Genomic DNA, 70,325 nt, shown 5'->3' with positions numbered 1-70,325 from the left:
TTAACGGGTTGCGGGTTCGGATTCGGATCCGACCCGCGAACCCGTTATCAGGGTTTTTCTCCCCCCTTCCAGAGGCTTCCGCCTCTTCATCTCCCGCTCACCTCTCTCTCCTCTCTTTTCTCCTTCGTCTCCACCGAAGCTCATGCCTCCCGGCCCTCTCCTCCGGCTAGATCTGCGGCCTTCCCCCCCTCTCGGTCACTCCCTCTCTTTTCCTCTCTCTCTCTCTCTCTTTCTTTCTTCCCTTCTCCCGATCTCTCTTTTCCTTCCCCCTTTCTTCTCCTGCGAAGGGAGGAAGGTGCTCTCCGGAGGGGCCGAGCCACGGCCGGCGGTACCTGCGGCCGATGCCCGAGGCCGAGCCCACGGCGTCCCCGGCTGAGCCCGTGGTCGGAGCCGACGGCTCCCTCGTTCCCACTATGGTGGGGAAAGAAACCCACCACCGCAACCATGGCTGCGGTCGAACTCGCCGCGACCAAGGAAGGTGGCGGTCGAGCTCACCGTGCCCGAGGGAGGGGAGGAAGGGCCTCCGGCCGTCGATGCTGCGACCACGACTGCGGCCAAGGTCACCGCGCCGGATCCACGGTCGAAACACCGGTAGGCTCCCCTCTTCTTTTTCTTCTTTTCTTTCTTTTTTTTCTTTTTCTTTTCTTTGGTCCTTCCCTCCGGCACCACCACCTCTTGCCGGAGAGGAGGCGGTGGTCCGTCCGGGGCTGGCGGCCTTGTGGCCACGCCGGTTGCCGGCTCGGCCTGACCGGCGGCCCGGGGCTGCCCCCCGAGCCCTAGGGTAGCCGCAGCCGAGGCTGCGGTGCCCTGCAGGCGGCTCGGCCCGAGTGGTCATCGGGCCTGGTCTTGGGCCGCGACCATTCTCAGGCCGGTCCGAGGTCTATGGGTCCGGCCCGTGACCCTTTTCCCTTCTGCCGGTCTCCTCCTCTCTGTTTCATGGTTGAAACAGAGGGGAGAATCCTCCACAGAGGGTTTCTCCATGCTTTAACATTTTATTAACAGGGGGTCCATACCTGGTTTTAGCCGGGTGTAGTCGGGCAGTGCTTCCTCCCTGGTAGTCCCCCCTTTCTCAGAGCTTCAGGGCTCCTTGGCCTTAGGCTCCAGGGCTTCGGCTCTCTCTCTTGTTCAAAGTTTAGGGAGTCTGTGATTTGGGGTTGCCGGCAGAGGCTTAAATATTTGTTTAGAGGATGAAACCCCCCTCTGAGAGGTCCCATCCTCTCCTTTCCTCCATACTTCGGGACTGGCTGCCGCCCCCCCTTGTCTCCGGCGCGCCGGCATCGGCTGCCAGCAGGGGGTGCGGTAACCCCTCCCTGTCGGTCTTATCCCTTCGTTTTTTTTTTATTCCTGATAATAATTATGCTGGCTACAGTGAAATTTGGGCCCAACCCTTAACTGGGCCTATTTCTTATTGGGCCTAGTAGGTTGTGGGCCCGGACATTACATCCTTCCCCCCTTAAATAAATTTCGTCCTCGAAATTAAACATACCTCGGTTCTCGAAGAGCTGAGGGTAGCGTTGTCGCATCTCTTCCTCCAATTCCCAGGTAGCTTCCCTTTCAGTGTGGTTGGTCCACTGGACTTTAACGTAGGAAATGGTGCGCCTTCGGAGAATTTGCTCTTTTCTGTCTATGATGCGCAGGGGAGCCTCCTCATAGGTTAAATCTTTATTTAATTGCAGAGGCTCATGTGGTACCACATGGCTGGGATCCGGAACGTACCTTCGTAACAAAGAGACGTGAAAGACGTTGTATACGCCTGATTGCTCTGAAGGTAGGGCCAATTTGTAGGCAACTTTGCCTATTCTAGCAAGAACCTCAAATGGGCCAATGTAGCGAGGACTTAATTTGCCGTGTCTTCCGAATCGGGTAATACCCTTTGATGGTGAAATTTTTAGGAAGACAAAGTTCCCCTCCAAAAATTCCAAGGCCCTTCTTCCTCTGTCAGCCCATCTTTTCTGTCTATCCTGGGCAGCCTGAAGCCTTTGCTTAATTAGTAGTACCTTGTCTCTGGTGTGCTGGGCCAGTTCGGGGCCTAGCATTTTCCGCTCCCCGACATCATCCCAGTGTAAGGGGGATCGGCATCTTCTCCCATAGAGAGCTTCGTATGGGGCCATCTGGATACTGGAATGGTAGCTATTGTTATAAGCAAATTCCACCAGTGGTATGTGACTATCCCAGTTTCCACCTAGGTCCACAGTGCAAGCCCTCAGCATGTCTTCCAGAGTTTGGATTGTCCGCTCTGACTGGCCGTCAGTCTGGGGGTGGTATGCTGTACTGAGCCTCAGTCCGGTACCCATGGCCTTCTGAAAGCTTTCCCAGAATCTGGACACGAATCGGGGGTCACGATCAGAAATGATACTCACTGGTACTCCGTGTAGGCGTACAATCTCATCGATGTATAATTGGGCCAGCTTGTCTAAAGGAGTACCAATTCTGAATGGCAGAAAATGAGCTGATTTTGTAAGGCGATCAACAATCACCCACACTGCATCATTCTTTCTCACCGTTTTGGGGAGTCCTGTAACAAAATCCATCGTGATGTGCTCCCACTTTTATTCAGGAATTTCTATTGGTTCCAGCAACCCTGTTGGCCTCTGGTGCTCTGCTTTTACTAGCTGACAGGTCAAGCATCGGGCCACAAACTCAGCTATTTCTCTCTTCATCCCCTTCCACCAGTAATGTTTCCGAAGGTCCCGGTACATTTTAGTACTGCCTGGATGAATAGAGAAACAGGATTGGTGGGCTTCTTCCATGATTTCCCTTTTTAGGTCAACATTTGCCGGTACACACAGTCGGTGGCCAAACCTTAGAGTGCCATCTGGGTGCATTTGGAGTTCGGGTCGCAACCCTTTCTCCACTTCATCCTTGAGCTGGCAAATGTGCTCATCAGACTGCTGGGCAACCTTTATTCTATCGATCAAGGTTGGTTGTATACTCAAAGCGGCCAGCAAAATTTTTGTAGTTTGGGTAACCACCTCAACCTGCATTTTATCGAGATCCTTCTGAATCTGTGGTTGAGTGGTGAGTAAAGCGGCGGAGCTTATAACTGACTTTCTGCTTAGGGCATCCGCCACCACGTTGGCCTTTCCTGGGTGGTATTTAATACTCAGGTCATAATCCTTCAAGAGTTCCAACCACCTTCTTTGCCTCATATTCAATTCCTTCTGGGTGAATATATACTTCAGGCTCTTGTGGTCGGTGTACACATCACAGTGTTCGCCATACAAATAATGTCTCCAAAGTTTCAAGGCGAACACTACTGCGGCCAACTCTAGGTCATGTGTCGGGTAGTTCTGTTCATAGGGTTTCAGCTGTCTCGAGGCATAGGCTACCACCTTGCCATCTTGCATCAGCACACAGCCTAGCCCATTCTTGGAAGCATCACTGTAGATGGTAAATTCTCCAGTTAAGGACGGTAATGTCAAAATTGGGGCAGAAACTAACCTTTGTTTAAGCTCCTGGAAGCTCCTCTCACACTTGCCGTCCCAGATAAACTTGGCCCGTTTCTTAGTCAACTGGGTCAAGGGGGTAGCTATTTTGGAGAACCCTTCCGCAAATCGCCGGTAATACCCGGCTAATCCCAAAAAGCTTCTTATTTCCTTGGCGTTGGTGGGACGAGGCCAATCCACCACCGCTTCTATCTTCTTGGGGTCCACTGACACTCCTTCCTTGGAGATTATATGGCCGAGGAACGCCACACTGTCCAGCCAGAACTCACATTTGTTCAGCTTGGCGTACAGCCTCTTCTCTCGAAGGATTTGTAGCACCACCCTCAAATGGTCTTCATGTTCCTTCCGGCTCTTTGAGTATATCAAAATGTCATCGATACAAACTATCACGAACTGATCCAAATATTGTTTAAAGACTCTGTTCATCAAGTCCATAAATGCAGCCGGGGCATTGGTCAGTCCAAAAGGCATAACCAGAAATTCATAATGCCCATACCTGGTTCGAAATGCAGTTTTTGGCACATCCTCAGATTTGATCTTCAGCTGATGGTAGCCTGACCTCAAATCTATCTTGGAGAAGACTTGGGCGCCTTGCAGCCGATCAAACAGGTCATCGATCCGAGGTAGGGGATATTTGTTCTTTATGGTTATCTTGTTCAATTCCCGATAATCGATGCATAGCCGCATACTCCCGTCTTTCTTTTTCACAAATAGGACAGGAGCTCCCCATGGCGACGCACTGGGCTGGATGAACTTTTTATCCAGGAGTTCTTGTAGTTGTACCTTCAATTCTCTTAACTCAGCAGGGGCCATCCGGTAAGGAGCCTTGGAGACTGGCCCCTCTCCTGGTGCGAGGTCGATTGTGAATTCGATCTCTCGGTCTGGGGGTAATCCTGGTAATTCCTCCAGGAAGACATCCGGATATTCTCTGACTACTGGAATATCTTCCAGTTTGGTCTCTTTCTGGGTATCCATTACACAGGCCAGATAGGCCATACACCCTTTTCTCACAGCCTTTCCAGCTTTCAAGGCAGAAATAAAGTGTAGTGTAGGAGCATCTTGAAGGGGTATATCGCCCTGAAAGAAAAATTCTTGCTCCCCAGGTATCCGAAATACCACCCTCTTGTGGTAACAATCAATGTGGGCGTGATACTGTGACATCCAGTCCATGCCCAAGATAATATCAAAGTCTTGCATGTCAAGCTGTAAAAGATTTGTCTCTAATTCTTTTTCCCCTATCTGAATTATGCAATCTTTATATTTAGTGTCAACAATTGCGGTTTTCTGAAGGGGTGTAGCAACATGCCATGGTTTCACTAATTTCTCAGATGTGCTATGTAATTGTCTGGAAAAGCTAATCGACACGAAAGAATGCGTAGAACCAGAATCAAATAGAATGAGGGCAGGAACCAAGTTGACCAGAAGTGTACCTGTCACCACTTGATCGCTAGCACTGGCATCCTGTCGAGTCAGTGCGAAAACCCGAGGGTTACCCCTCGATCTCTGGTCCTCTGGTGCAGTATGTCTGGGTTCGTCCTTCTTTCGGCTAGGGCAGTTGCGGGCGATGTGTCCTGTCTGCCCGCAAGAATAACAAGCTCCGGTCTTCTTCATGCAGGTACCCCTGTGGTTTCCGCCACAGGTGGGGCAGCCTCTGCTCTGTCTCTTCTTGGGCACAGACCCCTTGCTGCCTCCAGCCCCACTACTCGGTGCTCCTGATGACCGGGTCCTCTTCAGGTCCTCCCTCTCTCTCCCGGACCGTATCATGTCAGCCTCAACCTTCAAGGCTCGGTCCAGTACATCTTTGTAGCTTGAGAATAAATGGGAGGATATTCGGGACCGAATCCCGTACCTCAATCCCTGCTCAAACCGGTTCACCTTACTTCTCTCATCCTCCATGAACTGGGGGCAAAATCGTCCCAGTTCGTTAAATTTATTGGCGTACTCCAGAACGGACATCTGGTCAGTCTGGGTTAGTGTCAAAAACTCATTCTGCTTCGCTAGGTGCACTGAGTCCGGAAAGTATTGATTGTAAAACATCCTCTTAAAGTCCCTCCAGGTGAGTCTGTCAATGGCATAAGCCGTCTCCATGGCCGTCCACTAGTATTCGGCGTTTTCTGTCAGCACAGAGGTCGCCAGCCGGACTGTCACCTCATCAGGAAAGTGGAGGGCTCGGAACATCTTTTCTATCTCCCGGATCCATGTTTCAGCCGCCATAGGGTCAGACCCACCCTCAAAGGTCGGGGGGTTCAGTCGGCGGAACCTCTCATAGCAGGAGTCTGCTGATGGCATAGCGGCCAACTGCATCATCTGCTGCTGTTGCAGCACTTGCGCCATAAGCCGATACACTCCGGCTAGGCCTGCCTGACCTGTTGCAGACCGTGGAGTATCCGGGGAAACTGACCGCTCGCTGGGCTCCGGGGAGGGTGGTCTCCGGTCGTCATCCATATCTTCCTAATGATCACCTAGCAGTCAAAAATTTTTAAAGTGAGGTTATGATAAACTAGCATATTATAACATTTTCTATGACGGTGACATTCTTAACTACCCTTTTCCTTAGGCATTTTATGGTTATTCTATTGTTTAACCTAAGGCTCTGATACCACTAGATGTCACGCCCCGGATCCGGATCCGTGACACGGCCGTGCTATTGCCGACTATCGCCCACAGTAGCACGCAGCCTCATACAGGGGTAACAGGTAGCCAAAAAGGATTCATCCTTATATATATATTAAAAGTTTGCAGTACAACCTTCAAGTTTGAAACCAAAAATACAGAACTTCTATGCTATTCAAATGTACAGAAGTATATAAGCTTCTCCAAAAATACGAAGCTCTGTAACAAAATAAAAACATATCTGATGGCGATCACTGGTGAGGATCTGAAAGAAAACGAAACATAAACAGATGTGAGCTACACGGCTCAGTAAGTAATCCTGCATAATCCTACCGGATCAACCAGTAGACTAAACATGTAAATCAGGGTTTTGAGAAGCTGACATGCATGTTTATCTAATAATCATCCTGGCATAATAAGTATGCAATTTAAACAAAGCAGTAGTGCAAATCACAAAATTTTCATATTATATGCATATGAAACCGTGCCCCTCGGCATGCCGTGGTCCTTTTACTCTCGGATGCTACTGCGAAGTCAGACTCGGCCACTGGCGGGGCCAGCTCAGTTACTATTCAGCCACTGGCGGGGCAAGCTCAGTTACTATTCAGCCACTGGCGGGGCAGGCCCAATTCCAATTCAGCCACTGGCGGGGCAGGCTCAGTTACTATTCAGCCACTGGCATATCATGTATGAAACATATGTACTTAAAATAAATGCTTAGGAAACATTAATAACATAACATGATCCATAACAGGATTAGGACAGGTTACTTACAGTGATTCGTTTTCTTCCAAGTTTCTTACGTCCTGGTGACGGATCCTGAGTCACCTAAAATCACATTATAATGAGCATATTATTTCCTTTTACTTGTTTGGATTCTACCCGAAATTTAGCCCAAGTCTAATGTATTCATATTGGAGCCTTGATTGGGTCCATATGGTTTAATTGGCCTTCTAATTGGTCATTAGGCTTAATCCCAAGTTTAATTTGGGTTTAATTTTGGTTAAATTTATAGTCTGGCTTGTCCAGACTTAGCCCAATTTGATTGGGCTCGGGTTTAGTCAAATTTGGCTAAACCCTTTCCCCTTTTTTTTTCTCTTTTTCTTTTTCTTTTTCTTTTTCTTTTTCTTTTTCTTTGGGCTTAACGGGTTGCGGGTTCGGATTCGGATCCGACCCGCGAACCCGTTATCAGGGTTTTTCTCCCCCCTTCCAGAGGCTTCCGCCTCTTCATCTCCCGCTCTCCTCTCTCTCCTCTCTTTTCTCCTTCGTCTCCACCGAAGCCCATGCCTCCCGGCCCTCTCCTCCGGCTAGATCTGTGGCCTTCCCCCCCTCTCGGTCACTCCCTCTCTTTTCCTCTCTCTCTCTCTCTCTTTCTTTCTTCCCTTCTCCCGATCTCTCTTTTCCTTCCCCCTTTCTTCTCCTGCGAAGGGAGGAAGGTGCTCTCCGGAGGGGCCGAGCCACGGCCGGCGGTACCTGCGGCCGATGCCCGAGGCCGAGCCCACGGCGTCCCCGGCTGAGCCCGTGGTCGGAGCCGACGGCTCCCTCGTTCCCACTATGGTGGGGAAAGAAACCCACCACCGCAACCATGGCTGCGGTCGAACTCGCCGCGACCAAGGAAGGTGGCGGTCGAGCTCACCGTGCCCGAGGGAGGGGAGGAAGGGCCTCCGACCGTCGATGCTGCGACCACGACTGCGGCCAAGGTCACCGCGCCGGATCCACGGTCGAAACACCGGTAGGCTCCCCTCTTCTTTTTCTTCTTTTCTTTCTTTTTTTTCTTTTTCTTTTCTTTGGTCCTTCCCTCCGGCACCACCACCTCTTGCCGGAGAGGAGGCGGTGGTCCGTCCGGGGCTGGCGGCCTTGTGGCCACGCCGGTTGCCGGCTCGGCCTGACCGGCGGCCCGGGGCTGCCCCTCGAGCCCTAGGGTAGCCGCAGCCGAGGCTGCGGTGCCCTGCAGGCGGCTCGGCCCGAGTGGTCATCGGGCCTGGTCTTGGGCCGCGGCCATTCTTAGGCCGGTCCGAGGTCTATGGGTCCGGCCCGTGACCCTTTTCCCTTCTGCCGGTCTCCTCCTCTCTGTTTCATGGTTGAAACAGAGGGGAGAATCCTCCACAGAGGGTTTCTCCATGCTTTAACATTTTATTAACAGGGGGTCCATACCTGGTTTTAGCCGGGTGTAGTCGGGCAGTGCTTCCTCCCTGGTAGTCCCCCCTTTCTCAGAGCTTCAGGGCTCCTTGGCCTTAGGCTCCAGGGCTTCGGCTCTCTCTCTCGTTCAAAGTTTAGGGAGTCTGTGATTTGGGGTTGCCGGCAGAGGCTTAAATATTTGTTTAGAGGATGAAACCCCCCTCTGAGAGGTCCCATCCTCTCCTTTCCTCCATACTTCGGGACTGGCCGCCGCCCCCCCTTGTATCCGGCGCGCCGGCATCGGCTGCCAGCAGGGGGTGCGGTAACCCCTCCCTGTCGGTCTTATCCCTTCGTTTTTTTTTTTTTTTATTCCTGATAATAATTATGCTGGCTACAGTGAAATTTGGGCCCAACCCTTAACTGGGCCTATTTCTTATTGGGCCTAGTAGGTTGTGGGCCCGGACATTACAGTCATGAGGAATGGGTGTGGAGCTGGGAAAGCCAATTCTCCGGATGACCATCGCCCATGGAGGGGTGCTCCTCAACTTTAACTTGGTTCTTCTCCTGAAGAAGATGGAAAAGAAAGCAAGTCGCTCTCCAATGGCGGGAAGTCCCAAGAAAGCTTCGGAGCTGATGACACCCTGTTACTATTCCCATGTACTCTCAGTTCTACAAGTATTTCTTTGTTTGATGTAGGGGGAGGGTGCAAGGAGGGGAGATGACTGGGAAAAGGATCTCTATCGATTGCTTTTCCTTTCACGAAACATCAAATATGGTATCCTGTGTGGAAGCTAAGTTTTCTTTTATTTTTATTTTCATTTTTTTTTTGGTTGAAGTCTGTACTTTGGGATCCATGTTGTGACTTGTTTTTGTTGGCTAATTTATGAAATCAATTTTAATTTTGAAAAGCTGTTTTTAAAAGAGAGTGGCTTTGTGAAGATCGTACGGGCGTGTATTTGTTCCACATCTGTTATTCGCTGGATAGATTTTGAGTATTTATACAGGATTAAGAAATTCAAATAATACCTTCCGATTAGTTATTTTGGATGAGATCCTGAATTGTTATAGGCTTAATGTGGAAAGTTATGAGGGTGGAATTGGTCGAGCATTTTTATTACAAGAATGTTGGTTGACTCCATTAGGAGGGGAGCAGTGGAGGTTGTTAAATTGCTATAATCCTTTAGGATTGCTTCTGCTTTTGCTTCGCAAAAGGCCCATTTTCACATCACAACTAGAAATGCCTTTGCCTGTAATTCCTTAAAGTGTTACTGTCTTATGCAGCTAATATACTTGATAAATAAAAACGAAGAATGATTTGATTAGCTGCTTTTAAAGAGTCAAGGTGCCTTGCTTAAGCAACAAGTTGTTATCTAATTATCCAATATCCATGTTACCTTTTCTGGTATCTTAAGCAGAATAAAGTATGAATTTTTATCCTCTTGTTTCTTACGCTTATCTTCAAGGTCTAGTGAGGTATTCTTATCTCTGCTTTGATGGTTTAGAATCTTCTGTTCCATTAAGTGTTCTTTATTTATTATCAAGGCCTTTGTGAAGAAAAATTCGTAATTCCTTCACTAAATTTCTCATGCCTGTTGTATCATGTATACAAACCTCTATTTTTTCTGCTTTTGTGTAACCCTTTTACTAGTAATTGGATGTGCTCGGACCAGCATACCGTGAGCAGCGGACGGAAAAAAAAAATAAAGGAATGGCCATCTACCATAGATTTGCCCGTCATCTGCGGATATTTACGCCTGCACTTGCATTTGAAAGTATGGGCACGTTTTTCAACCAACCACTTTCAAATTAATGAGTGTACAATTACACTGGCCTTATCCGAGGATTTTTGTTTATAAAATTTAATTTACTTATCTACACATGGGACATGGGAGTCAACTGAAGGTCATGATCCAAATGGCACTGAGGTGGTAGCTTAGTAGAGCTGAACTTTACTTTTAACCAAGTGGTTTCGAGTTCGAAATGCATAAGCATCGGTTAAATTGTGGAGACCAAATGTTTTCTGCTTGGACACGTAGTCTAAAAGAGCTTATTGACCTGCTGATAGCCTCGATAATGCTAGGTCTGACGTACTCACACGGAGGATAAACGTATGGGAGCCCAATGGGATAATGAGCCGGGCCCATGGGTGGGGAGGATATGAGTAAAACCGGCTGGCGTGCCCAACTAGAGATGGGCATCGGGCCGTGCCGGGCCTGGCCCGACCCAGGCCCACCGGACCACAGACCAAACGGGCCGTGCCTAGCACGGCCCTAGGCCCGTGGGGTTGCGAGCCGTGCCAGGCACGAGACGGGCCGTGCCGGTCTGTTTTGTGGCTTTTTACCCATTTTGCCCCTCTCAACAGCCATAAAACAGCTAATTTGAGGGGTATTTTAGAGAAAAAATTGTAACGGGCCATGCCGTGCTTGGCCCACGAATTGTGCTAGCCCAGGCCCTTATGGGTCGTGTCGGGCTCGGCCCGCGGGCCAGAAATCCTTAACCCAGCCCGACCCCTTTTTATGAGCCGTGTGCCTGGCCATGGGCGGCCCGACCCAATGCACACCTCTATGCCCAACACACGGTCATTTCTGTCCGCATCAAACATTCTTCTGGCAGGATGGGGGCCCAGTGGGGCTGCTACGCGAGGGTGGGCTTATCTCTTCCTCTCCTTCCCTTTTTCCTAAGCAAAAAAAAAAATCATGATCCAAATTCCATCGAAGGTTCAACTCCTCAGCGATGAACTCCATTGAGAAGGCTTGCATGAACATCTTTTTTAAAAAAAATATTTAAAATTATATAAAACATATGTTATACTCTTAATAAAAAAATTATCTTATGTTATATAAAAACTTATATATATATATATAGTATTTAAATTTTTGGACATCGAACTTTTTAATATTCTATATTGATTTTTCTTTCACATGGCAATCTTATACCTAAAAAAAAAAATTTGAAAACTTTAATATGAAGTTTTTTTATTTTTTTTGGTACAACAGTAGCTCATGTCAATATAGCATGAGTGCTAGAAATAAGATGACATAAAAGTAGGGAGACAACATCAATCTCAATCCATAAAATCTCTTTCGAAACAAAAGAGGCAATTTAGTCTGCAGTTCTGTCTACCTCCTGAAACATATAAGCAATCTGGAGCGGATGGTAACCCGACACCAACTTTTGAATGTCCCCGAGTATGGGGTGGCTGTCTCTCTCGTGCTCCACATAACGAATCCACTCAATTACAGAGTTTTTTCTAATTTTTGTTGCCCCATTTTCTCGGCTTTTTGTTGCCTGGATGCCAATGAAATAGAATTTCTGGAGCTTCTGAGGTATCAACAAAACATGTCCTCGTGATGAAGCAAGGCCTTTTGAGCTGGCTATTGCTTGCGTTATGGTTTCGTGACAGAAACTGAGCTGCAAAGGAATTTCCATTTTGCAACAGTTAACCATCTCTTTTATTTGTTAAATTCTCATTCTTGTTCTTCGCCATGGCTCTGACTACCATAGCACAGAAGGTACGACAACGAGGAGGTATTGAAATACTACCTGTCTCTATCTTTCTTTTACTCGTCCATTTGATCACCAAATCATGAAACCGTTTCCATTCAACCAGTTTACGAAAGCTTTTATTTGGCGATAGTTAATACGATGCAAGCATCACCGGACAATTCAAACAAGCAACGAGATAAGACCCTCCCCCAAGTCTTAATAGAAACAAAGCCATCCACTCAAAAAAGTTAAAACCACCAATAGTCTTAATTTAGAAGGGATGCTGATATATCGGATCACAGATGTATGAGCAATAACCATCAGTTGCCCTCTTTCGAGATTATGGTCTATTCCCAAATTTAGGAAAGATTACTACCAAACATAAACGGATTCGATATTTCCCCTCAAATTGAAATTGCTGTCTCAAATATTCATCTGAAAAGAGGGAAAAATGCAATCCGCTCGCGCGAGAGAAATTTCTCGGAGGAAGAGGCGGCAAAACGAAAGTAAGAATAGGAAGAGCGAGAACCATGAAATCAACACGAAAAGCCCTTTTTTTTTAAAGCATTCACAGCACCACCTACATCCATCTCTCCACCACCGCCCATCAAACCCACAATAGAGAACTTAGAAAAAGATAGTCAAGAACAAACCCTAGAAACTACCAAACGAAAACCCTAACCCTAGAACACAAATTTAAGAGCTGGTGAACTTGGTGACGGCCTTAGTGCCCTCGGAGACGGCGTGCTTGGCGAGCTCGCCGGGGAGGACGAGGCGGACGGAGGTCTGGATCTCCCGGGAGGTGATGGTCGGCTTTTTGTTGTATCGGGCGAGCTTGGAAGCCTCCTGGGCGAGCTTCTCGAAGATGTCGTTGATGAAGGAGTTCATGATGCCCATGGCCTTGCTCGAGATCCCGATGTCCGGGTGGACCTGCTTCAACACCTTAAAGATGTAGATCTTGTAGGTCTCGCTCCCCTTCTTCGCCTTCTTCTTCTTCTTCTTGTCGCCGGCTCCGCCCTCCTTCGTCGGGAGACGCTTCTCCGCCTTGGGCTTCTTCTCGGCGGGCGCCTTCTCCGCGGGCGCCTTCTTCTCCTTCTCCTCCGCCGGCTTATCGGAGGCCGGCTTCTTCTCCGCGGGCTTCTTCTCCGCCCTGGGCGCCATCGGATATCGAAAGAGGGCTGAGGGGTACGAGAGAGCGAAAGGCAAGGCACCAAAAAATGAATCGGCGACAGAGGATCAGCGCGATGAAGGGTTTATATAGAGAGAAGAGAAGGATAATCATTGGACATTTGCGTTTGGTGCGGATTGTTGAGCTGGCCCTCCTGTAAACCGTTGGATCAGTCGAACGGCCGATATCCGATGAGGTTCTATCGAGCGAATCGGTGAACAGTAGTTTATAAGAAGCCCCCGAGGTTCGCTTTAATTACAGAAATGGCTCGACAGGATTTCGCGCATTCGGCCCCTCGTAATTAAAATAATAAAATAATACGAGTCTGTATTAGAGCTTCAACCCTACGAGAAAACGTTCAAAATCGAAGTGCAAATTTAATCCCGAGTGCACCGTGACAAATAGGGTTAGAAGGGAACGAAGACCTCCTTTCACGGGTTAGAATAATGATATGTGATCACCATTTCATAAGAAATAAGTCAAAAAAAACTTTGTTTACTTCGTCTCTAATCTTTGCATCAAGTCATTAGTTACGTGCGAGACCCACTAAACATTTCCAGAATTGCATTACTACGGCTAGAAAATAGAATTATCATTGCATGCAATTTTCTTTTGATTTGGCCTTTTATTGGGATCACATTATTTTTAGACAATATTACTACTGTCATTTAAAGAAAAAGATAATAGATTTGGTATTGCAGTATCTTAGAAACACCGCATGCATAAACTTCCATTCCTTACGTTCGCAATTTTCTCCTACATCAGAAATTGTGCATGAATCCATGCACTGCTGATTAATCTAATCCTCTGGAAAAAAATTAGCAACATGTAAAGTGCCGGTTGCAGAGGGATTGAGCAAGGATAATATTCTAAATGGCAGCCCCCCCATAGAGATAAAAAGGAGAAATTAAATGTGTTTGTCCCATGAAGCAAGAAAGAGTCGTCAACTCTAAAAATAACCAAGTCTTCTGTTTGAATAGACCATTTCTCCCATTCTCATAGACAGCAAACCACAATGAAAACATTTAGCCCCCTTATCTTTTCTTTCTAGTTAAAGAGATAATTGCAGTATTACGACATAAAGAAATAATAAAAGTGAGAGCAGCATAAGAAGCAGTCTGTAAACTAATAAAACAATGTTGAAGGAGAACTAAGGCATTAGTTGAAGGAGGGCAGCAACTGCAACCACAAAAACAGTAAGGCAACGAGCTATAAGCCTAGAACCCACGCAAGAAACAAAGAAAAGCATACACCAACAACGAAAAGGAGAAAGTCCCACAACCACATAAGAAGAGCCTTTGCAACAGGTAAAACATTCCACCAATCTAAAATCGCTGAGAAGAACCAAATATGCTTGATGATCAGCAGGAGAATAAGAGAGAACCTTCCATTATCCAAAGACCAGCTCGACGTGCAGAAGAAAAATAACTTTACCATAGAGCAACTCCGCAACGCCCTCCAAAGTATCCTTCTGCATAAAAGTTTTGTGCCGCCAGCTGATATTGCTAGGGAAGGAGCAAAGATACAAGACCAAGGATCAATAGAAGAGTATAAAGACAATGACACTCTCCTTAGGGAAGTCTTCTACCAAAAGGGGAAAAAAATGAAAGGTGCGTTTTATAAGAAGACCTGACACCGTATGCACATGAGTTAAAACATCTTCGAACTTCCCTACCTGCTAAATTCATTAGGAAATATTTTGTATATTTAAGACCTCTAAACTCTTTGGCTATCCCAAGTTAAGAGATTTTTACAAATTGTTTCACAGATCACCAATAAAACCAACATATCATCATTGTCATCATCCAACAGAAGTCAGATGGTCTCAGGTTTCCAGAAAAGCTACAGAAATTTCCCGAAAATCTTGCCTAGAGATCAGAGCTTCTCCCAGTACCTTCTCCTAGTAGGTCAAGAGTTTCGGCGAATGAAAGGTCTTACCCAGATTAAAACTGAGAACAATCAGCTTGCCAGCAAGGGTGATCAATATTTACAATGAAGCATATGGAACACGAGACAAACATGTCATGACAGAACAGCTTCCAAGGTATAAAATTGATAGAAGGAGCTACTTTATGCGTCTTCCCTAAGGTTTTCTCATAACAGGGATAACAATTTGCAAACAATTAAAGGTATGGTATCGAAATATCATGCCTCTATCAACTCCCATACTAGAGCAGGATAAGTGGATGATCATATTGTGGAACAAATAAAGAATGAAAGATGAGAAGATTGAATATTAAAATCATGCAAAATAAGACAGTGGATTACAAATGTATAATCAAGATAACAAGGATGAAACAGACTCCCGGTCAAAAATATCATGATTCTAGCAATTCACTAATGACAGCAGGTGGATGATTATGGCTCGGAGGAAGAATAAATTGCTTGAAAATTTATAAACTGAAGTACTGTTCAAATTAAGCATGAAGGATATAAAAATGCGATCTAGAAAAGAAAAAAGGTGATAGGAATCATTCACCTATCTATTGCAAAGATATAATTTTACCACTCAGAAAAGAATAACACAATAACTCATAAGTTTACGTAATACAAACGCTGCAGGCAAAAGATCCACATATCATATTCCACAAAAAGAATCCAAATCAACCTACTAGAAGGCAATGACCTAAGTATCTCAAATCAAAAGTGGACTATTCTCATTCTAAACACTTCATGTACTGCCCAAGGCCCTAAAGGAGGAGGCGTTTTGAATCATAAATCTAAAGCTTAAAGAGAAGAATGTGACTGCAGGTCGTAAATTACCCAATCTTAGTTAAAATGACTTGGTAGCATATTTTGCACTATAACAAAAAGGTAAGTTTCCTTTGAAAGAAAGCACTTTGATATACGATTCCTTGTCACTTAATAAAAATCTCATAATGACCGGTCTGGAATAAGAGTATGAACACAAGCAGAATAGTACAATAATGACTTAAGCAGAATAGTAGAATAATTACTTAAACAGGGCAATTGAAATAGGAAAGATGTGATTACGCCAAGGTTCAACATAACAAAAGATAGAAAAGATCGTATCAGGCATGCTTCAAATATAGCGTTTGACATCCTTTTATGGATATTGCTAGCAAAAGCTCCTTGGTTCCCCCTTCCTTCTAATAATAAAATCAAAATTAAATAGATAAAACAGGGACACCATGCACATCTCCTATATTTTTTCATAGCTACGAAGATGCTATACCTGAGAATTAGCATTTTCATGGACAACAACTTTATTAGACTCCACAAAAAGACCGGAACACGCTAGTTAACATTATTAAAAATGGTAAGATATGTCATTTTCTTAAATATATTTACTCATCAAATATAAAAGAGTGCATGCAGAAAACAAAATAACCTTGAATTTTCAAGAAATGATAACAATTTTAAATGAAGGTCCAATATCACACAATAGAAATCAAGATAAATGATTGCAGGACAAAATGTGTGTTTCGTACATTGCCTGCTTTCTTGTAGCTCTTTCCTCATCCTTTGAGACAATGGAAAGGAGAGGCAGTGGAAGAATACTTGTGGGAAAGGATCAAGTCACAATGTAGTGGTAGTGGACATATGGCACCATGATTTTCATCTTAGCCAAGGTATCAGTCAGAATCTATATAAGATACTCATCAATTTGAAATTATATATAGCCTTTATTATCACGGCCGACATAAACAATCTGTCCAAACATATACGCTCAGATGTTTAATGTAACTAACCAAGAAATTTTCATTTACAATGTGAAGAGATGCAAAAATAAGACTCTAAATTACATGCTACATTCTAAATAACAAAACTATCCTTGCCAATCATGAAAGTAAAATAAAAACATAGAACATTTGTCTTGCTGTGATGCTCACTAATTTCTTTTTTTATATATAAATTACAAACATCCAAACATAGGCATGTGCAAGACTATGTCCCACCAAGCTACTCCTAGCACGAGATTTGTTAGAGGGCTAGAGCTTCTTCACATGATATCTTGTCCCTAAATAAGCAAATAGTTTAGTTTGCTTCATAAAAATGGCTTAGCCATAAAGTAATGTTAATTGTCTCATGATACTTCTAGAATCCAGATTCTGTACAACTATGTCGACAGCCTGTAAAGTCCTAGCACCAAGCTCATTATGGGTGGCCATCCTTTGAATTTATTATGCGAGCATTTGATCATCTTCCGCAAATTATGAAGATGGAAACCTTGTCATACTTCCTCTGACAAGGATAACATACTGATTGACTAGCATTTTGGAGAGGGTTGATTTTTGTCATATCCTAGTCCAGAATTAATCTAAATCCCAAAACACATCAAAAATACTTAGTCTCAATGCAGAAGACATCGAAAAGATAGAGCTAGTAACTTGTTTAGTTTCACGTCCTTATTCATCGATCAATCTAGGGGAAACAGAAACTAAGCAGATCAACCTAATACCTGTTGAATAATTTTTTAGTTATCTGTTGTCCTATTCTTTGGGTATTAGTTGGCTACGTGTCTTTAAGCTTCCTAGTTATCAGGATTACATGTTATATTGTTTTTTAGTGGCTAAGTGGTTTCTAAGTAGTTGCTAGGTGGTTTCTAAGTAGTTGCTAAGTGGTTGCTAATTTCTAGCTTAATTTAGTTGTTGTTTTTAGCCCATTTTGTAAGGTCGTTTTCTTTCTCTTGAAGAACATGAACAGATGAATTTCCTCTTCCAATTGGCTTGAGTTTACATTCCTTTAGTTTGTTTCACTTGTAAATCTGTTTATGCCCAGCAGGTGTTAGCTTTAATTCCTCAAAGAATATTCACCTTAAAGCTTTTGTTCAACTCTGTTTTTCTACATTTGGTATCAGAGCAGGTTCATTGAGGGGACCAAACGCAGCAGCTAATGGCGTCTGAAACCTTTGTGCAGCCAGCAATTCCTCGCTTTGATGGTCACTATAATCATTGGAGCATGCTGATGGAGAATTTCTTGAGGTCCAAAGAGTATTGGGATGTGGTTGAGTCTGGAGTAGCAGAACCAACTGCTAGGATGTCAGAAGCTCAGAAGGCAGAGTTGGAGGCTTTAAAATTGAAGGATCTCAAAGCAAAAAATTATCTTTTTCAGGCAATTGATCGGACAATCTTGGAGACTATTCTTTGCAAAGATACCTCCAAGCAAATTTGGGATTCAATGAAGAAAAAGCACCAGGGAACCACAAAAACAAAGAGGCAGCAGCTTCAAGCACTTCGTTCGGAGTTTGAAATACTTCGAATGAAAGAGGGTGAGACTGTTACTGACTATTTCTCTAGGACAATGGCAATTGTCAACAAATTGACGACCCATGGTGATAAGACACAAGATGTTACTGTTGTTGAGAAGATACTGCGTTCAATGACACCAAAATATAATTTTGTTGTCTGTGCTATTGAGGAGGCAAATGATCTTGATGAAATGTCACTTGAAGAACTTGAAAGTTCCTTGCTGGTACATGAAAGGAAGCTGAATCGACAAGAGCAGAATGAGCAAGCTTTAAAGGCCACAATCGGCACCTCTTCTTCATTTTCAAATAGATCAAACAGAGGAAGAGGCAGAGGTAGAGGAAGAAATCAGCAAACTCAGTTTTTTGAAGGAAGAGGAAGGGGGCGTGGCAGATTTCAGATTTCCTATAGACCAAAGTCAGCAGACAAGTCCAAAGTTGAGTGCTTTCGGTGCCACAAGTATGGGCATTACCAATCTGAATGTCGAGCTAATTTGTCCAAAGTTGAGTGCTTTCGGTGCCACAAGTATGGGCATTACCAATCTGAATGTCGAGCTAATTTGCCTAACAATGAAGGAGAAAAATCAAATTTTGCAGAAACTGAGGAGGAAATATCCTTGCTGATGGTATGTCATGCTGGAGAAGGGTCAAATAAGAACCTGTGGTATTTAGACACTGGTTGCAGCAATCATATGTGTGGAGACAAGGCAGCTTTCTCCACCTTGGATGATTCTTTCAGAGATAATGTGAAGTTCGGAGACAATTCTAAAGTCTCGGTCATGGAAAAAGGACAGGTGATCATTCAAATGAAGGGTAATGCCTCTCAAAAAATTTCTAATGTCCTTTATGTTCCAGAATTGAAGACCAATCTGCTAAGCATTGGTCAATTGCAAGAGAAGGGTTATGAGATTATCATCAAAGATGGAGTGTGCCGGATTCAAGATTCCAAATTGGGCTTAATTGCTCAAGTTAAAATGACAGCTAACAGAATGTTTCCTCTGCATCTAAATTGTGCTAGTCAGTCATGTTTCTCAGCAAAGACAAATGATGTGGCTTGGCTGTGGCATTCTCGCTATGGTCATCTAAACTTTGGTGGTCTCAAGCAACTTCAACAAAAGAACATGGTGACTGGTCTGCCTAATTTTGAAAGTCCCTCAATTGTTTGTGAAGAATGTGTTATTAGCAAGCAACACCGTGATCCATTTCCAAAGGGGAGTTCAACCAGAGCAAGGAGGCTATTGGAGATTGTACACTGATATTTGTGGACCAATTAATCCAGTTTCCAATGGAGGTAAACGCTATTTCATTACTTTCATTGATGATTTTAGTAGAAAAACATGGGTGTACTTCTTACAACAAAAGTCTGAAGCTTTAATGGCTTTTAAAAGCTTTAAAGTAATTGTTGAGAAGGAAGCAGGGAGTCAAATACAGGTGCTGCGTACTGATTGTGGAGGAGAATATAACTCACAAGAATTTGCAAATTTCTGTGAGACACATGGAATCAAGAGGCAATTGACAGCAGCCTATACGCCCCAACAGAATGGTGTTTGTGAGAGGAAGAATCGCACTATCTTAAATATGGTGCGGAGCCTTTTGAAGAAAAGCAACATTCCCAAGAATTTTTGGCCTGAAGCAGTCAACTGGAGCATTCATATTCTGAACAGAAGTCCAACTTTTGCTGTTCAAAATATGACACCTGAGGAAGCATGGAGCGGAAGAAAACCAGGTGTGGATTATTTTAAGATTTTTGGTTGTATTGCTTATGCTCACATTCCAGATGAGAAGAGGAAGAAGTTAGATGATAAGGGAGAAAAGTCTATCTTTCTTGGTGTTAGCAATCATTCCAAAGCATACAAGCTGTTCAATCCAAACACCAAGAAAATCATCATCAGTCGGGATGTGATTTTTTGATGAAGGAAAATTCTGGAAATGGGATGAAGGCAAAGCTGAACAGAAGATACAAGTTGTTTTTGATGGGGAAATTGAAGAGAAAAAACAGCAGCAACCTAGGGAGAATGAGCAGCAAACACCAGGGAGTCAGAGCATCATTCCAGTAGCTCCAGCAACTCCACAAGCTCCAGAAGCTGAATTAAATGAAGGACAGCAGTCTCAACGTGTCAGAAGAAGACCAGCATGGATGATTGATTATGAAGTACCTGGAATTGAACAATCTGATGAGGAAGAACTGACATATTTTGCTCTATTTTCCGACTGTGATCCTACAGTTTTTGAAGAGGCTACCAAAGAATCCAAATGGCAGAAGGCAATGGATGAAGAAATTGCAGCTATTGAAAGAAACAATACTTGGGAGTTAACTGAACTTCCAAAAGGGAAGAAGGCTATCGGAGTAAAATGGGTCTACAAGACAAAGTTGAAGGAGAATGGTGAGATTGACAAATACAAAGCTCGTCTAGTTGCCAAAGGTTACAAGCAAGAATTTGGTATCGATTATAAAGAAGTTTATGCACCGGTTGCAAGGCATGATACGATTCGCTTGGTAATTGCTTTGGCAGCACAGAATTCATGGCCACTCTATCAACTGGACGTTAAATCAGCCTTCTTGCATGGAGACTTGGATGAGGAGGTATTTATTCATCAACCCCCTGGTTATGTTAAGGCTGGAAATGAGCATAAAGTGTATAAATTAAAAAGGGCATTGTATGGACTAAAACAAGCCCCACGAGCTTGGTATAGTCGTATTGAATCTTATTTTCTGAAGGAAGGTTTTGAAAAATGTCCTTATGAACATACACTTTTCATAAAATCAGAAGGTGGGAAGATGCTTATTGTCTGTTTGTATGTAGATGATTTAATCTACACTGGAAATGATATGGTTATGTTTGATAAGTTTAAAAAGTCTATGATGGCTGAATTTGAGATGTCAGATCTTGGATTGATGCATTATTATCTTGGAATAGAGGTGAATCAATCTGCTGCAGGCATTTTTATTTCGCAGAAAAAGTATGTTCAAGACATTTTGGACAGGTTTAGAATGAAGAATTGCAATCCTGTCAGCACACCAATTGATGCAGGAATGAAGCTTGTTAGAAATCCTGAAGGGAAGAAAGTCAACAGCACTTTGTACAAGCAAATAGTGGGAAGCTTGATGTATTTAACTGCTACAAGGCCAGATATCATGCATGCTGTGAGCCTTATCAGTAGATACATGGAGAGTCCAAAGGAAATGCATCTCCTGGCAGCAAAAAGAATTCTTAGGTACTTGAAAGGTACAGCTGAGTATGGTTTATTTTATAAGAATGGAGAAAAGTCAGAGATGTTTGGCTTCACAGATAGTGATTTTGCAAGGGATCTTGATGACAGAAAGAGCACATCTGGTTATGTTTTTATGATGGAAACAGCAGCTGTTTCATGGTCATCAAGAAAGCAACCGATTGTGACTTTATCAACAACTGAAGCTGAATTTGTAGCAGCAACTTCATGTGCTTGCCAAGCAATATGGTTGCAAAGAATTCTTGAAGAATGTCATTTCAAGCAAGAGGGACCACTTATTATTTTCTGTGACAACAGCTCAACAATTAAGATGTCCAAGAACCCAGTTTTTCATGGAAGATGCAAATATATAGATGTGAGGAATTATTTCTTGAGGGACCTTGTGAAAGAAGGGGTCATTGATCTTGTCTACTGCAGAAGTGAAGACCAGATTGCTGATATTTTTACCAAACCTCTCAAGTTGTCAACATTTCAGAAACAAAGGAAGTTGCTCGGTGTTTGTATGTTGGAGAAGTTATTAAACTGAACTTTGATATAAAGTTTAGTTTAAAGGAGGGTTTGTTGAATAATTTTTTAGTTATCTGTTGTCCTATTCTTTGGGTATTAGTTGGCTACGTGTCTTTAAGCTTCCTAGTTATCAGGATTACATGTTATATTGTTTTTTAGTGGCTAAGTGGTTTCTAAGTAGTTGCTAGGTGGTTTCTAAGTAGTTGCTAAGTGGTTGCTAATTTCTAGCTTAATTTAGTTGTTGTTTTTAGCCCATTTTGTAAGGTCGTTTTCTTTCTCTTGAAGAACATGAACAGATGAATTTCCTCTTCCAATTGGCTTGAGTTTACATTCCTTTAGTTTGTTTCACTTGTAAATCTGTTTATGCCCAGCAGGTGTTAGCTTTAATTCCTCAAAGAATATTCACCTTAAAGCTTTTGTTCAACTCTGTTTTTCTACAATACCACCATTGTCACTTTGCAGCACTTAAATGTCGAGCTATCACCTCTCATGGTGAGTTCCTAGTTCTTTTTACCCGACATTGCGATTGTTGTTGCACGAGCACCTAGACAGACAGGTACAGATATCAAAAGGCAAGGTTAGTAGAATAGTTTAGGCCAAACGGCATATTTGTGTTGTGGAAATAAGCCATATATAGTCTTTTTTATTTTTAAATTCGGTACACAATCCAAGATGCCAATCCAATAGTACCAAAACTGAAGCTCAATACATCTCTACGTATAAGTATCTCATAATCATTTTGGAATCCAGTTCTGGTGATTTTAGAATTTCTCACATCAAACACTTTGCTTCAAGGACTTGTCAACAAGCTGACTACAAAGCCTTTGCTTCAAGGACTTGTCAACAAGCTGACTACAAAGCCTTTGCTTCAAAGACTTGTCAATAAGCTGACTACCACTAATTTAGAGATACAATTGGAAATTTAAGGGATTATAAATCTACAACAAATTAAAAACAAAATCTTGAAAAATTTGAAGCTTTCTTTGGCAAGCATTAAATATCCCATGGTCAAGAAAAATACAAACTAAAAACTTTCCAAAATCTATGAGACCCCACGTTGTCAAACAAAACTTACGAAACAGGGCATTAACCAGTAGCGAAATCTAGCAGCTTGTTTCTTTACTTTTCTAAGAAACTTGCAGCGTACAAACAAATATTACAACCTCAGTCTTCTGACACATCTAACTATTTCATATACGACAAATATCCATTCAAAGAATAATTTTATATTCATTAACATCTTTTCCTAGTGAGCAATATGCTCTCTAATTTGCTCATTTCATGTACAAATTTAGAAACCAGATTCTATTAGTAACATGAGAGAAAAAATATAAAACTACAACATTTTATTTTCCTTGCCCTTGGGTTTCAGAATGTAAATCACTGGAAGAAATTTTTCAAATGAAGACACGAATATTCGCATGATTTTGTGCCGGGATGTCCTATGCCTAGTTGGTTTGTAGAAGTTGTAAAGGTATGGATTTTTCAGAGACAGCCTTCAACTATAATCTAGAACTTTAAACGTATCAACCACTCCAGGGCCAAGAATCATTAAGGCAGCAAATCAAAGTTGACTCTCTTTCAAGAATGACAGAATGTCTCAGAGAACTTCATTACATATATCTTTAACAAGAGAAGGTATCAATAGCTCCATAGCATTTACAAAATCCGTTTTAAGAATGCCTCTCTTGCAAACACTGGCTAACTCAAAATTCATGAGGGGTGACCGTAGTTGGGGGAAAAACAAGATCTTACCCATAAACTGTCCATTGTTTTCCACCTTTGTCTGCTGATTAACTCGAAAAAGGCTGTATCTCCAAAATTCGAAAACATAGTTTTAAGAGATAATCAATAGAAGAATAATGTATCATCTAACAGCCAGAGTATGAAACGTCACCTTACATTGTACAATCAGAAGCAACTTAACATGTTTCATCCAGCTATAAGCCTACAAACTCATTTGATTTGACCAATAAATTTAAATGAAAGCTCACACGGACCAAGAATGCAAAATAATTAGAAATGCAAAAGAATAAGCACACAACCACAAATCATAAATATTCACCACTATGACCATGAGACCAGCCTCCAAATCCATAATATTATATCGTTATTAGAAGACAGTCCAGATATGGATCAAGTTTAGTAGGACATGGATACGGAAGAACATCCGAATATAAAAACTATGGATGACAGTATGTTCTTTCCGAATTCCATCATCTTCATAACATATATCACCCATTACCTCGTCGACGACCCGGAATTCAGAGAGTTCCTGTGGAGCACCCTCCCTGCCCCATTCCCAATGAAATCCTTCGAGTCTCCGATCAGATCTCTCAGTCCAAAGTTTGCTCCAGCCTTGACCTTCGTCCCCTCCTCGTCCTCCTCCTCATCCTCATCCTTCCTTCCTCCCTTCTTGTCAGGCAGCCGCTCGAAGTAATTCCCGTAGATGTACTCCGCCGAGTACCCGTTCTCCTCGTCGAACAGCATGATATGGCCATGCCACTCCCAGACCCGGTACTCGGACCCCCGCTCCTCGTGGGCGCCAACGCAGATGTTGTGGTCCCCGATGGCCACCGACTGGCCAGAATTAGCCTTGAGCTTCTCCTTGGCATCGCCGGAGTGGACAATTTTGATGATTTCCTTCTCCAATCGGGCCTCCTCCTTGGCGAGGAGCCGCCGGTGCCTCGCGCCATCGCCGAAGAAGGCATTGAGCTGGCCATCCTCCTCCTCCTCCTCGGCGTCTTCATCATCGTCGTCGTCTGTATGGAGCTGGTCGCGGAGAAGGAAGTCGTCGAGGCTGTGGGAGAGAAAGGAGTTGGTGTCGAGGTACGGAGGGCGGAGCTGGAGGCGACCCATGAGGCTTTGCAGGAGGAACTGATCGAAGGCGGAGGAGGAGGACGAGGAGGAGGATCCCTTGGGATTGGACGCCATCAGGGTTTGAGGTTCGAGCTCTCCCGAGTCCAGGGGTTAGGGTTTAGGAGGAGAGGCGGAGCGGAGGAAGGTCTTATGGGTGTGGGAGATGGGGGCCCGGTGACGTGTGATCTGCACGTGAGGTTATCTTGGGCTATCCTGGGTGCAGTGGTGGTATTCCTGGCTTTCAGTGTGCCCGTTTGCGGATGCGGTTGCGTAGGCGGATATGGTGTATTAAAAATGAATTTTAGGACCCGAAACAAACCCAAACCCGCACCTAGGGCCGTTAATGAGCCGAGCTGCTCGGGCTTGGCTCGTTAGTCAAACGAGCCGAGCCCGAGTCCAATATGAGGCTTGTTTACACCCGAGCCCGAGTCCGAGCCCGAGCGAGCTCTAGTCTCTCACTGAAAAATTTTATTTCAGCACCATAATTCATAAGAATCTGACTATATAGAGAAAAATAACCTGTTATCGAGCCCGAGCTCGAGCCCGAACCCGAGCTCGGAATCGCTCTGGAGCTCGTAATTGAAACGAGCTTTACGAGCTCAAGTCTGAGCCTTTGCTTTGCCAAGCAAGCCCGAGCTCGAGCCTAATACAGAGCTCCTTACCGAGCCCGAGCCCGAGCTTCTGTGAAACGAGCCGAGCCGAGCTCTCTCAAGCTCGGGCTTCTCTCGGCTCGTTAACAGCCCTACCCGCACCCCGTCGGCCCGCATCTGGGTGTCGCAGTGGACTTTGTGCGTTGTGGCTTGCCCATCGAGGGAAATAACTGGATTGTGCTCGTCACAAAACGCAATTTCCAGCCCTCTAGAGACCATATTTGTTTGTTTTCCGAAAAAGGAAACGTATGAAAAAAGAGATTCCGCAAGTCATGAGCGACGCATCATATGTGCCCAAAAAAAAAAAAAAAATTGGCATTGGATGCTACAAGTAGTAACGAATTAAGATTCCACGGACACATCTGAATAATAAGGTTAAAATGCATGATAAAAACCGAATCACATTTGTTATTTTTGCATCGCATCATTTTGCCTACTTATATTCTATCCGCTCATATCAACCAAACCATGTCTAATATGGATACATGCTGTATTAGAAAGAAAAAAAAATATTTTTCTGTGCACCCCAAAATCATTAACAACATATGTAGGGCTAGCAAAATATGATCCAACCCACCGACTCGCCTTGTGTTTGATCTGCAATAAATAAATTTGGATTTAGGTAACAAGTTTGGGTCGTATAATGAGTTGATCCGTTTAAACTGTTCAATATTTCGGTCAAGTTTAGGTTTTAACTGTTTGACCTATTTAACCAGTTTAATAATTGAATCGGGTAGGATTGACCAAATTACTTTGTTACTGATCAAGCTAATAGGTTAAGCATATTAACATTTTATATATATTAATGAGTTAAACATGTTATATATTTATTAAGCAGGTTAAATGAGTTAGATCGGATTATCTATTTATTAAGTATAGCAGGTGTGGATTTTAAATTCTGACCTATTTAATAAACAAATCAGATTTAGGTTTGGAATTTTTTGACCTGACCAGCATTCGATCATATTTGTATATGATCCAATTCAACCGACTGTGACCCATAAACATATGTACTGCATGAGCAATAATGTTGTTTAGGAAAAACTTCAATTCAAATATATACTTTATTCATAAAAATATTTCTACTTCCCCAACCAAGTAAAATTATTTTAACCCCCCACCAAGCAATAGTTGGATGAGATTAAAATTGAGTAAATATCTAACAGGTTCTTTTCCTTTGTGCTAAACTTCGAACATTACCTCTTATTAAGGAGACTTTACCTTGATGGCAAAAAAAGCTGTTTAGCTGAATATGAACAAAGCTAACAAGAGGAACTCTTCTTCTTTTTTTTGTGGCAAAACGATTGCTCACACTACTCTCGCATGAGCACAGCCAACTGCATCACTATTAAAAAGACTACATAGAGCAGAAAGAACAGATGACTGCTGGGTCCACAGAAAATTTCTAAAATGATGAGCAACAAATGAGGCGATCCGATTCGCAGCTCGGTTCGCCTCCCGAAAAAAGTGCTTGACTTGGACAACCCGACACTTCCACAGTATGCGTCGTGTATCACCTAGGAGCAGGTGCTCATTCCCCCGCCCCTTCTCCCGTAAGCGCTCTACCAACACAACTGAGTCTCCCTCCAGAATGATACAGCCGGTATCAATTACATGTCTCGCATATGAGAGCCCATCCTATATGGCCCTGAGCTCCGCCCCAAAAACTGAATCCTCGAAAGAACGACATCCCTTGCAACAAACAACCCAGAGCAGTGGTCTCTGATCACAAATGCTGCACCTGTGCTCCCGCCCCCGGCGGTAGAATCCTATCAAAATTCACCTTGAGATGCCCAAGGGGTGGGGGCTCCCAATAGACAAGAGCAAACCTAGCCGCTGTAATAGCGAAGAGGGGGTCCAGATGTCCCTAGCCAACTCAGATGAATCAGATCCAACAGCCTTAATGATCTCCACAGCCTGACGAAGAGCATGTTCTACCACAGACCTTAGGGGTGCCCTCCTATTCTCGAAAACTCTATCATTTCTGTCCAGCCAACGGCGATAAGCTAAATAAACAACAGCAATACCCCATCCGACAGTGCTCGGCGATCGAGTAGCATCCCTAACTAGCCGTAGAAAGTCTCCTAGCATAACACCGGGCCTCGAAAGGGGAAACGATGCCCTCCTCCACACTTGAACTGTCCTAGGGTACTTAAACAGGACATGGCTGATAGCCTCCACCAAATCTGGGCACTCCCCACATATCAGGGAAATCCGGACACATCCGGGCGCTCCCCATACATCGGGCAACTTCTTTCAAGTTCATCCGGGCCCGAGTGTTTCAGCACATATAATCACAAGCCTTCTGAGCCCGATCCGGCGGGCCCAGCCCACGACGACCCAGGAGTAGCCCTGGAGCAACGTGCAGGGGAACTGCTCCCTAGACCATATCAACCACTGGATTATAATCCAAGGGTCGGAAACTATTGATACGAGTTAAATCGCATCATAGTGTTGATCCACCATCCTCTCTTAAGGCCACATCGTTGCCCTCTCTTTGCCACTCTCATTTCTATTCCTCTCTGAGCTAGGGTTTTAGGCTTCCAGCCGCTTTGTCCTCGGCGGCGCCCTTCTTCAGTTCATATCAAAGGTGAGATCCAATCTATTCCCTTCTCGTCAATCTCGATGTTCGATGATCCATGGATTTGTGGGAATCCCGTAGAAATTTGATGGATCTTATGTTATATGTCGCTTGTATAGACCAATCTTCATGGTTTCTTAGATCTGGAGTGTTTAATCACCCATCACTTTGTTTTTCTCCATTGAATCTGATTCCTGCATGCCTCCTAGGTTTTCCGGAGCGCATGTGGTAATTTTTTAACTATATCTGTCAATTTGTTGCTTTATCCATGCTGAATTTCTGGAGTTTTTGTTTTGTCATGTTTGTGTATGCAATTTGTCTGGCCTATTTGTGGGCTTGATGCGTTTGTTCTGGCTTCAAGATCTATCATCAGTTATAGTATTATAAGTCATGCATAATTAATGGGTATTTGATACATCCTTCTCTTGAGGTAATTGCTTAGTGGAGTCAATATACAACTACTACCATTCTGTCGTGCATTTTCTTTCCTTTATTTTTTTTTGGGATAAAAAGGCACATCATGAAGAGTTTTTGGGGTTGCTTCTGTTATAATGTTTCCTTATCTTTTAACCTTTTAGATCTCCCACTTTGTTCTACTGTAAATTGCACCATGGGATTTCTTTTTTCCAGAAGCTAACTTTTTAGGAACTTGTGTATATCAATATATTAGAACATTGAGCAGCGAAGATATTTTGGTCTTGCAGTAAAGTTTCTGAATTGGTGTTTTTTTATTCTTTTCCAATATATGCAGAATAGGAAAGTGTTCGAAACTGGTTAAGCAATTATCTAAAATCCATGGCATGGAAGACTGTGGGGTTTGATGGAGAAATTTTTAAGAGTAATAATACAGGCAGATGGAGTGTTGATGTTCGTCTAAATTGTCTTGCGATTTTTAAGTGTTTTTAAGGCTGAAGGAAGATTTTCCCAGAATGATGATTGTGCCAACAGTGTTGTAAAAAAATAACCTATAAGGTGATCGCATTTACTATGTCAGAGGAAGGATCGGGTCCGGTTGTGGTATGATAGTCTCATTTATTGTCATGCTCACCTCATCTACTGTGAACCGAGTATCTTCTTTTCGAAATGGGGCTGTAGACTGTATTGTCAGTTCACAACACTGTTTCTTGCTTTGTTTCTAGAGCAAGATGCAAAGCGATTGAGTGTCAAGAATGTTATAAAGGTACTTGGTGCTTCATCTTGTGCAGTTAAAAAAAAGAAAGTTGAAATGGGAGGCACTGTTAAGAATTTTCTTGGGTTCTTTTACATTTTAAAAAAAACAATTTTGAATAGAAAGTATTCAAGGTGGGAAGGTAGACAAGATTGGTATAAATGATGCACCGATGTTTTGGGAGAATTTCTGTAAAGAACTTCTTATTGAATGTGTTCTATTTAGGGAAAGGCTGAGTTGTGATCATCCATCATGTGAACCACCAGCCATCTCAGCCTTCAATAGTTATGCACCTGAATAGGGCCAGTATCAAAATCGATCTAATCAATCTCAATAGGAGCTGACTAACATAGCTCACATTCTGTAGAGTGATTCATGATTACTTTTGTTATTTTTGCTTCTGAAGTTTAGGTCTGCAGATATTGCAATTTTAAGGAGCTTTGGACAAAAAATACTTTTGAATCGAGGTTGGTATGGGACATTAGTTTTTATCATAAGTATATAGTTGATGAGTATCAGCTATTTGTGATTATTTTGTTCGAATGATCTAAAGTGTTTCTTTAACTCCTCCCCCCTCCTTAAACTAGATGTGTTTCTGTGCATCCATTCTTCCATATATATCGTGGCATGGTTGTCGATCATTAAATACATGTTTTCACCATTTATTTTGGTGCATCGGAATAGCATACATAATCGAGTTGGTTATGCCTTGGAATATTAAAAACATGCGTTCATGTTAAAAAATTGTTTCTATAAATCTAAATTCTTTCCAAGTCTAGTTGATCACTGCTGGTCTGCTTCTTAGTTGCATGGTCTTAAATGGCACGGCTAATTACATATGTTTCCTATGCATCAAACAACCTTGTAAGTATTGCGACAAGCCTCTCATTTGCCATATGTTATGCTGGTTTGATTTTGATGTCAAATCTGTAGGCTTACATTGGATTGATAACTGATTGCACATTATTTGCTGAACCTCAGTGGATCACACTTATCTAGCTTTGGTTCAAGTCTCACTGGGTTGTAATATTTGTCTTGGTGGATGAACTAGCAGTGCCTAGGCTTGAAAAGCTGGCCTTAAATAACCAGTTTCATATTCATGTTTGTCCACTGTTTTTGAGACGGAATGTTCCTTATTTTAATTATATAAGAACTGCTTTTATCTCTTGTTTTTGATCAGTTCTCTCTCTCTCTCTCTCTCGCTATCAAACACACATATCTATTAATTGGTGTTTCCTGCACTGTTTTTTTTTTTACCATTTGTTATGTTAAGATGGGTGTTAGTTTGGTAGGTGGCTACAATATGGCAGAATAATTGGTTGCTTTTTCCTCCCTTTCATGCATGCAGTGTAAAGACACGTTGAACGGGCCAACCTATATTATTTCACTTGATATTTGGTGGTTATAGGAATAGTTTCACTGTTTCTGCAATTCTTTCTAAATGATAAGAAAGTGTATTACAAGACTTCTGCTTTTATCTGCAAGTAGTTGGCACCTCATTAGTGAAGCACATCATTTTGCATTTCTGTTATGTTGCCTACTTTTATATGCTTAAGTTCTTTTTTTAGTTTTGGTAGGGATGGTGAGAGTCAATGTCTTGAATGATGCTCTTAAGAGCATGTACAATGCCGAGAAGCGTGGAAAGAGGCAGGTGATGATTAGACCCTCCTCCAAGGTGATAATCAAGTTCCTTCTGGTCATGCAGAAGCATGGTTAGTCCTGTGATATACTTGTTATCAATATTGCAATCATTTGTTTACCAACAAAATGCTGCAATCATTTTATTTCTGATTATTTCTGTAATGGTTCTCTAGGATATATTGGTGAGTTCGAATATGTAGATGACCACCGAGCCGGCAAAATAGTGGTTGAGTTGAATGGGAGATTGAACAAATGTGGTGTTATTAGTCCTCGGTTTGATGTGGGTGTTAAGGAAATCGAGCCCTGGACTGCAAGACTGCTTCCATCACGACAGGTCAGTTGCTCTATTTAGTTATTACTAACTGGCCTTCCATATAACTTGGATGATTTTTTCTTTTAATGTTGAAGTTAACCTCCTAGTTTTATGTAACCAGTTAATATTTTAACCAGAATGCTCTTTCGATTTTTGTGTCTTGTTGGTGAAATGGTGATGAGAATTCTACTTTGTACTTGATGTGCAGTTTGGTTACATTGTGCTGACAACATCTGCGGGCATTATGGACCATGAAGAAGCTAGGAGGAAGAATGTTGGTGGCAAAGTGCTTGGGTTTTTTTACTAGATGTGGCTCTTGCGAGACAAACATGATGGATTAAGACCATCCTTTTTTTTTTCTATAAGGAATTTTGGAACTATGTATCTGTTGTTTATCCGTTGGTTTTCTTTGGTTTAAGTTTGATGTTGAATGCTGTAGGTGTTTGCAAGACCTTTATTTTGGAGGTACAAACTTGATTTCTGCTTCACTAGTTTATTCACAATCATTTTTTTTTCTCATCGACAAGCCTGGGTCAGGCTCTACAGTTCTTTCAGCTGGTAGGCTTTAAGCGTTTCAGTTGTGTATTTTTCATCAGAATTCGTGGCCTTTGACACCAGGGGAAGGTGCGATATTTCATTATCTTTGCTTAGCTAAATTTATTAAGAAAAGATTATATCACCAATAATCTACTACAACTAGTGTTGATATTAGAATGAGTAATTTGGGAAAGAAAGAAACCCAGTCCGTGCAAACAGGGACTTAGTTACTCTCGTATTTGCCTCCTTTGGATGAGTTAGGGATTTGAGTCTATATGGTTTTCTTAATTTTTTTTCTTTTTACAACATTTCATCAAAATTAGTTAGGTGCCTGTGATGCAATAGGTGCGGGGGGCCGGTTATATGCCTTTCTGGGTGTGGCCTTTGTGGAGTGCTTCTTGATGGCGGCAGCCGGCACGCTTTGCCTTGCTTTTGCCCTGAACCCTTGGGCTAAAAAGATTTGGTATTCCCGGTGGAACTCTTGGGAAGGTTTCTGGGCAAGCAGTGTATCAAGTCCCCATCCTTGTAATCCCCCAACCTTTTCATTTGTTTCGTACATCTACAATATATGAAAAACTTTATTGGCACAGCCTAGTCCTAACACTGTGCTTTATCAGAAGTATCCCACTAACCAGTTAGTTCAACCTGGATTTAGGCTGAGAAAACCTTTGTTTTTAATTATGGCTCTCCTTAATCTGTATATAATTTACTTGCATAAATGAGCTCGTTCTACGACCTAAACTGTAGAGAAAATATGGTTATTGAATGGGTCGATCTGAGCTGTTTCCATGCCAAGCCTTAAGAGTTAACCCCAGGAATCTACAGGAAAACGTCGCAATCTAAGTCGGAGAAATTATTAGTGCCATGGACCAGTCCAACCACAAACCAATATGCACAAAATAAAATAAAAGAAAAAGACCGATGAATTTTTATCTGTGTTGATTTATTGGTTGGATTGGTTCATCAACCTGGCGGTGGTTCGGTCCAACTAAAAAATTTCACCAAGTGCAAGGACCGACTGAATCCACCCACCCAACTGGGGGAGGCCACGTCTTGCACCACTGCTACCCCGAGCCGCCGCTGCCGTCCGGCCCACTTTCTCGGCCGCTGGCCCAAGCATGATACCACCATGTAAACAAGAGAGGGAGCAAGAGACGAGAGAAAAAAGGCAACACGTCTTCCATTCAGAGAAAGCACATGAAAAGGACTCACTCAATGCTATTCTCAAGGTCTTTTGTTTAGAAACAAACCAACACAACCATGAAAGAAAAATAAGGGACATCTCTCCATGTATACATGTTTATATAATACTATAGACGGGATTCCATAGCCACCTCGGCAAAGAGATGGAGGACTGCCAAAGATTCTAAGTTGCCCTGCATGGCTGCACCGATCGCCGCCTTATGGCCACCTTGGATGTCGCCGGCTATTGTTCTTGCTCCGGCCATTGCTGGGGGAGTCCAAGAAGGGACTCCAAATCCAATCGGAGAGGAAGAGGGCGTCCATGGGTGAAGGGGGACAGACTTTAATAAATGTTGGAATACGGGGATATGGAGACTTGGTGGCGAGGGGGTCTTTTGTAGTCTCATTTGGTGGGGGATCTTCTCGGCATATGCTTCGAGCACAATTCCCCCACCTCTTTGCTTTCCGTTTTCTTTTCATGGAAACTTTTCCTTTCTTTATTTTGTTCCATGTGGCAATTGCGGAATCTAGCTAAGCTTTCTTGTCCTTTAGTTTTTTTTTATTACTTGTCAGGAGCTTTTCATTGGACGGTTGGATTGAGTTTTGACAAATGTAGATGCGTTTTTGTTGATCATGAACAGATTCAAATGAGAGGATATGTATCCTGTCCCCCAAAATATGTTCAAAATAAATATTTTAGAAAGGAAAAAAATTCAGTATAACTAAAAAGGTTTGTCAGGTATTATAGTAACTTTCATCATGAATTAGATTAGGGGACCTATATGCAGTAAATTATGCTGAGAGGACTAAACATAGTTTAAATTAATTATATTAGTTTTCTGAACGTCAAAAGGTTGACACAAGAGATGTCCTTCATTCTATTTCATATTCATACTAGTACACTCCATGGTTTCTTAAATTATATGGCGTATGTGATCTCTTAAATTGACTTGGCCTGATTGCGAAGGCATGCGGTTCACCTTGTGCCATCACCAATGAAGCTCGCAATCCAGTTTGGAATTTTTTTTTCATACAAGTTTGGGCCATGTAATGGGCGTAGCTGTGCTCAGATAACGATGGACGCTATGATGCTTGATCCCAGGTTTCCATGTCAAGTGTCCGAGAGTCCTTGCAAGCAGGTTGGTTGGCACTCCGTTATCCATTCGAGTCACTTAATGTTATGTGCCATTCTTTTATACGCTAGCATCTTGCTAGCTTCTCCTCAAACTTCCAGCCTTTAAGCATTACACACACACACACACAAAAAATTCTAGCATAGCCTTCTTCCCCTATAAATTTGCTAGTAGCATCTATGACCCTTGCAATGCGCAACATTGATGAATCATCACTAGAATTATCTAGCATCAGGGTCCATCTCGCCCAATGGTTGAATATTAAATATTAATAGAAATATTATCAATATAAATAAAAAATAAAAATATTAAAAAAATATTTATTTTACTGACTATATTAATATTTATGTATTGTGTACAAAATACTATTGAATCAAACAAGGAAGTAATACCCCCTTAACCCGCATTGAAGAAGAGATTGATGCACCACCCTAAGGACCAATTTGAATGTTGCCATGTTGATGCCATTGGAGGCCATCAAAAACCATCATTCTGGTAAAATGCAAGGTACAAAAGGATCGAGTCTCAACGAGCTCCAGAAAATGATGCATGCTCTCATTTGATTTAACCACACTGGTATTAGAAACCCCATACAGGCTTTTCATAATGCATTCAGGCCCCAGCTTGGGCCACAGAGAGACTAGCAATCTTTTTGACATGATAATCTTTAGTGTGGTTGAAACAGCAATGGCATTCGATCATGTAGCGGCAAGAATAGGGAATAGCATGACCTGCAATGCCGGAAATTTTATTGAAACAGTCCAGGCCATGCTCTTAGATCATGCAAAAGCAAACCTGGTATCCTCAACATAACTACCTTCCACTTTCAATGGCTGCATTATCTCAGGCAACATTGTTTAGATCTGCATGAGAAGTGTCTTGCATTCTATGGACCAGTTATGAACTTATGAGTCTTTTTTCAGCTTTTTTTTATTTTTTTATAATTTTGTTAAATATATTCATACTAAAATGGTACGAAGTATACTGTGTCATCCAAAAAAAAAAAAAAAACAAATGCATCCACCTTATTTCCCACCTCGATCCGGCTACAAGCAAGGTCCTTCCTCAATCCTCTCACCATTTCCGCATCTTTTCATTTCCCAATTGAAGCAAAAAAAAAAAAAAAAAGGTGACACAAGCACATAATTTCCACGGTTTTCAGGGTCCGACTCAAGAAGAAGGTTCTCTGCTGCAACTTCGCCGAGCTTATGATTTGACTGGACCCTACAAGCCTCAGGCAGTGCACGCCGCACATAAAAACAAGGCAAATAATGGCCAGAGATGGCGGCCCCGGGGTCAAGTACACAAAAAAAGAAGATGTTGACATGACATGACTTGGGGCGAAATCCACATCAACGGATTGCAGAACACAATGGTGGCTCCCATGCAATTAATAGTAATCGTGAATACTTTAAAATGACTTGAAAATCCTGTCATTGGTTAAAATTTAATGTTACTATTAGCAATTGGATAGATAATGAAATAACAACACGCCATACTATTACTAACCCCCAAAAATGGAGGAAAACACACACACTAAGTTATACAATGTGGTAATGCCAGTATTCGATGAAATAACATCGAATCAAGCAACACGTTATTATTATTTTTATCGATTGATGGCCAAAACAACCACAGTGACACTCTTACAATGTAATCCCCAGATACATCAAAGGAAAGCCAAAAAAAGAAAAAGCCAAATCTTTATGTACATATTCTCTCAAAATCCATGTATATTGCAAAATGTTGACACGATTGGCTACCAAGTCCGCATATTTGCCTCCGGTTGGACATGCCTGATTTGCACATCTTCAAATCCCTTCATAAGGTTACAATAATCGGTCAAATTACCCAGCTGGGGAAGGTGGGAAATCTAAGAAAATCTGAGTTGAAATCTTTCCTTGGGCTACAATGGGCCGAACGCTACCGAAGATCCAACAACCGCACATCCATGTTAATTTTCAAATAGCTGGTGAGGCTCCCATCGACCCAGTTATGATCCTTTCGATGATTGTGGGCCTTGTGATGGGGTGGAAATAGCCATACCCCCAGTTTTGGTCAGAGATATATTTATGAAGCAGCAGGTTTGCAAACAAACATATGACCTATGTGGCTATGTGGGATTCTAAATCCATTGACATCACATTATTGTCTCAACCGACTGTTTCTATTTGGCCTGTTCTTTCACAAGGGTTGATATTTAATAATTTATCTCATGTTCAACAAAGTTGAGGGTCAATTTCTGGACCGTAGATATCCCAAGGCCCGCGCAGATCTGGCTTCACAAGCCAACCGACTCAACAGGACCAACTGATGATGTCGGATTGCTTAGTGGAACCACATATTAGATTCTGACCCCTGCCTGAATGGTTGCTGCAACCAACTGAAAAATTCAATCTCGACGGCTAATTTGAAGGAAGAAAAAGAGGCCATAGGATCTCTGAGCATTTCATAAAATTAATATCCTCCATAAGTTACTAGTAAATCACCCACTAAATCGAACCATTTCAGATGGTATATAAGTTGGCTCTGGCCCTAAAAATAGAGCGCGGAAATTTTAGATCCGCCTCAGGTCCATACTTAGCCCAAGTCTGACTTTAGGCCGAAAACTTGAAGCATAAGTCAGGAGCTGGGCCCGATTGACAATGGACGCTTAGGTGGCTGAGTACTTAACAGAGCCGGAATAGGGTCAGCCATGCGCTTGCCTAAGCCCAACCTGAGTTTGTTTCGGGCTTTGAGTCGAGCCAAAGTCCAAAAACTTGTCCAGATTCAAGCCCGACCAGAACCCAACCCATGCACACATTGCATTGGCACCATAGGTGTCGTCTAATATGATGCCCCGAAGTCGAGCCCATCTCATTCTTAAGCCCACAGACCTCTCGCTTTGAGATAGCTGCCTACCCACTAAGCTATCACTTGCCGGTCTGGATATTATAAAACTTTATCACGATAAAGTTTTTGATTTCATTCGCAGGAAGGAGAAATGGCAAGACCAAATACAACATTCTATGCCGTTAAGGGAGACGTAACGCCTGTCATAGATGCATGAGAGTATGGAATAGACAAAAGAAATCTAATATCAAATTTTTAGAAAAATAAGCGGTGGTGGAAAGCAGGAATTCATCAACTGCAACTTCCGTGTTTTCATTTTTCTTATCTAATTTGTCAAACGTCAAGAAGATCAAACAAAAAATGAGAAATTGGCAAATTTAAATAGAACAGTCATTGAAAAATTTAAACCACAAGGACCATAAGATGTTAGCGTCTGGTTGTGCGTAAAAAATAGCATGGGACCCGAATATAAGAGGATACGTACACTCTTCAAAGAAGCTCCTGATTTCAGCTATGTGGTGTGGTGGGAGCGGGTTTTTTTTTTTTTTGTTGGTACAATGGTTGCTCATGCTACTCTGGGTTGGATGTAACCAGTAGAATTAAAAAACAAACAATGACTCAAAACTGGGGGAACAACCTCCTGGTTTGTCCAATGGATTTCTCTTGAGTGCTGGGCAGCATAAGCGGTGACCCAATCAGCGGTCCTGTTCGCCTCCCGATGCACATGCATAGCCCGGAAGACGCTGTAGCTCTTCACCATCCATCGGAGATCGCGAAGCAGGGGGTTGCCATCCTCCCTCCTACATTTCTTCTGAATCCAATCAACCACCATCGTGGAGTCCCCCTCGAGAAGAATGCACTTCACCCCCAACACCCCTCTCGCATAGGAGATGCCTTTCTACTGCAGGGGCGGCTCAACCCTTAGGCAACTGAGGCGGTCGCCTAAGGCCCCAGCCCAAAGAAGGCCCACCGTAGAAAATGCCTCAAAGATAAAATGAAAAAAAAGGCCCCTTGTAAATTCGCCTTAGGCCGGCCCACTGTAGAAAAGGCCTCAAAGACAAAATGGCCTTAGGCCCCCAAATACATTGGGCCGCTCCTGCTTTCTAGGCCGCCCTGAGCTCTACCCCGGCCACTGATAAGCCGGCGATACTCTGCCCTACGGCAACTATCAATCTAGCGTCATAGTTTTGAATCTCAAAGCCAACGCTTGCACTGTCTCCATTACTAGGCACACTATCATTAAAGTTCACTTTAAGATGGCCTAAAGGTGGGTGCTCCCAAGAGACAAAGGCTGTCCTAGGCGCTGTAGTAGCATGAGGGAAGTCTCAGATGTCCCTGGTGGGAGCTCTTTGATAGCATTGTAATGCCGATATTCTGGATCATCAGCACACAGCAAGGAATTTATCACCTTCCTCCCCCTGTTTTCAACAATACCGGCTACATTAGAACCTGCTACCTGTTTCACCTACCAAAAGCTCATTAATTAATTACGTGAAAAGGTTGTAAATTGATTGAAATCAATTGCTACAAGAATTGCATGTCCCACATACTAGGATTTATAAATACCAAGCACTGCCACTACAACGAACTTCAAAGTATTATCGCCCCATAAGTTTATACCTGATCGATCGTAGGCTTGAGACCAACGGCCTTAGCACGCCAAAAAGACCCTCGAAGAACGGTTCCTGTTGAATAGAGATAAGCATGAAAGTCAAATAGAACATGTTATTGCTTAATGGGAGAGGGAAGAAACTTTTTAGAAGAATTAAAATGGTCACACACGACACGTGACTGTGACTGGTGTGTACTACTTTTAGAAGTTCGTTTTTTTTTGCCCAGCTGTAATAGGAGGCACACACGCATTACCTTATGTGATTCTTTTGTACATACATCGTAGAGTTAGTTAGAATACTCTCTTTTCTCAATTGCATATATATACGCAGAGATGTAAGAGCAATAGGGAATCGAATGAAGTATTTTCTAATTCCTTCCAGCTGTGTATCTCATTTCCTCTTCCTTTGCTCTTTTCTTGTTCTTTGTTCACCGCTTACATTTCTTGTGAGTTCTAGTGGTGTTGACAGAATTGGCAGCCGGACTATATTTTTGATAAAACTTGAGAAGATATTTCGTCTAGTCGGTACAAAGCATACATGGATGGATATCTCTGAGAATGAGAAGACTGATTTTGCGTATCATTCAGCCTCTAACGGTCCATTTTTCTTAAGAGAGATTTTTCTAAAGAAAAGATGGACAGATTTTTGCAACCTTGGTGCTGCTTAGTATACGATGTGTATGGGTACCGAGATCAACATCTGCAACCATGCAAGAGAAATGAAGTGTGCAACACAACATACCTGCATGAGGATCAACACATCCATTGGATCATTATCTTCACAGAGAGTACGTGCATGGGATGAAACCATAGTTGTGAGGGTAAACCCCAGATGGGTACCTAGAGTATGTGGTCCACCTGTAACATATATGAGACGTAAACTACATGGTGATGTGCACTTAATGCAGAACCAAAGCAGGTGGTACCAAGAGTTGATAGCTCACCCTTATCAACCCAGTATTATTTTCGTCAAGTTCATATTTCACCTTACTTCCCTTCCTATTTCAACCACCCGCATAGATTAGTTAAATCATCCATCCACCAAAATTTGCCAGTTCATTCAGAAATATGGAGCTTTTCAGAAATATTTTGTCCCTTCTTGATTTTTGGCTTTACGTTCGTTGTACAATGAAAAATGGTTCCCACTCCTACGTAAAATATTGTCAATTAGATTTTAGGAGGCTTAACATATGCACGCTAGGGCACAATTGATGTCTTAAGTTATAACTTTAAGGTTCATCATCATGAAAATTGCCCATTCTTGATTATTTTAGATATGAATTTTGTAGGTTACTATTGGATGGGGTTGGATACTAAGTAGGTGCAAAGAAACTTAGCCCATTCAAGGAAAAAGTCTGAAGTATAGCTTGATCTTTGATCCAATTGCAAACCGGTAAATAATATAATATCAAGTTTCACTCATTTGGATTGTGTACTGTTGGATTGGTTTGATCTCCAAATTTCTATAGGATAATTTCTGGGTTTTCATCAATAATTAAGTTATAATCATAGTTAGATAACAATTGATTATATTCATCGGGATAGTTTGAGTTACTTGTGATTTTAATATGATTTTTGATTGGTTTCGCACTTAATTGCATTGCTTGATCTTTGCTTTTTAATTCTTCACATACATGCTGATATGCATCTATGTAACCTATTTACTTAGGATATCCTCGTTGAGCGTAATGATCTTGAACAAGCACCATATGTCATAACTTAGAAGTGATAACTTCTACAAGTAGACAAAAATTATGATCTTATTGATAATGAGGATTAGCAAAATAATGCAAGAGAAGTATATATATATTCAGGCCAGTTTGGTCTAATTTTTCATGTTAACCTCTTGGTTCACATGCAAATGAATTTTGCTAAACCCAAATTCGTGTTTTGATAGAATATTCTTAATGAAGCCAATATATCAAACTCATAAATTACAACCAAGTATTCGAGTAGGTAGCCATTTTCTATTTCGATCATAGCGGTCGGCAAATGTAGCAATAACCAACAAAGTAGCAATATTGGTGACTCCAGCTAGATGCACACAATTTAAAAATCCTTCATTGCAATTTCGCACTTAAAGCTCCTCAAATTCTGTAGAAATTCTTTTGAAAGTTGCTATCATTTAATCTTGAAGCCTACATCTAGAAAAATAAAATATTCCCAAAACAAAACATAAGCAAATCAGGGATACACAAGATATTTCCTCGTGTGTGGGCATAACCAATCAGGGATGGTAGACCAAAAAAAAAAATAATACTACTTCTATCTAGTTTTTGAAAACAACAATGCCACTTATCAAGAAAATTGTGATGTATACATAATAACCAAGTCCAACTTTCACTCCATCACTCAGTTCATGATTTCGAACCAAGTCATACTTCATGTTAAAATCCATCCATATTTTGCCGTCAAAAAAGCAAGACCAATGCATCTTAACTTCTTGTTCCAACAACCATTTAGGTCTATCAATTTGAGTTTCCACAGCAGAGTAAATATCCTATTCATCATGACATAAGTAAATTAGAAAGAGAGTAATTTTTAGCACCTATCGTAGCATAGAACCTAACTCTCAACTCAATTGCCCTCATACAAATAAATAATCTTTCCAAGCCATCACAATCAAAACCAAGTCCATCACACGTTTTTTTTATTTTATTTCCTCATTGCAGGCTTGGACACTACCTGACGCCAATCCGTACACAGCATCCGGCTTCCAAAGAGTCGGAAGGGCTTGAACGAGTCCAAACGCGGTCTTGCGACGACGGACCAAAAGAACCCGGCGATCCCAAAAGCGACGACCCGCCGAGCAAAACGCGGCAGTTATTTTGCGGAACCCTCCGGGAGGACAATAACAAGCCACCGGGCGGTAACTGCACCGCGACCGCGAGGCGGAGGAGTCTGGGTGTGAGAAAGGTAGAACTGATCAAGCTCATTCTCCGATCTTCTAAAATAATAGAAAGAGGGAAAATCGCGAGCCCTCCCCTCCCTCTCTCCGACCACGCTCAACGGCCGGACTTGCGGCCAGTGACGCTTCTTCCCTTTCTCTGTCCCTCGATCGATCCCTTCCTTTCATCTTTCTAGATCTCTTTCTCTCTCTCTCTCTCTCTATGATTTCATTGAAATCTGGTATTTTTTTCTTGTTTTCCTCTTAATTTCTTCTTCGATTTTCTCTCTTGCTTCTTGTTAAAAGTGATGCTTTTTTTTATGATGTTTTTCACAGGTAGATCCGTGATCGTGGCGGGGAATTAGGGATTTCGGCCCCTCGATCGGTTGTATTGTTGTTGCTGTTGTTATTGTTGTGTTTTGATTTGATGGCTGCTCCACCTGCTAGGGCTCGGGCGGACTACGATTACCTCATAAAGCTTCTCCTGATCGGAGACAGCGGTAAGGTTTCGTGTTTCTTTTCTTCTGATGTATTTGGTTGCGATTTGGTATGCTTTTGATTTTGGATTTCGTTCGGGCTTTGTTTGGGATCTCGTTGTTTCGGTCTTAGTTTCATTTCTCTTTGGTTTGGTTATGAGTTGACAGAATTGTGATGATTTTGGGATCCGAATGGTTGCTGTTTGCTTTCTTCTTCTTCTTTTTTTTCCCTTCCTTTGATGTTAGATTTGATTGGTGTTAATGGGGGATAAAGATTTAGATTCTGGGATGTTTCAGTGGCTTAAAGTTAAGTGGTTCTGAATGGAAGTGATGGTTCAAGAGGGATCTGGCATTTAGGCTGTTTGAAAGGTAGATCCTTTCCATTTTTATGGGGATCATTTTTTGGATTTCGGCGCCAGGGTTCTGGATGGTATCCGAAGCCACCCAAGGGACTTTAAGATCTTTTGCTACCATTGCTATTAGGGAAAGAAAGAAAAAAACCCCCTTTTCTTCAAAATCAGTTTTGTGATTGGCTCTTGATCTAGTCTTTTGTCTGCTCAATATGTTTTGTATTTTCCGTTGGTAATCAACGAGATAAACAAAAGCGAAAAGAGAAGATACGGGTGTACATCACTGTTCCGTGTAATGCATAAAAAGCCAAAAGAGAAACAGATGTAATTATTTTCTATCGTGTTAAAAAAATGTTCAGATTTGAATGTATTGTTTGAAACATTGAAGGGCACATATTCTATAATAATTTAGCCAAGCCTTTGGAAATACAGTGTTTATGTCCTTACTGTACTGTAGCTTCTATTCGTAAATTTTGCACATGCTACTTGCGAGCAACATACTATATTTGGAGTTGCCATAGGTTGTTAATGTTGCGAACCATGATCCATTCTTTTCGTGATCGTTAGTCTGGCCTTATAGCATTGTCCAATATGTTTGTTTTGCTTGCTGATGAAGGTTGTTTGGGTTTTGCTATTACTTTGTGTCTTCAATTTGAGAATTTATCCTGTATTTCTGTGTTCATTGTTTTCTTAATGAACTTTTTTCCTAGATTTGATGGCTTCTCCAGATGCTATGCAGCACTTCTGGGGCTGCTGCTTGTGATAGAATCTCTTCTAAATCCTGCTCATTATGTTGGAGAGACAATATGATGAAGGGAAAGGCATGTTGTTGGAAGTCGTTAGAAAGGGTTTTGGAAAATGCTTGTAGTGATAATGGTGGAGTCCCTAATAGAAATTACTAGCAAAATAGGACTTTGTTTGCCTCTAAGGATCACTCAATTGTAGGCTGGTCTTTTGGACTAGTACCTAATTTTGATAATTGATTTAATTTATAGTTTTTTGTGAAAAAGGATTTGCGGTCATGAATAGTAATCTTGTCTCACCTGTATTTTGCTTGGCTTAGAACATTTTAACCTTCTAGTAGGGATTCTGCCCCTTTTATTGGGTAACCAGACTTAATGAGCATCTTTGTTTGGAGCTCTGTTTGCGTCATATATATATATATATATATAATGCATGGTTGGTGCTAGACATTTCCCATTTTTATGTGTTTCAGATATCCATTTTGAAAATTCTCTAAGGGTCATGCAAGTCATGAGAAGGTGTGCATCTTGGATGTAAGTAGCATAATTCAGATATGGTTCAAAGTAATAAGTGATGCTTCACATGTATCAGAAAGGGAAACTTAACTCAAAAAGGAGAAAAGACTTGGAAACTTGGTCTAAGTAGTTTAAGCATTCATTTTGGAGCCCACATAAGTTTTCTACCTGGAGATTCTTCTTTCATGTTAAAAGCTATATATCATGCAATCAATGATTGATGTAGAAGTGTGATGGTTTGGTCTTGTTTAGGAGATAGTTGAGGTTCAATTCAATGACCAGAAAATTGCAATATTTGTAATCAGCAAGTTTCATGCTTTGATCATGCTCGGATAAGCATGGATCTACCATTTTAATCTAACAAATAAAAAGTCTAGCCAAAGCCCCTTGCATTTTCTAGCAGCTAACCCCAAGTCTGAAGACCCCTCCCTCCCCCCCAACCCAAAAAAAGCAAAAAAAAGATGTTGCTGAAGGCATCTGTAGAAGGATGTCACCATCTGTATGGTTATGCAGTGTAACTATACATGGTCTAATCATTAATTTTGAGCAACTGTTTATCTATAGTTGCTTAAATGCATGTCTACCGATCATTTGTTCTGCTTAATCATTTAGAAGAATGACAGTGATACTTCCTAAACATTCACTATGCATAATAGTCAATACAGTACAATTCATCATTTAATTTAATGTTATTTGCTCTGAGAGTTTGTATGGTACAGAATATAGAGAATACTTGGAAAAATGGTTCTCTGCATAACCATACCTGTCCCATGCAACATTTTCACAGGAAGTAACCTACCATGGCAGCCTCATTAGTGCAGACAGTTCTTCCTAATCCCCTGACAGATGACTCTGGATGATGTAGACCTCTCTCTGAATTTCTTGTTTTGATATTTCTTTTATCACCAGTACTTCCAGTTCTATTAAAATATCCAGCACAGCCAAACTCTTTTTGTTCTTCCTCCACTTTTAACTTGGTATGCATATACATATCCATATTTTTATACATAGATTTATAATAAAGCTTAAATAATTAGCCTCTGATTACTCAGGTCCTTGTGTTTGATATTATATATCACTTGTGGATTATTACATTTGATAATAAGATTGTTTATATTTATAGAAGTTCTTTTATTTCAACCGTTACTATGCTGGAATTACATTTTGTCCTTACACGAAAATGGAATTGCGGTGGAGGTGGGAGAGTTTGAAGCCCTTACTCTCAGACCTGTTTATAAATAGCTCTCTGGTGATGAGAATAACTGAAAATATGCAAAGTGAACCTGTATGCTAGGTGCTCACATGTCTCCCTCTGGTCTTCATCTCTTCATCTATGTTTTATGTGCTACCACCAACTTCATTCTTAATATTTCATCAAATTATTGAGATAGGCTTCATATAATTCTTTTATTTAGTTCCAACTTGCCTGTCAGTAGGTGAAAGGCAATGACTTGTAGAAAAATTAATTTCTGGTGGTGAATTTAGTACTGCACTGATTTGAAGAAACTTTGTTCTGTGGTTGGTCGGTGCATGGATAGGATGTACTTCTGAATGCTTCCTGAGGAGAGTTTGTCTTGCAGAAGCCTTCATTGATTTGGGTTGGTTAGCTTGAAACAAGGCGTGTACAAAAAATGACTGTTAAGTAGGAGAATATAAATGTTGCTTGCTATACAGCATCTAAGTGGAATCTTTATACATCAAGAAATAATCTTGTACTCCAACTTATTGGGCATTCAACAAATCTTTATGTTCCAAGAAGAAAAAAAATGAATTTGCTGAAGTTGGGTGGAAAGACAGATTTCCCTGTTAGAATGTTTGTTGTGGTTTTCTTATTTACAAGATCATTTTTTTAGTTTGTGCTAAAATTGATATTGATAGGTGATTTTTGATTTAAGGTTTAAAAAATGCTTTGATTGCATAAACAGGAGATTTACATAGCCATGAAATGTTTTTTTCATTTTCAAAAATACTTAATTGCTTAAGTGGTATAAATACATGTACTATTCAAGAATTCCCACTCTGTAAGAAAATCTCTATATTAAAAGCTTCAGTCATGGTTTATGAAAAGCATCATAAAGACTGTAGGATGGCAGCATGAACCAGCACACTTCCTTCTCATTTCTTTATCTTAATTACTTTCTTTAAGAAATTCTAAAGCTGGATTGATTATAGAACCACTTCCTTCAACATTATGAGGTGGTTGTGGAAGGTGCTCAGCGGAGCCCCTGCAAGCAGGCAGCTATTGGATGTGGAAGATTCTTGTGTCTTGGTCAACATCAGTCCATTTATTGGACCACTCATTTGGGAAATGTTTGTGTCTTGGTCAACATCAGTCCATTTATTGGACCACTCATTTGGCAAAAGTTTTATAGGATAACTAAATAATCAAATTTTAGAATTGACATCAGTATACTTACTAGTGCAAGATACTGTCTATTTGTGATACACTGAAAATCTTCCTTATTCTTCTTTTGCTTTAAAAATATGCTTGCCAGTCATCTGAAAGAAGATGAATGCAGCCTGTGCCCCCCAAACTTTCCTTCTTTATGCTTTGCGAGCTTGATGTTAGGACAAGATCATTTAGAATTGGATATAATCCTATGACAAGTTTAGTTGCTTTCTAGAGTTCTGTAAAGTAAAATGTGGTAAACATGCCCATGAACTCGTGGCCTAGCTGATGTTTAAAGTAGTAGGGCATGGATATCTGTATAGCTGCGGAAAGAATCTTAATTGGCATGAAAGCTGAAAGCTATTTGGATCTCAAGAAGAAAAAGTGTTGAAAAACAAAGAGGCAATGTGAAGGGGGAAAAATTAAAATAGAGGATCTTAAACTGAAACCTCTTGTCTTAAATATATATTTGAACAAAAAAGAGGCCAGTTCCAGTCCGAGGTTGGGGGGGGTGGGGTGATGGTTGGTTGTTTTGACATTCCTTATATTTAGTTGTTTCATATTACTACCTAATATTTCTTATTTCTTGGACTTCCATTTCTTTTCATTAACTGTTTTCATTAGTAATTTTTTACTATCGAATAAATCCATATCTTTAAGTTCATATAAAATCAATAAATCAATAAATGATTGCTATGGCTAGCTGCTGGTATAATTGGAGATTCCTGGATGTTTGATCCATTCAATTGGATCAAGATTGCAACATATTTAGATACCTTATTTGATTGAAACATTCTAATGGACTACATACACCTTTGCTAGACTTGTATTCTCTTTGTACCCACCATTCATGAGCCTTGGAGTGTTAAATGTGCTAATTTTCCTTCGTGAGGGTTATTACATTTCGGTCTTTTTTGATCCTTTCATTCTCTGTGATATTCCATTATCCAACCTGGCTTTATGAATTTTTAGATGTTCCACATGTCCCTATCTACTTAAGTGATATTAATCTCCTTCCGATTGTAAATCTGTTTTTGCCATGGCATGTTGACATAATGAGTCATGAATCTAATTTCATATGAGTATTTCTGATTCATTAACTCAAATATTTGCTTGCTTCTGCAGTGCCTTTTTATTCATTACTTCATTTAACTTTATTTTTTCACTTGTAGATCTTTTTATTGGAGCTCTTATCTGTATATGATCTTCGATGAACTTGAGTGGCTATGAAACTTCATCGGTGACTGAAATATGCTAAGGGTTTTCTTTATCTCATAAAAGTCAGTTAGGTGTCATCTTGACAAAGGCTATGGTTTTCTGTTTATTGTTTTTTGAGTCAGTATTGGTACCCAGTGCCCTGAAGTATTGTGGGTTTTTGGCCACGAAGTTTCAAAATACATTATGATGCTGAACATTATGCACTTGCGTTTGTGGCCAACCATGAGAAGTAGTCTATATAACACTTTTTTTTTAATATTAAAACCTGTCCTATCATAGGGATATTATAAATTTGCTTTTTAGATTTGAGTTGTCTGCACCAATTTTGGTGGCATGGAACTAAATTTATGATTGCAATTTTTTCTAGAATTTAATGTTAAAAATTCTTATTTGTCATGTTGGTTTACTTGGAAGTCTTATAGTCAATAGAATTTTTAGAGAAAATTTGGTGTTTCTCTATATGTTGTTCCATGGGGATCCAAGTTTGTAATGTTAATAGTGATTGCTTTATAAGTTTGGAGGGTTTTTTTGATGCAAATCACCTGTTCTTGTTTTGCGAAAAAGGCATCGATTAAGGGAGCGTATTCTGGATGCATGAAATTGCAGAATTTAATTCTCTCTTCTAGCCTTTTCCTTTGTGTTGTTCTTCTTTTTGGTCCTTTTCCTACTTGCTTGTTCTACTGTAAGTCTGTGACCTTATCTATAGGGTGGTGAAACTGAGGAAAGCTTCTGTACAGAACTGTGCTCTAATTCTATGATCTTGAAATGTTCAAAACAACATTACCCGATGTTACTCTGAATCCATTAGGAGAGTTATGATGTATGTTCTAGCTTAGAAAACAGTAACTATACCAGAATGATAAGAAATAGAAAAATCAGAGTGAATGTTTCCCCCAAACATGACATATCAAAAGCTTTCTGATAGTCCAAGTGAAAATAAAAAGAACCTTCTTGTATCAGAGAATTTTTGTTGATATGTAAATTCTGTACACTTTTTGGATTTCAAGCACCTTGATATCAATTACTCCTTTTGTAGGTGTTGGTAAAAGTTGCCTCCTCCTGCGTTTCTCGGATGGCTCTTTCACCACCAGTTTCATTACCACAATTGGGTGGGTTGTTTTTCGAGCTCTTAAAGTTTGCTTTTATTAGTTCTTAATTTGAATAGCATATTTCTTTTTTTTTGTCCTATCCTATTTCAGTAGTGTATGCTAGCTCTGATCCCGCAGTTATGGTCTTTGTGCAGCATTGATTTTAAGATAAGAACAATTGAGCTGGATGGCAAGCGGATTAAGCTTCAAATATGGGATACAGCTGGTCAGGAACGGTTTCGAACTATTACGACTGGTAGGTTGGTTGCTTCTTTTCATTTGGGCCTTTGGACTGGTTATAATTTTATGCATATAGTAGATTCTTTTGCCCAAAGGTTGCTGGAGTAACCTTGTTTCACTTATTCGTTCTGCAGCTTACTACCGAGGGGCCATGGGTATTTTGCTCGTCTATGATGTCACTGATGAGTCATCTTTCAACAGTAATCACTTCGAACACTATTTTCCCTCTTTATAATTTATGATTTTATACCATTTTCTCTGATTCTCATCAATTGTGGTTCTTGTACACAGACATAAGGAACTGGATCCGAAACATCGAACAACATGCTTCCGATAATGTGAACAAAATTCTTGTGGGTAACAAGGCTGACATGGATGAAAGCAAAAGGGTATGCTCCATGAACACCCACTTTATTTTAACCATCTGACTTGTCCATTCTCATTGCCAGTAGTTTATTTGATCTTCTACCATCTTGGTAATCTTCATGATTACCAAGGGTGCTTAATTGTCTTTTCTGGCCATATGTTTGTTGCATCTCTTTGTAATGAACTTCCTTAAACCAGGCTGTGCCTACTTCAAGGGGCCAAGCACTTGCGGATGAGTATGGCATCAAGTTTTTTGAAACTGTGAGTATCGACGCCCATTCTCCTTCTCCGCGAAATATTTTTTATCATTTACACTTATAATATATTGGATATCATATATTGCAGAGTGCAAAGACGAATCTAAATGTGGAGCAAGTCTTCTTTTCAATAGCTAGAGATATCAAGCAAAGGCTTTCAGAAACTGATACCAAACCTGAGGTAGTAAAGACTGTTTTCTGCGATGAAAGTCCATAAAACTCTCTGCTAAGTTACTAAATATATCGCCTGTCGCAGGACCGAACAATTAAGATTAACAAACCGGACCAGGCGGCTGCTGAGGGCAGTGCACCAGCGAAGTCCGCTTGCTGTGGTTCGTAAGTGAACAATCGGTGGTGGCGTTGGGGTGGGTGTTGACTTTGTTGGGAACTAATTATCTTGTTATAGGTCAATGTTGTTATGAAGATAATCATTACATGGCGAGTGCTTGTATTTTTAATCCTTTCATTCTTTGCAACTACTGGTCTGGTGTGTAATGTAGTTCTTCCAGTGCTGGGGAACCTATTGACTTTATTTTTTGGCATGGGGCGGCGAACTGTGTTCCTTTTATTCCATCTTTCCTATGGAGGCCATGGCATTCTCTTACATTTTCCTCTAGCATGCACGCGTAATGGGGCGGGTGTTCTGTTGGTGACTTTATTAGTAAAAACTTGAAGCAGGCGTAGCTACAATATTGTGTAATGGTCTAACTTCAGTTGCCATATTTTTTGTGTCCTTCCAGCGTGGCCAAAATTTAGGGAACTCTACTTATCATGGGATACAAATTGTAATCTCAAGTATTCATTTTCCCCCGTAAGAGACTTGATTAAGTGAGCTCATTAACTCAACTCTACTTGGTAAAAGCCGGATGCATTCAGATTAGCCATCAAACCCTTCAGCTGCAGTGGCCGCCCGCATCATTATTGTATGTGATGACATATAAAATAGATCCCCGCCAGTTTTCTCTTCTGGTGTTGACGATTTGGTTCCAATTTGTCGCCACTTACAGCTTGTGCTTTGCTTGCTCTTGTGACATGGCCTTGAGGAGTGCTTGAACTAGAAGGTGAAAAAAGAGAGTATGCTTGACTAATTTGATAGGAAGGTGAAGCTAATAAAATAGACCTGGGATTGGTCGTAGGGTGAAAGGAACTTTTGACGGAAGCAGCAGATGCTGGCTTGAATTGTTACCTGCATAATAGAGTTGACGTGTGGTTTCTATCCAAAATAAAAAAAATAAGTGAGCAGAGCATGTGCACCATTCTATTAGCATATGCATCGACAATCTAAATATTATAATGGCGATGTGTTGCACTGTGGGTGACGGTCCAGTTCATGAATTCTAGCTTTCAAGATCTATTTTTAAATGAGTGGGCGGCTGGCTGTTTACTTTTGAGCAAGTTGGAACTACAGCATGTTTGTTTGACTATTAGCTATGTTACTTCTTTAAGTGCAGCTTCGTGGGTCTCGAATCCGTCATACGTGACCCCTCTCGAGTGTTTTCTGTGGCTCTTTGCATTTGGTTGCCAATGCTCGTTGTGCATTTATATGGATGTAACCTGAATTTGGTGTTTCGTGAAAATTTTTGCCATTTTATCATCCCTGTTTTGCGATGCTATCACTAGATTTCTTCATCATCCCATTCAGGAAATCTGCTGCGACACAATCTTTCCCATCCAGCTTTAAGAAGATTTGGATCTCTTCCCTATTTCCTTTCAATCAGACACAACACCAACGTATATAAACCAACCATATGAAAATGAAGACTAATGTGCATAAGCCTCAATCTATTCCTCGCTTTTTTATCCTACCCTCTCACTCGAGATACAAAAACAAACAAGAAAGCAAAGAAAAAACTGTCCATGGTACATAAAAAGGACTTCACATTCCATATTCTTTCCTCCTCGCCTGAAGGCCAATATGATTAGACCCGCCAAAATTCGATGGCTCATGTGCTGAAGCTAAAGGCTGCCATGCGCGCTGGGCGGGGCGTCTTTGGGCCCGGATCCCCGCACGTCCATAAGAAGAGCTGGCGGGCGGCCCACTTCTTTTGTTTGAAACCGCCACTTTTTCTTTTTCTTTTTGTTCCACCGCATCGCTTTACGGAAAGAACGGAGGAGTATTGGAGGTCCAAAACAAAGGAACTAGCATGGTGAGGGGTGGATGGGCCTGAATCTGGACGTGCCCAAACAACTTTTCATTGTCGTTTCGAGCAGCTCCTCTGCCTGGACCCTTCCACATGATGATGCTGATGAGTTGCTACTGCTACCGTTGGCCATGGCGCTTGTGTTTGTGGGCCCTGATCTCCTGGCCCTACTGTAGAAGCTGTGCCTTGGGTCCTTCTCCTTCACTGTAGAAGCTGCTGCCTCCTTGTCGTCGCAGTTGTCAAGTTGCACAGAGAAGAGGGAATGAACAGGTCTATGGTCAGAGAATCGCAGCTCGCCTCTTATGTACCACATCTGTTTCATTCCCTTCCCTCGCCATAGGATCCGGTCGCACCTGCACAAGTCCCATTTAAGTTGGAAGTCCACTAGAAAAGATATTTTCCTTTCTTTTCTTTTCTTTCCCCTTCACAAATCAAATAAAAGAGAATATGCTAAGCTTCATTTGGCTCATGCAAGCAGTAGAGTGAGGAAAATGATAGGAGGACTGGGCGTACCAAGCTGGGGTCCGTCTCTTATCTCCAAATTTCGCAGGTTTGACAGCGTAACGATCAGAATTATGAAGGTATTTGTAGGTTGGAGGGAAACATATCCTCCCTTCCTGCCATCCTCTAAATACCCTGCCGGCTCTCTGCTCGATGTGAAGCTGTAAATATAGCATCGAGTTTAGTCTCTACCATGGCGAAAGAAACAAAAGTAGTCCAAACTTAAGAGCATGTGAGAAGAACTTGGATCATTGTTGCTCGCCTGATCTTTTTCTAGTAGTGCTTGCCAGTCATTCTTATGTAGCAATTCATCAGTGTCACCACCGGCACCGCCAGCTGCGAGACGATAATTGAGATCTCCAAGCCATAAGATCTTACTGCAAAGTTGCAAGTCTAATTAAGTAAATTGTTCTAGAACTTCAAGCACTAATTAACTGCATGATCTTTTTCTCTAGTTTTAGCCATACACGGCATCATTTCACTATGTTCTCTATGATTACTAATGACATGATGTTTCTAACTTTAGCTTAATAAAATTGTTTTACAGCCAGCATAAGAGAATGAGAAGCTAAGCTCCACGCCTTCTTCATTTCAGCTATCATATTCTAGCTGGAAAAAAAATTATAAAATATATAAATCAATTTACGTCATCCTATCAGTTTAAGCTTTTAGGACAAATGATGATTTTATCACTAGCTACTGAAACATCTGAAAGCATCATATCTATGAACCAGCAAAGAACAAGGGACTCACTCATGTCCCAGTATGGTAGCCGGCGAGACTGCAGCTGATTCAGACAATCTATGAGATGGGGGGAACCTAGTCCTCCTCAGAATCTCCATCACATCCAAGTTCCTCCTTGTTTCATCACCATCTTTTTCGCCAGAAGTCAGATGCGTGCACACAAAGCAAAATGTTGTATGACAGAGGGTCATGCTGATCGAGATCGATCCCTACAATCCATAAAGCACACATAATTAACAAAACCTTGCATCCATCACTTATCTGACAAGAGACTGATAAATATCACGGCTTACCTTGTTCCCCATGTAGCCCATGATGCCTCTCCCAACACAGGAGACCTTAAGGCTGGTCACCTGCTGCATGAGATCAGCTCGGACCCACACGCACAGGAATATCCCCACCATCTGCTTGCCGGCAGCAAGGCAGTATCGGCCACCACGCCCTGATCCTAACGAGCAAGCTTCAGAAAAATCCTCATCATCGCTACTGCAGCTAGTAACATTGCTGCTGGTCTTTCGATCCACCTCGCCATCCTCCTCTCCTTCCTCCATCTGGTCCTCCATGGAGAGGAGATCGGAAAAGCTGAGCCTTGGTTTCTGGGTTGCATCGGTGTAATTATGAGCAAGAAAAGGCCTCTTCTTTTTGTTGTTGAGGGCTTGGCGCATCAGGGAGAGCCACTGGAGGGCGGGCTCCCTGTCCTCGGCACCCAGTATATTGCCTGTATTCAACGGGACAATTTCCTGAAACCTGTTCATCCCAAAAGAAAGCACAAGGGAATGCATCAATCTTACAGTTAGGCCCTCATGTTGGGTCAAACGAACACGCTCAACTCTTTAAATCTATGACAAATTTTCGAAACCATTGTTGCTAGCTATTGCTTGCTGCTTGGATGAGTTAAATGAATTTTCATTGACTTGCAACAACATCCTACTAACAATATAATCTAGACAGTCATTAGGGTTTGAAAATTTGTGTATTAGCAAGAGAAATGATGTGAACTAAATGAGGTTGCTATTGCCACTAGTTAAATCTATAACGTAGTTGTCATAGCTTTGAAGCATGTCTCACTGAAAACCAGCATATTCAAATTCAAATTAGAACGATGAGATTTATACATAAACTATCGATATGTAGAATTTGTTATTTAATTAAGGTTTGCAGCTTGATGCTTCTAATTTAATTGTTGGTCACACTGAAAATCCTTCCCTTACTGAGAGCAAGGTATTTTCTTTTTTCTTTTTTTTTCCTGAGTGTTTGTTTTGCCTTAATTGCTCCATTTCAGGGACTACTGGTCCTTTTTTCCCATGTTAGGCTAAAGATTGCAATGCTAGTGACTAATAGCAACCACTCACAGCCAAAGTATAAGTGCACATACCCGAGAACGTAGATATCAGCAGGAGATGAAGTGTTCATCAACCAATCCTTCAAGTTGATCAGTTCCCCTTGGCGCGGCGATCTCCCTCCCACATTCCACGTCCCGACGAACATCCTGTTGCCATGAACAAAGTAAACCATCATGAAGCTGGGTTAAGCCATGGTCTCTTGTTAAGAATACTTGATGAGTTTGCCAAGTCTAAAAGAAAATTTACAAGGCCTAAACACACTAATTTCTCGATACTATTAATCAATTCAAAGCCACTGAAAAGAGAGTGAGGGTTGGTAGGTGTTCAGTACTTGATGTTGTGGGAAGCAACAGCTGGCGGATCCGGGCCAAATGGAGACGGTTTAAGACTCTCAGAGCTCTCCATCAACCACCCACTTCCTAAAATCATGCAGGGATGAATCCAAAAGAATGGAAACCCGTTACACATATATTAAATAGTAAGTGTAAGGCTGCTAGTTCTATAACAACTGCCTCCCTCCCCAGGCTCAAAGGCTGCACCAGCCTCAGAGAGCAGGTGATGGAGTAGAGAATATAGAATCAAAGAAAGACCAGAGAGAGAGAGAGAAAAAGAGAGAGTACCTGAGAGGTCTGTACTCGAGAAGATGCTCCTATCTTTATCTGAGCAGCTCTTCCTCCTCTCCTGAACAACTCCCACTCCACCACCTTTTGGAATTAAATCACAAAAAAAAACAAGTTGTTAATATATAATCTCATTGAAGCTTGAGCTGTGTGCAAAATGGGAAACAAGTGATGGTAATCAAAATACAGGGAAAGCCAGAAGGCATGGGTTTGCCTTCAGTGTTAGTACTCATGATTAGCATAATTAATTGGATTTAACTATAGAGAATTTGAAGTACTTACTGTTGTAATCGGAATGGAAGTCGTCACCGCTGGTCTTTATGTTGAGCCATTTCCTCATCACCGTTTTCGGCCATGAAGACTGAAAAAAGAAAAAGATTTTTTGAAGATTCAAACAAATATACACCAGAAATATTGTTTTTTTAAAAAAATTCAAAATTTGAAGAACGGGAATCCAATTCATACCAAAAAAAAGAAAAAGAAAAGAGCACTCACCTTTTGATTTCTACCAGTCTCTGTTCTCATTGTTTCTTGAAATACAGACGCAGCCCTGGTTAAAAAAATAAAAAAAGGATCAAAGAATGAATTTTCTGTAGAAAGATTCGTAATGTTTCCTTGTTGATTAAAATGAGACAGAGAGAAGATGGTGGCAGGGTGCTCCATGTTTTTGATTCATGCTGTCAAAAGCAAGGGATGAAGAAAGCAGCGGAATAAAGTGATCAGATAGTGTGAAATTAAGTAGAACCAATGAGGAAGAAGGCAAAGGTTTCCTACTCTCTTTTCTCCTCACAAACACTCGTTCTAAATGACGAAAAATGCGAAAATTTTAAACTTTACAGTTTGGAGGAGTTGAAAAACCTAAGGAACCTAGAGGAATGACTCTAAAAGTTTTCACCTTTCTATCGTTGTTTAGATCTTAATACTCCCGGAAAGCAGTAAAAAAGCTTCAAAAGCCTATAAAAGTGATGTGATCGGAAGGGATCAATATGGAAACTGCGAATAAACTAACTCACTGTTCCACTAAGCCAGCAGAAAGGTACCAAATATGGAACCCACTAAGGTAGATTTCGACTCCTCTTATCAGTTCTAGAGCTCGGGATCACGAGCAGAGCAGAAAAATGGCCGCTTTCCCAATAACATTGCCCCCAGAATCCCCGAAATCACAAGGAAAAAAAAAAAAAAACGGAAAAGGATCTCACACGGCCAGGGACATCAATCGACAATGCTCTTTACATTTCAGGAATTCGCCCAAAGAAGGGAAAAAAAGAAACTATCCCCATAATAGATTAATCCCAGCAGGCTTCAGCACATCAGAAAAAAAGGGGAAAAGGCTTCTTTTTCTCCAAAATTGAGGAAAGAAGAAAGAAGCAAGCATCTCAGAGCGACAAAAGGGGAGTCCGTTCATCGAATTTGCCTCTTACCTCTCACGTACTCTCCTCCTTCCTTCGAGTTTTTTCTCGAGACCAGAGCGAAGGGGAAGGAAAAGAAAGAGAGACAGAATTTTAGGAGGGACGAGAGCGTCGGGGCCCGTGGTTTTATTGAGAGAGAGTGAGGGGGGAGCGGGAGGCGAAGGAGCAAACGGTCGCGTCGGAGGCGGGAGCTGAAGTGGGTCCCACGGAGACCTCTTCGTGTCCTTATCTTCTTCTCTCTCGGTCAAAGCAAGCTCGATGAGGTTTTCGCGATTTGCCTGCCCGCTGGGACTTGGGGAAATGCCCGAGATTGTGATGGGCGGCGATGCCGACTGCGGGTGGTGCTCTCCGGACCAGAGAGACCGCCGGCGAGAGAATAAACGGTCTGTTTGAACCAAGATGATGAAAAGATGGCTTTGAGTTGTCTACTCTGGTGGGCCTTTGCTTTTGCTTCCTGGCGGGCTAAAACCTGATGCTAAAAGGCTTATCTAGTTGGCTATGTTCAATTGTTTATCTTAGAATAAAAACGCAGTCTAGTCTACTGCAAGTCTAGCGAGTAAAGATTAACCGGGCATGGCTCACACAAATGTCCCACTTTTGCACAAGCACAAGCAGAGAATCATGTAAGCTGCCAGAAGACATCGTCGATTTCAAGATATGTATCAAAGAAAATAAGCTAGTAAAAAGTTTTACTATTTAATTATTGATTCGACAAATTATTATGATGGTTGTTGTTGCTGTAAGAATGATAATGGTTACTGCAGCGTTTCATAATATCACCAAGTTATACTGCCAGCATGGAGAAGAACTACTGAGATTCATTGCAAAGTACTAATTTTATTAGGATTAAATTTTATGTTAAGTTAGGTTGAGTCTTAGGCATGGTATATTCGAGTTTTTTCCGGATGAAATGTAATAGTGATGTTTGTGTTTTTTTTTTAGACGATGGTGATATTTTTTTTTAAGCGAGTGCCAAATTTATTATTTTAATTTTTATTTTCTTTCAAATTAATTTATTTTTTAAAATTTTTTTCTCTTCCAGCATTTTTAATATTTGTTCTATATTTTGAGCGATCGGTCAATTTTGAGTAGCGTGCTATGCAGGTATATTGATGGTGGATAGGGCGAGAGTCCTCGTGATCCCGACATATAAAAGTTTCTTTTATACGATGTTTTATTGCGTTGTCAATCATATTGCTGTTGAAAGAAATAAATTCAGACGCTAAATTGTAAAAATAGAAAAAAAATCCTTATATATCTAGACAAGGACATCCACAATTATGTTGTAGATCCTTTCCAATAATTTTTTTTAATATTGGAAGTGGGAGGCAAAATTGCTGCCCAGCATTTTTCAATGATGCAATAGAAGATATTTAGAACGGTGTGAGGAACAAGAGCAGTGATACTGGAAGATGCGGCTGCTCTTGGAAGAGTTGACAAAGACAAGGCGGTGGAAGAGTTTACGATGAAACGGAGGAAACACAAGGTGACGGAGGAAGAAACTCAATGAACGCCCAGCTATTAATGTTGATTCTTCAGTTCCGCCTTAAAATGGCCAGTCGTAAAATAATTTTAATTTTTTTAGTTTTATATAAAATTTAATTTTTTTAACTATTTAAATTTAATTATAAGCATCATGATCGATTCGTGATCAGCCTTTTTATAATCCATATAGACTGTAGGCTGAGTTCGCTCTGATACTATTTATTACAACTTAAGATTTCACTCAAAATAGTTAGTTTGAAGATAGTTTTTTAATTTCTTAGTCCAGTACAAGTACCCAAATTATCTTAAGTGAATAAACAGTGTGGGACTAAATACATGTCTGCATAGCTTCTCACACCAACTATCCTGATAAATCGACAAACTCAGTCTTTATTTGTTTTATCATATCAACCTTCAAACTGGATGTTAAGATAGGCCTCTTTTTGTTAGGAAGGAAACTAATGCACTAAGGATCCAAGGCTACTCCAAAATTGAGTAGGCTGCCGGCTACTTTTGCAGGACATGGATGCTCCCAAAAGTAAAAAAAATGTGTATTTTTTTTTTTAGTACAACGGCATCTCACATGTAACGAGTATAAAGGTGGCCTACAAGATTAAGAAGAATAAGAGAGTATAATGGAGATGGAACCAAAGAATGGTCGTCCCAAATAAAGTCCGCAAAAGGATGCACCCAGTCCTCCACATTATTTGTTTTTCTGTAAGAATAAGTAGTCTGATAGGAGATGTACTCATGCGGAAATCAGCAAATATCGAGGAACAGTCGCATCGCATCCCAGTGTATTGCTTTCTATAGAATGGTATAGATAGAGGGGTTTCTCCAGGTAAATATTTTAGTATTTCTTTTCTTCCAAATCTTCCGACGTAAAGCCGCACAAAGTTGGTCCGCGCCCACTTTAGAGTTGGTTGAAATTTCTTCCGCCTCCAACCGGTCCAAAGATTATGAATACTAGATGGGTTAGTTGAATTTTCATGGAGTTCCTTGAGAAGGGGCATTTCCAAATTAAGTGTGAAAAGGATTTTGTCCTCAAGCTGCAAAGAACACAACCCGAGCTTACTTGCCAACCTTTTCGAGCAAGTATCTCGCCTGCGTGGAACTCATTCCTCAGGGCCAGTCAAAGGAAGACTTTAATTTTCTCGAGTGTCGGTGCTTTCCAAATAACCTTGCATTATGGACGTCCAGGACCGCGTTGTTGATAAGTCTATAATAAGACTCAGCAGAGAAACTACCATTCTGAGTGAGATTCCATGAAGGGATATCTGCCAATTGGTCAGTGTATTTAGTTCTACATCGGTTATTTGCCGAAGAGATCTTGGGTACGGAACTAAAAAATTCAAAAAATATATTTCGGCTAGCTTTTTTGGATGAAGTCATGGATTGTTACAAATGGTATCAGAGCGAACTCACCTATATACTATGTCGATTAGAGGACACTGCAACACGAGTTCATGGAGGTTGACCACGGGCTGATCATGGTGCTTGTGATAAGATTTGAATGGATTTGAACTCTTAGCTTGATGAAGATATTAGAACTTGAATGAAAGGAGCATGTGAAAACATACCAAATGAGTGCCCTATATGACCATTGAGATGCTTTCCAATAAGATAATTGGAAATATGATAATCAAAGTGCCGGAGTTGTACACTCTACCAGCACCTGTACCTAAAAGAAAAAAAAAAAAGAAAGATTAGTAAAAGAAAGAACGTTAAAAATGCCTAAGGCTAGAAATCATGCATGCCACTGTTGAAACATTTTAAAATATGAAGTACATATTTTGTTAATTCCTAATCGATTGATCCTTCTTGCCTCTGCAAAAAAGTTCATTGACGGACAATTGATGAACAATCATGGGAGGGCCTAATTCATCAAATTCTCTTGATTGCATCCTTAAGATATAATCCTGAGGACCCCAAGCATTGTCGGTCACATGTCATCCTGCTCGTGGAGCGAATGATGCATTCAAATATTTAATGACACTGCAAGGGAGATTTTGATGGAGTAGGGATCAACCTCGCAACCTTCCACTATATTCTATTCATGCGTTTGACAACAAAATTAAGCATTAGATGCACTAATGTCTGTTGTCCTAATACTCTCCTATTTGGCCATTTATAAGCACTATGACCTTCAGATTTTGATCTCCACTAAGATTGTAAGAAAATATAAAATATATAAATAAATCTACCTCATCCTATCAGCTTAAGCTTTTAGGACAAGTGGTGATTTCTACATGGTATCAGAGCAGAGGTCTAAAAATTTCACATGTTGGGCTCGCTCATTAAAGAAAAGTCCAGCCCACATGTGAGGGGAAGTGTAAGAAAATATAAAATATATAAATAAATCTACCTCATCCTAAAAGCTACCTCATCCTATTAGCTTAAGCTTTTAGGACAAGTTGTGATTTCTACAGAGATTCCATCATAAAACTGCAACTTCAGAGGAGAGTGTAGCCTTGAAACCCTATATATGTCTCATGTTTTTATGGTCTCTTACACTGTACGTGCTAGTAAACTATAATTTTTGGATCAAGATGTTTTTTTTTTTTCATGTGAAATGGAGGAAATAAGGAACTTCCCCGATTTATTGATTTAAGAAAGAATGTACAATGCAGAATATATATAGAAAAGGAACAAAAAAAAAAAATAGATGTTTTCAGCTTCATACAAGAACAGGATGTCTTAGATGCTGCTGGGATTGTGATATGTTGAAGACAAGATTTCTCAGATCAATCTTTAACCTTCTTTCTCTTTTTTTTTTTGGTAAGCAGAATATATCATGCCGTCCTAGCATATATACATCCAAAAAAACTTAAAAGAGAAAAGGTGACGAAGAGGGGGTGGTGATGACTCATAATTATTATATATTCGGGCACCAGAATGCTGCACAACATATAAGACGATCCAATCAACAATCCTATTTGTCTCTTGGTAAATATGGATGACTTGGAAGTCACACAGTCTCTCAACAGGCTGCGGATATCTTGCAACAGCGGCTGCTCATCGTCTGCCATGGCCCTGGATTCATCCAATCACTTCACGTGGTCCCCTTCCCCAAAGTGAGTTGTGCGTGGGTAATCTCTTCCTATGCTGCTCTGAGCTTGGCTTTAAGAACAAAAGTGTCGTAGAGCCGACCGCCTCCAACTGTAACCAAGCTGGAGTCTGTATCTTTGATCACAAACCCGGCACGTTATTTCTCTTTTTAGAGCAGAAATTTTCCTAGTGACAGAATGAAGGATCTTTTGCATTGCAGCATAGATGGAGTTTTTATACCTTCACCTTCTCTGGACCTCTGTTTTCCAAATAATCCAAACGACAGAGTAGACAGCCATTGTTGATAAAACTCGAGGAGTTGACAGATAAAGCATCATTTCTTGTGATTTTCCACACTGGAGCATCCTCAACTCTTATCAGTCTTATAGGAGAAAGCAGATGTAGTAATTTGAAGTGTTAGGGGGCCTGGTGAAGTGTAAGGGAGCTTTGCAATTTGATTCTCTAACAATGAGATCTCCAATTTATTGCAAGGCCATTGAAACATTTTCCTTTACAGCTCTAGAAAAAGATCACTGAAGAGAAGGGCACAAGGTACTGACCCAATCCACGAATCCTACCAAAATCTAATCCAGTTTCCATTTCCCAACTTGAAGGTTGTGTAGTGCCAAAAGGCATCAAGATCTTTACTGATATCCTTCCAAATTGGTAAGAGATTGATGAAACTTTTTAATCACTCTCATTTCAAATCATTTGTTGGGAATAGTAAGCATTTCTAATTTGTCAGAAGCAGATGGCACCTGGACCTAAGAGTAACGTCCATGCCCACTTTGCCAGCAGGGCAAGATGTAAATCCTTGACATTTTTTATTCTAAATCCCCATTCCTTCTTTGAACAGTATGCACTATCCCAATTAACAAGACAATGAAATCCATTGATGCTCTCTTTTCCCTTTCATGAAAAGGCTGTTCTTATCTAGTCAATTTTATCGGCGACCCATTGCCAAAGCTTAAGCTGTGAGAGCTGCATTAATCAAGGTTATCCTGCCACCAAAGTAGCGAAACTTCTCCTTCCATGATGCAAGCCTCAAGCTAATCTTTTTCCAGGATCAAGATGTCGTGTTTCCAATTATGCTATATTTTGAGAGGCCAGAATTGGGCCCTATTCAATAAATAAACTAGGTATTCAACAAGTTTTGTACAGTGGTTCTTCTATCAAATCTTCCATTAAATTATGGGACTAACTCCCTGAATTTTTTTTTTTTTTTTTTTTGTAAACTTCTAAGAAGTCTAACACCATTTGGATGAAGTTACCTATTACCAAGAATGCTCTTGCTGGCTAACATCTATTAGATGCTTGCAAAATCTTTAATGATCTACTAGTTCAAAGTTTGCTAGGATGTCATACCCCAAAATATTTGTTCCATTTAAATTGGATAATTCTTTTTGCACAAAAAGCAAATCAATGGAGATTTTAAAATTTTTGCATTAATCTACAAAATACGAATTTTGTATTTGTTGGGGAAGCAAGGGGGGAGGAAGCTGACAGTGCCCTCTCTTTTGACCGAGAGAAGCCCCCACCATCCACCACCGACTACCGCCACCACCGCCACCACCACCAAGACTAGTCACTTTCGTGTTCGCTGCGAAACAACAAAAGAACCATTTATTATGACTAAAATCCCTTGATTAGCCATTAAAAAAGATTAGTTACGCAATCAAACATGCGACGAGGTTGATGTTGATGCCAAAAATGGATTACATTGGCCAAGATCTTAGCTGCCCTGAAGGGTGACCAAATCATGTAGTGTACCCTAATGGACAAACAACACAAGGATCTTCCTCAATCGGTTGTCTTTGGTCCTCCTGAAATTTACCTTATTTCGTTGTTTAAGGTGTCTATGTACTGGGGTGCATGATCTCTAGAGGCCTCGTGGCCAGCCCCAATTGCTGCCAACGATTCCCTAAATCTTGCCCACCAGATATACGTAATCAAATGCCACTAAAGTAGACTTTACAGTCAAGCGTAGAGTATGGTGTTTTATTTCTTAAAACTTCTTTACACTTATCTTTGGGATTCTGGCATATCATTAGAGATTACTTATGCTTAAACTAATCTTGCTCTTTCTTAAACTAACATTATTACCTTATCATTGATGCACCCTTCGGCCACGACTAACCATGGTAATACAGGTGGAGGGCTTGCATCCTTTGTTTTACTTTTTTTTAGAGTGAAGGAAGGTATGCATTCTTGTCATGACTAATTTCTGAGATCTAACTCTCGTAATTTCATATCCTAAAGGTCGATATAGGTTACCGAATAGCTCGACAAGAATTAATTAGTGGAAGATTAGTTCAGACATCGTCATCTAATTGCTGACTCATCTACTATCTTCTACTCAGTTGTTTTGACGACGGAGACAATATATATCTACTCTCTACCGGTAAGATTTATCCTTTTAAAATTAATTGTCCTCTCCTGGAGAAATTATTAGATGGATCAGGTCTGATGGACCTGTTCAAATCTCGGAGCATGTGTATGATGGATAACAGGATGAATTCTTACCCTGTTGTGATCCTGAATAGTTTAAATACAAGAGGGGTACTGTGGCAAGCGACTATTAAACTAGTCCGCTAGACTTGGTCTATCTTAACTCCTCCCTCTATTGCCATGCTACCTTAGGTTAAGTCCATTAGCTTCCAAGCGGAAAGAAAGAGGCTTTTGATGTGCTGTATGGCTATGTTTTCGTGTCACCAAAATCTCCAATATTTTGGTGAAGCCATAGCCCTGCCATGGCCCTTGACGACAAGGTTCTTGTGGTATGCCCGAGGCACGACATTCATCTGAACCAACTGCTCATGGCCGGCTACAATTGTGGAGTGAATTTTATTAGATATATAGAGATAACAACATAATCTTCTTCCATGATTACAACGATCGTAATTACAAATGGATGCATGATCTACCCTACAAGTTACGAATTGTATGTGCCATGATCTTTACGAAAATGAACCAGCCTGATGAAGGAAGTTTGACTATCTTGATAAACAAAACTCCTTGGCATAGCCAGTTTTGAATTTGAATCCAAATTTCCAACACCCTCGTAATTGGAACGCTGAAATCTGAAACGTCCATAGTGCTCAACAAATCATGTAAAAATGTGTGCTGATTGTTTTCTAGGTGAAACAAATGATGTGGAAAGTAGTTGCCATGTTGGTGCATGCTTATCAAGTGCATCATACATGCAATATTTAGTAGCGTGTATTTGTTAATTTTGGATCTGGACCGAACATGTGAACATCAACGGCAGTAAATCGGGTTAGGTCTACGTTGGGCACGATCTAGAAATTTAAACTAGCCCACTTGGGTTGGATCCAGTAATCGCCTAAGGATGAACTCTAACCTCATCTAATCCATTTCATAAGCTATACGATAGAATTGAGAAGATGATCGGCCATGACCCTCTCTTAAGCTCAACCCGACTTCCTTTACCTTCTTCTCCACCTCTAACTTGATCTCTTCCAACATTGGAGATGATCCAGAAAACAATCTTTGGGTTTTCTTGAGCTTAATAAGGAAGCAAGCCTTCGCACATCGTATTTTGGGCTCTTCTAAGATGGGCCATCTAAATTACAAGCTCAATCTTCATGACAGAAGCTCGGCCGACTCTTTCACAAGTGGGCTTTCATCAGCCTAACTAAACAAGGCTTTACACAGCCATTTATGTCCTCGGACCTTGCATCATGGGCTCTTCTAAGATGGGCCACTAAATTGCTTCGCCATTTTATATAGAAGAACCATGTAGACGACAGATCAAGTTCAACTAGTGCTTATTGATGCTCATGAGCCATCACTTTATCTTCTGCTTAACATTTCTGGCGAAAAAGTTGGGCCCATGAACAGGTCTAACCAACTTTCACGAAGAAGGGGAAAGATATTATTTTTTGACTTTTTTGGATACATCCATAATTGTATGATACATCTGTTTTAGTCAAAAAAAAAAAAGAAAAAAAAAAGAAAGAAAGAAGAAGGTGAAAAATAGGCTGCCTAAACATAACCATAAGATTCTCTCTGATCCTTCTTCGGTGGGTCATTGCCCTTGTGTTTTATAGAGTCATTTCATTAAGATCATGGAATAACGAATACTAAAGCATTAAGCATCATGATGGAGATTCTTATAAGATGGGTTGTTGCCTTTAAACTAGGCTGACTTCATTAGCATCAGGATGGGTCTATTCAAGGAATGGTAGTAGTGGCTAAGGTTGCTGCCTTGCATGAAATTGTTGGTGGTGCTCAAAAAATCTTTGCCGACCTAACGCTCCAAAAAAATCTTTGCCGACCGGTCAACAGATTTTAATTTAGGGGCAGGTGATTGGGAGCATCCCACCTGAACGGTTGGATATCCCAAGCAATCGAGCAAGAAATCTTCCTGCCCCGTACTGCCGTACAAACACAGTAACGAAGCTGGAAGTCATGGTGGTACGCGGCTGTCATTATTCAAATCACTTGCAAGGAAACTATGTTCTCCTTCAGTCTTTTCACACTAACAGAGACAGTAATGTGATGCTTTTTTTTATTTTTTTTTGTGTGGATCGGCTGCCCATACCGCTCTCCCATGAGCACAACCAGCTCCATCAATATTTAGAAGACTATATAAAGCAGAGAGAATTGAAAACCGCTGAATCTATAAAAACTCTCTGGAATGATGAGCAGAATGAGGCGGCCCAGTCAGCAGCAAATGTGATGCTTTTACTTGGTTGCGCATTTGATTTAAGGTTTCACCTTCTCTGTGTGGGCCGCACCCAGTTTACACAAATCTCAAAGTGATCAGTGGATGATCCAATAGTGGATCCTGTTGAAGAAAGGTGGATCTTTCTTTTGCACAAAAAATACACATCGATCCTTGATTGAAATCGACCTAAGTTATTGCTATAGTTTGGCCCTTGCTGCGATACCTTTACTTTTCACATAAGAGAAACTAATAAACGTGTAATATTCTCTCAAAAAATTAGAGAGAGTGCAAATACAAAGAGCATCAAACAGCCAGGGAAGATAGAAGACCAAATTCACACATAATCTCATCATCAGACTGCCTGAACTTATTGGATTTCTTTCTGGATGGCGTAGCTGGGAGAATCAGTCATGGATATCACAAATCATCACTTGAGGATCATAGAGAATCAATGGAAACTTAACTACTACAACATATGTTTTTAGATATTCAAGAAGAAAAGTTTTCAGATTGGATTTTAAAGCTAACAGAGCAACAAGAAACATCCATTAAAGTACAACAGCAACAATAATGAGGCAAATTAAATGAAAAATAACAAAATTTATTTGCTGTCAAAGGGGAAGAATTCTTCAGATAAACAAAAATAGATATACAAGTAAAATTAAGTGATCTTTTGCGACAAATGATCTATGGCGAAACTCCGACTTCTATATATATCAACAAAATGTAACTTTTCACCAAGCATGGCGAAACTTTACAGCAACAAAAAATGGTGCTGCTAAATTTAGCTTTCCTAATTCCCCATAAGACTAAAATACCATTTGCTGCACAAGATTCAACCACACAGCTTTTTTTTTTAAAAAAATGGAGTTTCAGACAGGAAACTCCGATTGTTAGTTAAAAGCTATCTACAGTCTCAATTCCAAAACTATCTTCCGGCACTCGATATCATTCTCCGACGGTGGCAAGTTCAAATCCAAAGACAGCACCCTCGCCTGCTCCTCCATAAGGCCATGCCCGGCCCCTCGGTTCGCCGGCCGGTGCCGCCGCATGTGGCCTCCCAAGGCCTGGCCGATGGCGAATTCGAGCCCGCATATCGAGCACTCATGGGCCCTTGGCTTCGCGAGCCCGCCCCGCAGGTGGCCGTCGGCCGTGAGCCTCGGTTTCTTGTGGCTCGCCCTGTGGCCCCCAAGCGCCTGAAACGAAGAGAACTGGCGGTTGCACGTCTTGCACTCGAAAACCCGGCCCGGTGAAGTCTGGGCCAGGTGGGCGGTCCCCTCGCCGCCGCCTCTCGAGAGCATCATCAGCACGTTAGCCATGTTGCTGATGCTTTCTGCTTCTCCTCCTGCTCCTCCAAATCTAAATCTCTCCATGTCTAAAAAGAACCACGGAAAGAGAGAACTTGTTGCTCAGCTAGGTGGGCGGGGGCGGGCGTATATGGATTTGTTGAGAAGGTGATAATAGAAGGATAAGACTTTCTATATTTTTATAGGCTCGTTTTGTACCAATGGAGGTTGCGACGCAAGCAAGCTATGTGGCATAAATGTGGCCAAACTGGAACTGGGCTTGTCGTTGCTTGGTCGACACGTAATCTAGAGCTCGTAGCAATGAGAGCGCATACGAATTTTTTGGGGCTCGACGCCAGCGGTGACGAGGCGTTTTCAATCAAACCTCGGAGTCTTCCTCTTCTAGAACTGGTACTTGAGACTTTCTTTCGTTTTCAACCTCTCTTAGCTAAGAGGGTTTGAAACGAGAGTTGGACGAGTCGGCAGATGGCGTGTTTGTTCTGCTAGCGGCTGGCAGTTGAAACGCGTTCGGGGCCAAATAGTACGCGGGCGTAGCTTGCATGGAATGCATAACTAGATTAAAAGTCTATTAATCTGGATCCAACTTATTTATTAAATGAAACAAAAATTCGAACCAAAACCTGATAGGTAATTTAACCCTATCTACAATGGGTAGATACGGGTTAAATGGGTCAGACGGTATTGCTTCCTTACCCTCATTCCTTAGTTCAGACTACTATTTGCTTGCATTGACGATGACCAAGCACAGAGGAATATATACTATGAACTACCCAATTGCAGTGGAATATATACCATACTCATACCCAGATCGCAGTTTGGCTTGCATGGCTGTGGGCTGTTTTTGATGCGTAGGGCAAGAGTAATGCAGAAATTTCACACAAGTTGAATAAAAAATGTATAGCTTTTTGTTTGCTCTATTCACCGACACACTTTATAGTGCTAAATCTTGTCAGTTCAACATCAAGAAGTAGAGAACTTATACATCAACAGTATCTTTTCTTAATGAGATTTTGTATTATTCTTGCTTCTTCTTTTTTTTTTTTGACTAGGGCTACTATAAAAATATGAACCGTTGCTAGATCACATAAAAACTAACAGGCCAATCCCAGCTATTAATAATGTGGGCGTATGCACATACGCATGCAATGCATCCATCATCTTCAAATAGAGCTTCACATAACCAAGACTTATAGTAAGAGTGTAAGACTAGGGTAGTTCCGAACCTTCCTTCACATATTCAATACCCTTCATGCTACCTAGCTACATCAAATCATCTAACTCAACCCAAAATCACCAACTTCATTCACTTATACCACAAGCATCCATGATGAAACCGAATAACTATTAATAAACCGTGGTGTTTTTTTTTAATAATTATCCGAAACTGCCATTTCTAGAGAGCCCACCTCTTCCCACTTGATGTCAACAATGACATCAATGAAATTTTGACTTGTCAACAAAAGAAGTCCAATATCCCATTGAATTGGATATCTGGACATGCTCGTTGTTTTTTCTAAATAATCTTGGTGCTCCAGTCAATTCATTTTATCTTCCTTAGATATAACTTTGACTCCAAAAACAATTTTTTTCTTCTTCTAGAGTCTGTGTTATGGTTGGTCGACACAGGTGCCGGTCAAATGATAATCCAATATTTCCATCTACTTCCAGTATATGTCACCCGGACAAATAATTCTCCTAAAATCACGATAGCATGCAAATCTTAGCTTGTCTTTCTACTTAACATGAAACTCTTTTGAGCCTTTATTCATCATGAGGCATCCTTGGAGTCCCACATCTTGAGTATTTTCTCTTCTTTCAGTATCTTCCCAAAAAAAATGTTATTGCATTATAATATATATATATATATATATATATATATATATATATATATATATATATATATATATATATATATATATATATATATATATATATAATTTCATGAGAGAGTATATGTATAAACTAAAAATAGGAGTAAATTTATCAAATTAATGAACAGCAATATCAAATTATGGGTCACAACCATCAATCAAATGCTCTTTATTACTAAATAAATCAATGTGAATAAATCACACGTGCTGCACGTGCCAATATCTACTTATTTACGAATCAGATTACTGGGTAATGGGTATGATGATATCAATCTCAAGCTTGAAACCATGAGCCTGATGTAAAGACGAGCTCCCTCACAATTACTTGCCTGCATCCAATGCTTCCGATCCACTTGGTTTAATATAAGCTTCAGGTTTTCTTTGGCATCTCCTCTGTTCTAGTTTAAGAAACCTTCAACATGCTATCAAAGACATTAGAATGCCCGGTCACGTTACATGCTTCGTTATGTAGTCAAAAGTCCAACATCAGGCCTTGCCTGGTTCCCCACGATATCGGATGGTTCTGATCGATGAAATCCTCACCCTGGTCTAGGTCATTCATGGTCTGGATAGAATTCAACCCGTCTTCTCCTCACCGCCCAATCTCCATCAGATGGGTTAGGTCTGTGCCGCTATCCGGCTCATCAGATTTTTTTTTTCTTTTGACCTTTTATTTTATATTCCATTAATAACTCGTCCCTCACCATTTTTTTCCCCTCTCACTCCGGTGTTGGATGATTGGATCGGATCGGATCTGTTCGGCTCCTCTCGTAGTTTTTCTTTTTGATGTTTTTTCCTACCAAGAGTTGATCGTAGGCTAGGTCTCGGTCCTAAACTATTTATTTTTAATCAGGCTTCGGGACGAGCTTATGTAAAATTTGATATTTTCTATGCCCAAGCCTAGCTCATGATCAGCTATGTTCCTACCCTACCACTTTGTTGTTTGTAAACCTCGCTATTTGATGCGATGAAAGGGGTTTCAAGATTCGAATGCTTCCAATAATAGTTGGAATTTGATTCCTGATGTAATGCGCTTTAGATGGAACTGTTTTTCACATAAAGATGGCTCTAGAGACAGTGACAATCTTTAGAGAGTCTGCACAAGAAAGATTTAGACAAACTTGGTAACTATAGACTAGCTATTTGAAGCTGTGCATAAATCTCATCCTAAAAAACTATCCAAAAGATATAATTTGGGTTTCCCGATCTCACCCAGTGCATGACTGATGTGGGACTAAATATATATCCATATGGATTCTCGCATACTTCCTTTGTGTTAAGCACTGACGTTCTTGCTAGGCTAAAGGTTCAAATCCATTCATCCCTAATGGACTTGTGTTGTAGTGTCTTCTAGTCCATATAGGCTATAAGTTGAGTATGCTTTAATACTATTTGTCACAATCTATATCTTTACCAAAAAAGTTAGTCGTAAAGTATTATTTAGGTTTCTTGGTTATATATAAGTATCCAATATTTACTCGGTGTATGGCCAACATAGGACTAAAATATATCTTTGCACGGATCCTTACATTAGATGGATCTACCAACATTTACATCAAAAAGGTGCAAAGGATAAGAAAATTGAAACTCCTTTTCTCAATTATTTCAAATTCTTACTACGAATTATGTGCGCTTGTGCGTTACGCACATCTGTAGTTCTAGTGGGCTGTCATAGTTGGTTGCATGATTAAACCATCTCCTTGTATCTAAAAGGTTGTCTACTTTCCGAGCCCGTGCAATCCTCACGGTAAAAATGGAGGAAAAAATAGTGCTCGGAAGGGCAATTTTGGAAAATATCATAAAAGTATAATAAAATGAAATCCACTCGCAGTGAAGTTATGCGTGGACCGAGTTGAGAGAGGACATATGATATTTTTGTAAGAAAGAATGAGACTAGGGAGAGAAGGTCAGGCAAGATGGTCTTTCTTCATGTACTATTGATTGGTATTATTAATAAGAGCAAGATGCAAAGTTTTCCACAATCTTCATATTATTTGTTTTGTTAATCTCTTATTTTGTTCGCGTGAGTAAGCATAAAAACTCTCTCTATTGGTAACATGGAATCCTTGACTTAAATTATAACAACATATTAATCTTAATTTCCACTATTAAGGAAAGAAGATTTTTATTTAGAATTTGGTAGTTTATATAATAAACCGAAATTATATAGGGGATAAACTTACCAATCACTTCAGGGGTGAATATACCTCATTACATCCAATACAACCAAACAACAGAATTAGCTGGAAGTTAGCTTCCACTCTAGCCACTTCTCAGCAATCAAATACCAGGAGTTTCAGAACTACAATTTTCAATATTCACTTCCTAGGCAAACCAAAGATGCAAATCA

General features: G+C 41.0%; 6 protein-coding genes across 10 annotated transcripts; 2 read left to right on the top strand and 4 right to left on the bottom strand.

Moving 5' to 3' along the window:
* Positions 1–12,194: 12,194 nt before the first annotated feature.
* Positions 12,195–12,923, bottom strand: LOC103696582 (histone H2B.11-like). The gene has a single exon (XM_008778257.5). It carries the CDS (start codon positions 12,822–12,824, stop codon positions 12,360–12,362), a length of 465 nt encoding a protein of 154 aa, XP_008776479.2. The 5' UTR covers positions 12,825–12,923; the 3' UTR covers positions 12,195–12,359.
* Positions 12,924–23,811: 10,888 nt separating this feature from the next.
* Positions 23,812–24,869, bottom strand: LOC103696571 (uncharacterized). Its single transcript, XM_008778246.6, has one exon. It carries the CDS (start codon positions 24,710–24,712, stop codon positions 24,020–24,022), a length of 693 nt encoding a protein of 230 aa, XP_008776468.1. The 5' UTR covers positions 24,713–24,869; the 3' UTR covers positions 23,812–24,019.
* Positions 24,870–27,748: 2,879 nt separating this feature from the next.
* LOC103696556 (small ribosomal subunit protein uS8-like) lies at positions 27,749–31,478 on the top strand. 3 transcript variants are annotated; one of them, XM_017840807.4, is made up of 4 exons: positions 27,749–27,877; positions 30,614–30,748; positions 30,851–31,011; positions 31,199–31,478. In XM_017840807.4, the coding sequence occupies exons 2-4, from the start codon at positions 30,616–30,618 to the stop codon at positions 31,295–31,297; spliced, it is 393 nt and encodes a 130-aa protein (XP_017696296.1). In that variant the 5' UTR covers positions 27,749–27,877; positions 30,614–30,615; the 3' UTR covers positions 31,298–31,478. The 3 variants fall into 3 exon arrangements, with proteins under 3 accessions (XP_017696296.1, XP_008776460.1, XP_088566775.1); XM_008778238.5 differs by having other exon boundaries at positions 27,751–27,877; positions 30,605–30,748; XM_088710649.2 differs by having other exon boundaries at positions 27,790–27,877; positions 28,620–30,748.
* Positions 31,479–40,962: 9,484 nt separating this feature from the next.
* LOC103696546 (ras-related protein RABE1c) lies at positions 40,963–49,384 on the top strand. Of its 2 annotated transcripts, none has more exons than XM_008778216.4 (9): positions 40,963–41,202; positions 41,510–41,673; positions 47,902–47,974; positions 48,109–48,209; positions 48,328–48,393; positions 48,485–48,582; positions 48,758–48,820; positions 48,905–48,997; positions 49,073–49,384. In XM_008778216.4, the coding sequence occupies exons 2-9, from the start codon at positions 41,601–41,603 to the stop codon at positions 49,154–49,156; spliced, it is 651 nt and encodes a 216-aa protein (XP_008776438.1). In that variant the 5' UTR covers positions 40,963–41,202; positions 41,510–41,600; the 3' UTR covers positions 49,157–49,384. The 2 variants fall into 2 exon arrangements, with proteins under 2 accessions (XP_008776438.1, XP_008776447.1); XM_008778225.4 differs by having other exon boundaries at positions 41,167–41,415.
* A 1,166-nt stretch (positions 49,385–50,550) lies between these two features.
* Positions 50,551–56,009, bottom strand: LOC103697811 (type I inositol polyphosphate 5-phosphatase 8-like). Of its 2 annotated transcripts, XM_088710299.1 has the most exons (11): positions 55,587–56,009; positions 54,661–54,715; positions 54,448–54,526; positions 54,166–54,249; positions 53,877–53,964; positions 53,578–53,691; positions 52,496–52,949; positions 52,212–52,411; positions 51,721–51,835; positions 51,471–51,619; positions 50,551–51,310 (listed from the first exon to the last, which is right to left on the bottom strand). In XM_088710299.1, the coding sequence occupies exons 2-11, from the start codon at positions 54,688–54,690 to the stop codon at positions 50,956–50,958; spliced, it is 1,668 nt and encodes a 555-aa protein (XP_088566425.1). In that variant the 5' UTR covers positions 54,691–54,715; positions 55,587–56,009; the 3' UTR covers positions 50,551–50,955. The 2 variants fall into 2 exon arrangements, with proteins under 2 accessions (XP_088566425.1, XP_026656903.3); XM_026801102.4 differs by lacking the exon at positions 55,587–56,009 and having other exon boundaries at positions 50,821–51,310; positions 54,661–54,931.
* A 9,696-nt stretch (positions 56,010–65,705) lies between these two features.
* LOC103696539 (zinc finger protein ZAT11-like) lies at positions 65,706–66,170 on the bottom strand. The gene has a single exon (XM_008778209.5). The coding sequence runs from the start codon at positions 66,168–66,170 to the stop codon at positions 65,706–65,708; it is 465 nt and encodes a 154-aa protein (XP_008776431.2).
* Positions 66,171–70,325: the final 4,155 nt, after the last annotated feature.

This window comes from Phoenix dactylifera, chromosome 14 (assembly GCF_051530095.1).
Source record: "Phoenix dactylifera cultivar Ajwa chromosome 14, Ajwa_hap1_PhDact_Kaust_v1.1, whole genome shotgun sequence".
Taxonomy (NCBI): domain Eukaryota; kingdom Viridiplantae; phylum Streptophyta; class Magnoliopsida; order Arecales; family Arecaceae; genus Phoenix; species Phoenix dactylifera.
Note: the sequence above shows the minus strand (reverse complement) of the source record. Positions and strands in the feature narration are given on the sequence as shown.

Coding starts and splice junctions, on each gene's coding strand:
- LOC103696582 (XM_008778257.5), bottom strand. CDS start 12,824: ATGGCGCCCAGGGCGGAGAAGAAGCCCGCGGAGAAGAAGCCGGCCTCC.
- LOC103696571 (XM_008778246.6), bottom strand. CDS start 24,712: ATGGCGTCCAATCCCAAGGGATCCTCCTCCTCGTCCTCCTCCTCCGCC.
- LOC103696556 (XM_017840807.4), top strand. CDS start 30,616: ATGGTGAGAGTCAATGTCTTGAATGATGCTCTTAAGAGCATGTACAAT. Junction 30,749..30,850: donor TCTGGTCATGCAGAAGCATG/GTTAGTCCTGTG, acceptor ATGGTTCTCTAG/GATATATTGGTGAGTTCGAA. Junction 31,012..31,198: donor GACTGCTTCCATCACGACAG/GTCAGTTGCTCT, acceptor CTTGATGTGCAG/TTTGGTTACATTGTGCTGAC.
- LOC103696546 (XM_008778216.4), top strand. CDS start 41,601: ATGGCTGCTCCACCTGCTAGGGCTCGGGCGGACTACGATTACCTCATA. Junction 48,210..48,327: donor GTTTCGAACTATTACGACTG/GTAGGTTGGTTG, acceptor TTCGTTCTGCAG/CTTACTACCGAGGGGCCATG. Junction 48,821..48,904: donor GCATCAAGTTTTTTGAAACT/GTGAGTATCGAC, acceptor CATATATTGCAG/AGTGCAAAGACGAATCTAAA.
- LOC103697811 (XM_026801102.4), bottom strand. CDS start 54,828: ATGGAGCACCCTGCCACCATCTTCTCTCTGTCTCATTTTAATCAACAA. Junction 54,527..54,660: donor AGACTGGTAGAAATCAAAAG/GTGAGTGCTCTT, acceptor TTCTTTTTTCAG/TCTTCATGGCCGAAAACGGT. Junction 52,950..53,577: donor GCTGATATCTACGTTCTCGG/GTATGTGCACTT, acceptor TGGGATGAACAG/GTTTCAGGAAATTGTCCCGT.
- LOC103696539 (XM_008778209.5), bottom strand. CDS start 66,170: ATGGAGAGATTTAGATTTGGAGGAGCAGGAGGAGAAGCAGAAAGCATC.